Here is a 72089-nt window from a genome sequence, read left to right as displayed (position 1 = left end):
CGGGAGAGGTAAACACCAGGGAGAATCCCCTTAGTGTTAAGAATTCTGTGGGGGTGCCAATAAACATTGGACTTTGACTTGCGGGATACACTTCTGATTGTTGACTTGAAGAAAATTTTGACTTCTCGCCATGTGCCATAGCTCGAAGAATTTTTAGCTTGAGGAGATTCCCTCAATTCACCATGTTGGGGATGAGAAATATTGATGAGGAACCCTTGTTGGGAGGATTGGGACAACTCGAGGAGAAATAAACTCCTATGCTTGAAAAATGGAACAAAATCTGAGGAGAAATAAACTCCTATGCTTGGGGAGGAATAAAGTCTCAGGAGAAATAAACTCCTGTGCTTGGGGGAGAGTAACTTTTCTAAGAGAAATAAACTCCTATGCTTGATGAATGGAACTAACTCTCGGAGAGAGACATTTTCCTCGAAAAGATCCTTACACCACAATTACTTGAGAAAATTATGCCCCAGCATATTCATACCCTTGAACTATTCTTTCTCTTGATCCACGGATCCTTGAAGAGATTTGTCGAATCTCGACGTAATTGCCCCAGATTGAGTGAGCTTGAGAGATTCCTCGACGTCACTACTTCGGATTGATTGAAATCGAGAGAGAGATTCCTCGACTTGATTAACCCTGATTGGTCGAATTTGAGATGTCAAACCTTGATTTGCTTGCCCCAGATAGATTGAACTTACGAGAGAGATTCCTCGTCGTGACTGCCCCTGATTATGTACATCTTATCAGAATCCTCAAGTCTACTTCCCTTGAAGTCCACCAAACTATGGAAGCAACTTTATCATATTCAATGGAGTCTTCAAACTCTTCCCCTCAAGGATACTTAATCAAACTGCATCTACTCAACAGAGTATTCAGACTTCTCCCCTCAGGGTAACCAATCAAAGAAGGTATCAACTGATTATGCTCAATGGAGTCTTCAGGCAACATGCCCCTTGATATCAGTCTCTAAAATGATTTCTTTTTACTCCAAGGAGTTCTCAAGTCCTTTTATTTTGACATGATCAAGCTCTTCGTGGATTCTCATCATGGAAACCTCCTTGATGTTTAAGCAAATGTCTTGTATGAAAAAGAATGTTAATGGTAAGAATGACAATTCTAATGCAAAGCTTATGCTAGTCTTGAAGTTTAAAAACTTTTTATGCAATGAGGTGGCCACCTCTTGTGAATGAAAAGATAAAGCGGGCATATGGTACCAACATAGATATGTGTTACGCTTCATTGGGAGTCAGTAAACACTATCTCATCTGAGTGTGCTTCCAAAATAAACCCTACTTCAATTAGGACTTTTAAGGGTTGTAACTTGGCCAGGTTTGTGGTTTTCAGAAAAAAAAAGATTTTTAGGCTCAAAATTATTTGGTGCCCACCCCCTTCGTGATGTTCTCCATTCCTATATTCAATTAACTCAACATGAGTGCTCATCCCTCACAAGGAATTTTTTGAAATGGTTGAGGAATCAATGAGATTTTTCGGACATGGCAGTCGCTCACCTTTTATTCTTTTGATTCATTATCACACGACTTTGTTCTTGCTTTATTTTCACAAATCATTTTTCTTTTTATTGCTATATATTTTTTCTTTTCATTTTTTCATCATTTTTTCTTTGCTTTCTTTTGAACAAGTCGTGTGACCTCGCATTGTATTTAATTTGTGGGAGATGATTGTGACTGCCTCACACCTTTGATTGATGAAGAATTACCATTGCGGTATCGTCATCTTTTGTCCTCTTGGTAGGTGAAGGATAACCATTGCGGTTTTGACATTCCTCAACCTTTTGAAGGATAACCATTGTTGTATCCTTGGATGCATATCCTTTATGAGTTTTGAACACTTGATCAAGTTAAATGAACACTACCCTGCCCCAGGGTTAAAATTAAGGGTTTTTCTGAATAGAAAAGAAACTCCTACTTCAAGGCTCAAAGGGGTTGACGAGGGTCTATCTCCCTTATATCTCCGGTGTTTGGGGATTTGAAACAATGCCTGTACATCATCAGTAGGGTTTTATTCAAAAACACACAATTAGGGATTTTGCATTTTTTTATCATCATCATTCTCCCTCCGCTCGTTGCCTAAGCAAGAGATTAATAAAGTTGGTATCGTAATGCCAAAAACATTTTTATGAGTGAAAACGAATGGATTACTTCAAGACAAACATAAACAATGTATTATGATTTTCATTCGAAAATTAACAAGTTTTTACATGCTAGCAATGCTTAAATAAACAATGGAATGTTACCAATGAGAATGCAATAAAGATCTTAAATGGATGCCATTTTTTAGGAGACTTGACTCCGTATGGACTTATTGCTCTTGAATGTTTTGCAGCTTTGATACCCCATTGAGACTTCAATCTGTGCATAAACCTCTTGGAGTGAATGTGATCGTTCTAAAATCAACGGGGACTTGAACTTTGCCCTTGAATGTCTTATGGTCTTCAGTTGAATGGCCAGGTGCCCCAGCATGGTAATCACCTAACGTTATCATATGTTGCTTCCGCACCCTTTAGATTACTTCCCAGAAGAATATTCCAACAAAGGCGTACAAGAGTGGTGCATTTTTGCCTTACTTTAGGGATTCGAGCAATGCAAATGATGCAATACTCAAGATAGACAATGTCTTGCTTATCCCTCGGTCGGGAGCCCCAAGCATAGATGCTAGAACAGTAACCACCATCATGACTGAAAGAACATTATATTATCATCGAACTCAAGAGAGCTATATGTGGTGGGGAAGGCCCAAAACACCAACTGAAATACCAACAACCCGGCACAAGGCACTGGAATTACATCGGTTCATTTCCCATATTATTTCTGTACTTGTTGACAAGCAAAGGTCACTGAGAAGAAAGTTCCGAGAAGAGATGACACATGATATGAAACAACAGCTTAAGAATGAGAAATGCCTCTTTAGAACACTCTAGATTACCACATGGCAAAAGATTCTGACGGAGTCACACAAGAATTTGTAATGCTTTAGGGATTCGAGCAATGCAAATGGTGCAGTGCTCAAGACCAGAATACGTCTTGCTTATCCCTCGGTCGGGAGCCCCAAGCAACTTCCACATATGTACAAGAGATGATTACCACTTTGGCTTCAATATCCAAACCATTTGGAGTGAGAGTAAGTCACCCTTGCATTTTTTTTTTTTTTTACATCAGGCGCTAGGCACAAACCAACAATATCTAAATCGGCTGAGTCACGACTTTTTATGGCTTCCAAACTTTCCTCCAAGAGGTGAAACCTTTTTGTTATTTTCAGTACTCGGAAACTTGAAGACTTCAATGATGTGAACTCTCCTTACCAAGAATAGGAATCTCAACATTAAACAATTTTTATTCATAAGACCTTCTCATGGGGTGAGATTAACATTCGCATTTGGCCTCTAAGGAACCTGTCTCAATTCTTCTTGTCAAAGAGAAAAGGCTTGAATAACCTCCATACACTGATTCATGTTAATCCCCATTTCTGTTCTCATCTCAGTCAGAAACCTCACGGAGTTGTTCCACTATTAACTTTCAAGCACGTAGCGGTGAGAAGTCATTTTGTTGTTGAAGTTAGCATTTGAGTAGAAAGGGCCCTCATAAGCTTCTGAGAGAACTATGAAATGCATGATAGTATGAATGCATGTTTCATTTCTAAGGGATCCTAAAGTCTTTTCATCAACTTTTGTTCCTCTTTTATTCTTTTTTTTTGTTGCATATAGTATCTTTTCTTTTTTCTTTTCCATCTTTTATTTTTTCTACTTTTTTTCATCTTTTTTTTTTTTTGGAAATAGACTTTAGAATCCCCCACAAATGAAGTGGATAAAGTGATAATGTTATGCAATGCAAAAGCATGGGATCAAGGTCCATATAATCTTAGTAACCACTGTACAATCCTCTGAATAACTGATGTAAAGCCTCGGTAGGTCAAATGTCATGAGATCAAAGGTTCGACACCTTTTTGAATACCAGGAGAACCAATAGTCACCAACAGAATAGAATAGTCACCAACGGTACCTGTCATGTATATCCCACCCCACTCACAGGTGAATCTAGGTCAAGGTAGGTCAAAAGGTCTCCAGCGTTAACAACTCTCCTGAAACACCATCATTGTTGCAAATACATGCCAACAACGGTATCCCATTCGAGTCTCAGCTGGTCGTGGGTCTCATGATCGCAATCAACAGAACCTGACATTCTGTTGGCGTCATGACTATCCACTCTATCCTAGGTATCCTATGTGTTAACTCTGGCCTGGGTATTGGGCCTTTTACCTCATAGAACAACCCACCCAACCTGCAAAACAGAACAGAAGACCCCAAGGAACACAGAATATAATCCATATGCATGATATGCAAGCAGAAAAGTAAACATGTAAACATACATACAAGGTATGGACATAAAAACAAATAAACACCCAGTAAATAAACAAACAAACGCAGGCTAGGATCGACTCACTAAGGATGGACCAGCAACAGGTCTATCAACATCCCCAGCAGAGTCGCCAACTGTCGCTACCGCGAAAAATGGATCAGAGTCGCCACTAATATATTTATCCCATAAGGGAAAGGAATACCAGAAAACCTAACTCAGAATAAGAACAAGGTCTTTCGACCAGAGAATCAAGGAACGGGAGTCGGTTACGCGAGGGGAAGGTGTTAGCACCCCTCACGCCCATCGTACTCGATGGTATCCACCTATGTCTGTTTCTATCTAAAGGGTGTATCTATGTCTAAACCTAAATGCAAATGAATGAAAAAGAAATACGGGGAAAAGAAGGAATTATTTACAAGTGTGTTCGCTTAGGCCCCGCGACCCAATGCCTACGTATCCTTTTCAGGAATCAGAACGACCGTAGTTCGGCTCCATAGTTTCCATTTGTTTTGTGTTTTTTAGTTGAACAGCGGTTAAGGTCACAATCCACGATGCTCGACCTTTGGAGACTTATACGCCTACTTTTGGAAAGGACTTAACTTGTTCTTAAGCGCCTAACAAGGCAAAAGAATGAACTTGGGTTTGTGTTTTTTATGTAACTACATGATGAACAAAACCCAATACAAGGTTTCGCACCACTTCGTCACTTTGTTTTAATTTGAGCCTTTATTAAGTGTTTTGAATGTTTTTGGTTGAGTGTTTTTTAAGGGAATTTACTTTGCGATTAGAATCACATAAAAATGTATAATGATCGAGAAGCAGATTAGGGAATGAATCCCACTCACTCCTATCCCATTATGTAATGATCGAGAAGCAGATTAGGGAATGAATCCCACTCACTTCTCTCCCATTAATTAATGTTTGAGAAACAGATTAGGGAATGAATCCCACTCATTTCTCTCCCATTATGTAGTGACCGAGAAACAGATTAGGGAATGAATCCCACTCATTTCTACGCCACTAAGTGATTGAGAAACAGATTAGGGAATGAATCCCACTCATTTCTCTATCACTTTCTTAATGTGATTCGCCTCTTTATTTATTAGTGTTTTAAAGTTGAAAAAGAAAAAGAATGAAAGGGAACTAACCTATTCTCTAATCTAAGTTATTCTAATCTAAGTCTAATGGCCCTAAGGTCAAGGATAACTATCCTAACCTATCTCAATTCCTCTTAACAAAGAAGGAAGAGTCTAAGGGAACATGGCAAAAGAATGGAGTTACAACTCCAACAAGATGAGAAGAGAGCCCTAGGGCAGTAGCAAATCAAGGAAATAAATGTCCTAAATCAAACACAAAAGCCATATGGCACTACACAAAAATATTCACAAAGAGTTACCAAAGTATCGCATAAATCATCACTTAACAACTAGCGAACTAACATCAATTAACCGAAACGAAAAGCAAATGAAACCATGAACAAAGCTTAAAGTCAGTAGCAATTAGTTCATTTATAGGTCCAAGACCTCATACCAATCTATGTTAATCAATTAACTTGAAACAAACAAAGTTCTAACAAAACTATACAAAACTAGGTCAAAACTAGTTAATAGAATTCAAATTAGGAGTGAAGTTAGAAGAATGCAATCAAATGATGGAAGTCAGTAGCTAATGACCTCTAAAAGGTGTCTAAGCAATCACAAAACAAGTCAAGAAGTTTCACACAAAATTATAGGTCATTCGGACAAGTTATGGTGCGATCGTTAACCAAAGGTGAGTTATTTACAAGTGAAAAAGAAAAATCAAGTAAAATAAGAAAACATGACTTGAAAAATTCAACTCCAGGTCTTAGGACCTCTAAACATCCCTACTTATATGTACAAAAAGAAACTAAGTCAATTGCATAAAGGTAAAGCAAATTATAGGTCAAATTCGCATGGTTATCCGTTTAGGAACGCACACAAATCGGGTATAGAAAATCTAATGAAAACCTAACCAAAACATAGAATTAAACTTTTATTTTTTTCACACAATATGGTATATGAGCCTACTGACATCACACAAAAAATGGCAATCAAATTCTACTCCTAAGGTATTAAACAAAATTAATTTGCAAAAACCGATCAAACTTAAAGACACAATGAACATGTTGAAAGAAAATGATTTATTAAAAGCAACAAACTAAGTTCTAAAAATCTAACAAAAATATCAAAAATTTCTACACACATTATTCTATTTAAAACACATTTTTATTGATTTTTTTATTTCAATTAAAACTGATTTATGGAACCAAAGTTATGGAGGAAACAAAATGCAAAAGAGGAAAATCTAACAACACATGGGGGTGTGTTAGTAAAATAGCTTGAACTAGAAGCTAGTTATGGCGCGTTTGGGCTCAGAAAAGGGGGTGAAGAGAGCAAATCGTGTACAGGCCCAATGGTCTTTTTTACTCAAATTGTTTGATCCAAATAATCTCCCATTAACCTGAATTAATCAATATTACACCCGGATTTTATTACTAGTTAGTGCAGATTTTATTGATCCATTAAACCTTATGTTAGCATTAATATACTAATCAAACTTTATAATAACTTCTCAGATTAATTCAATTAAAACCAAATTAATTAAAAAATAAAATAGAACTATAGAAAGGGGTAGAATTAGGGTTACGTGTGTGGGTTGTGACGCCTCAGCTTCCTCCAAGGGGATTCTCCTTCTCTTCCTCGTTTCTGAACGGCGCCGGCAACGGCACGCATACGCCGTCGTGAATCAAACGGCTCCACCGCACCATCCGCTTCTCTTCGCCTCATTCTCCCCCTCGGATTTGTTTCACTCGGTCTCTCCCTCCGGTTCACTCTCGAACTCGCGTCGCAATTCAACTCTCAATCTCTCTGCTCGTACATGTCTCTCGATCTCATCTCCGTTTCGAAACTCGACTCAAACCTTCTCTCCAATTAAGAGCTCCGATCAGTCTTCTCTTCTCTCGCATATCTCCGCTCGCGATCTCTCTCGTTCAGGTACGTCTTTGAATTCTTCCATTCGTTTTCTCCGATTTGAATCTTCCTCTTCTCACTTTCATGCGCGTTATGACGTTGCTGTGTTGATGCGGATTCGTATTGAAGATAAAAGTTGATGATTTTTGCAGTGGATTCGGTAATGGTTTGTTGATGAAGATTGAAGCGTGAATTGAATGGTTGAAGTTTGTTGCTGATTTTTTTTGTGTTGATTTCTGATTCTTTACAGGTTTTCTGTTATGTATCGTGAGAGAGAAATTGAAGATGATGATTGGAGGTTTCAGAACTGATGATAAGATGATGAAGATTATGGAAAGAATTGAAGATTGAGGACAAGCGAAAGAGAGTGATGAAGTGGATGAAAAGTGAATGGTTTTTTGGTGATTTTCTGTTATGGTTAAAGGTTGAAGATGGAGATGAAGATGATGAAGGAGTGAGGATGAAGATGATGGTGGTTATGATGAGAGTGAAGCAATGGTGTATGTACAATGGTGGGGATGATGAAGATGTGAAGAGAGTGATGATGAATGGAAGTGAAGAATGGTTCTGTGAAAAGTGAGTGAAAAACTTGAAGAATGATGAAGATGGTGTTATATAGAGGTGTCTAAGGTTAGCTCTCCTTTGATATTTCTGTTTTTGATTTAGTTAGAATTCTGTTAGGAAGGTTGTAACTGATTTTTGGTAGTTATCTTTCTGTTAATTGGGGACTGTTAGAAGGTTAAGGTAGTTATGAAGGTTAGTTACAAAATGATATGTTAGTTAGATTGGGTTTGAAGTTGGTTAGAGACAGTTAGGACTGGTTAGCAATTCTGTTATATGCAGTTGGAGGTTAGTTATTTGTTGGAAAGTGTTATCCTCTGTTTGGAAGTTAGTTGGAGTGCAAGGCAGGGACCCTACTTGAAATTGGTTTATCTCTATGTCACGGTTTTTGTTGAATGCGACATGGCTGAACTGGATGCTTGAATCTAAATGATTTTCTGTATGCTGAATGGATTTGGTTCTTCTTTATTTGTGCTGGTGAATTTGTTTGTTATTGTTGCAGGATGCTTGACCTCCACATGAGCTGCTGAAGTTTTGTCTTTATGCAGGATTGAGCTTTCTTTTTCTGAGTTTGATGCAGGGCTGAGTTTTGTTATATGGTTATTGCTGGAAAATGCAGATGGATAAATCTTCCATTTCTGTTTCTTTTTCTTTAACAGATTTTTTACTAAATGAATACAGTGGCTGCAGGAGCATATTGCAAACTGTGTTGATGCAGAATTTTGGCAAGACATTGTTTTCTCCGTGGCCGGATTTAGTTCAATTATGAAGCTTGGCGTTTGAGAGAAAGTTGTTGGAAGCATGTAGAAAGTTGAAGATGAACACAAGGCTTAGAACAAGTTTAATTGTTTGTTTCTTTTTTGTAATTCTTGGACTGGATTTGTAATATGAATTTGGTAATGAATGGGCCTTTTGATAAAGAACAATGGTTTTATAGCTTTTGTAATGAATTTGAATAGGCTTTGGGTAAGCTTTGTAATACAACTTTCAAAAACTTGTAATGAAGCTTGTATTCCGCACTACTCTTGGACTTTATTCAGAATTCCTCTTGTAGATTGTATTCTCAACAAAACAAAAGTGAATTAATCTTCCGTCCCAACATATCTTAAAGAACTCTATCCAATACTCGCATTGTACCGAAACCACAACCTCACTTGAATGAACTTTAATTCAACGAAATCCTAACTCAATCGATGAACCAAATTATTTGCTTTAAGGAACAAAAAGCAAATAGCCTCAATTGCCACTTTACTCCTTCAGGTCGTGACTCACATTTGAACTTCAATCAGGCATAACAATGAAACTTTAAGGAATTCTTGCAGGAGATAGTAACTGAAGCACATAAGAACACTGTGACATGAAATCCAATGAATCTTGGTTGAATTAGCATTTGCAAAAACCATATATAAGAAACTCTTCATTATCTCTTGCCCTTGGTGAATCTTTATAGAGGAAAATTTTGCAGCTTCAGGAGAAAGGAGTCCACCATGAACGACCATACAGAAACCCTAGCTTCCAAGATCCTTGATCCAATGCAAAAAGATCCAATGCAAAAAAATGAATGTATGAATGTTAGATGGCCTAAATGAAAGATGCATATGAATGTGGAGTAAAAACCAGTTAGGAATAAATATATGGGCAAATTTTGGGGTGCAACACGCACCAGCCGTTAATACAGCACCGAATCCGGGATTTACTCCGCAGTTTCAACAACAACAGCCTCGACAACAGGCTCAACAGTTTAACAACAATAATCAGAATCGTGTACAAAGAGCTCCACAGTTTGATCCAATTCCAATGACCTACACAGAGTTGTACCCTGCTTTGATTGAAAGAGGTCTGGTTCAAACTAGAGCACCACCACCAGTACCTGAGAAACTACCATGGTGGTACAAAGCTGAGATCTCGTGCCCTTATCATCAAGGAGCACCTGGCCATGATCTCGAGCATTGCATAGCTTTGAAACATGAAGTTCAGAGGTTGGTTAGGTCAAATCTTCTCTCTTTCAGAAATTTGAATCCAAATGTGCAAGCAAATCCGCTGCCCAATCATGGAGGGCATGTTGTAAACATGGTGTATGGATGTCCTGGTCCATACCGAATCTATAACATCACTTTCTCAAGAGAAGATTTGGTACAAATGCACGCCACTCTCTGTCAAGGGCAGAATTTTCGCCAGCATCACTACGGTTCCTGTAGCATATGTTGTGTAGATCCTCATGGATGTTCGATTGTGAGAAGAGATCTCCAAGTTCTGTTGGATAATGGTACTGTTCAAATCTACAGAAATAGGAATGAAGATGAAGTTAACATGATAGGATGTTATCCGCATGAGCTTTTAGTCTCAGATATCAACTCGAAAATGCCTAAAGTTAACGTCATCGTTCCTCATTTCAACATGCCTGAGCGCATAGAAGTTACTTACAACAAACCAAGGGTTCCTGTTGCTCCTTTGATCATTTGTCTACCTGGACCTGTTCCTTATGACTCTGACAAGGCAGTTCCATACAACTACAACGCAACACTGATAAAGAATGGACAAGAAGTTCCTTTACCTACTCTTTCATCTGTCGTGAATATCGCTGATGTGAGTCGAGTAACAAGAAGTGGACGTGTGTACACTCCACTACCTCCAAAGCAACCCGTTGCTCCTGCAACCAGGCAAAGTCCAGTTGATACACCAGTGGGGAATCCTGTGGAAACTCCTATCAGTAATACAAGCACTGATGTTGGCCAATCCAGTAGAACCAATGTCAATCCTGACTTTGATGAAATTTTGAAGCTTATCAAAAGAAGTGAATACAAGATTGTGGATCAGCTTATGCAGACTCCTTCAAAGATCTCAATACTTTCATTACTGTTGAATTCAGAAGCCCACAGGGAAGCCCTGATGAGAGTATTAGATCAAGCTTTTGTAGATCATGATGTGACTGTTGACCATTTTGATGGGATAATAGCCAACATAACAGTTTGCAACAATTTAAGCTTCTGTGATGAAGAACTCCCAGAGGAGGGCAGAAATCACAATCTTGCTCTGCACATTTCTATGAACTGTCAGTCAGACTCTTTGTCCAATGTGCTGGTAGACACCGGATCTTCCTTGAATGTGATGCCAAAGACGACTCTTTCTCGTTTATCTTACCAAGGAATGCCTATGAAGTTCAGTGGTGTAGTAGTCAAAGCATTTGATGGATCGCGAAAATCTATTATTGGCGAAGTCAACCTTCCCATGACAATTGGTCCACATACATTTCAAATCACCTTCCAGGTCATGGACATTCAAGCTGCTTATAGCTGTTTGTTGGGACGACCATGGATCCATGAAGCAGGGGCAGTAACTTCTACGCTCCATCAAAAGTTAAAAATTGTAACAAATGGAAAATTGGTAACAATAAGTGGGGAACAAGCCTTGATGGTGAGCCATTTATCCAATTTCTCTTTCATAATTGCTGATAATGAGGAAGGAACGCAGTTCCAAGGTCTCTCTTTAGAAGAAGAATCTTCCAAAAAGAAAGCATCAATCTCTTCTTACAAAGAGGCAGTAAAAGTAGTGAAAGATGGAACTACCACTGGCTGGGGGCAAGTTGTGATCCCTACCAATAATGAAACCAGAATAGGACTCGGATGTTCACCAACGTTCTCAAACTGCACCAAGAAGGATGAAACCCTTCGTCCGATCAAAGAAACATTCATTAGTGGAGGGTTCCTTAACCCGATTCCTCAAGAGGTTAATGTCCTTATCGAAGAATGTATCGAAGAAGGTCTGCCCGATCCTGAAGAAGAATGGAAATGTTATCTCAATGACTCGGGATACATATCTCAGGAAGAACCGTATGCACTGTTCTATCTTCCTTCAGAGAAAACCAGAGGCAAAGTCAAAACAAGTGCCAAAGAAACTCCGCCTATTACTGCAGAGGTCTGGGACATCTTGGGACAACCAAGTGGCAAATATGATTATATGGTGAAATATATTGCACCTGAAAGTTCAAAGATTGCGATTAAAGACATCCAACCAACTGGATGGGGAGATCCCTTTGAATATAATAGTCAACCAGAAGAGGCTTACCAATGCTCTCAATTTTCACAGCAACCTGAAAATACTGAAGATTTCAGCTTCAACGCATCTACAAAGATTGATAACTCCGAAGATGGTTATTATCACATAAATGCCATTTTTGAAGATGAAGGGGAAGATGGCCCCGCAGTTGACTTAGAAAGTGTCTCTGATAATGAGTCTCTTCATCCTGAAGATTGGGAATTACATCCTGAAGATCCTGAAGATTGTGACTCATCATATGCTCTTCAAGAAGTAGAAGAAGACCGTTTCAACTCTACAAAGAACAAGGGTGACAAACCAGGACCTTCAAATCCTGCTCGACCAGCGGTCGATGTCAATACTGAAGATAATTTTGAGGAAAATTTTCCTGAATACATAATACACAGAGGAGTTCGTTGCTACTGGAAAGCTGTCGACGTTCCGAATGTTGTTCGCCGCTCAAAGTTATCACCTCGCTGTTATTTTGACCTCCTGCCTAGCCCAAAGCAGAGAGATGTTTTATAGGGCTTTGCTTTTAAATGTTTTGTTTTGCCCAAATAAATTTGTGTATAGGGCTTTGTTTTAAAAGTTTCCCTCTTTGTCCCGCCCAAGACAAATGAGTTTGTGTTTAGGGCTTTGTTTCAAAAATGAATCATAAATAAAGTGTCATTTTGAATTCCCTACACTATGTGTTTTACTTTTTGCTTTTTTCTGGAAATGGTAATCCTAAAAAACCAAAAAAAAAACTTTTTCAAAAAAAATCTGCATACACTCTTGCATTCATAAATTTTCTGAAACAAATATAAACCATATGTGCAGATTTACTATTGATAAACCCATTGAATGCAATAACCCTGTGTCCTCTCCCAACTTTGAGTTTCCTGTGTTCGAAGCCGAAGAAGAGGAAGAAGAAGAGATTCCGGACGAGATCTCTCGATTACTTAAGCACGAGGAAAGAGCCATTCTGCCTCACAGAGAGCCTTTAGAAATAATCAATTTGGGTTCTGAAGAAGACAAAAAAGAAGTGACCATTGGATCGCTGCTTGATGCTGATATCAAGAGTAAGTTGACAGACCTTCTCAAAGAATATGTTGACGTGTTTTCCTGGTCCTACCAAGACATGCCTGGGTTGGATACCAATATTGTTCAACATTACTTGCCATTGAAGCCAGAATGTCCGCCAGTTAAGCAGAAATTGCGAAGGACTCACCCTGATATGGCTAACAAGATCAAAACAGAAGTTCAAAAGCAACTCGACGTAGGTTTTCTTGTCACCTCCGAGTATCCTCAATGGTTGGCCAACATAGTGCCAGTCCAAAAGATGACTTTCCATTACCACATATTGACATGCTGGTTGATAACACCGCTAAGTTCAACGTCTTTTCTTTCATGGACGGGTTCTCTGGTTATAATCAGATCAAGATGGCTCCCGAAGACATGGAGAAGACATCTTTCATCACCCCATGGGGTACCTTTTGCTACAAAGTGATGCCGTTTGGATTAAAGAATGCAGGCGCAACTTACCAAAGGGCAATGACTACTCTCTTTCATGACATGATGCATAAAGAAATTGAAGTTTATGTGGACGACATGATAGCCAAGTCCAGCACAGAAGAAGAACATATTGAACACCTTTTGAAGTTGTTTCAACGACTGAGAAAATACCAGCTTCGCTTGAATCCTAACAAATGTACTTTTGGGGTTAGATCTGGAAAACTCTTGGGTTTCATTGTCAGTCAAAGAGGTATCGAAGTAGATCCCGACAAAGTCAGAGCTATTCAAGAGATGCCTGCACCAAAAACTGAAAAGCAAGTAAGAGGATTTCTCGGACGATTAAACTATATCTCCAGATTTATCTCTCAAATGACTGCTACTTGTGGGCCAATTTTCAACCTTCTCCGCAAAGATCAAGGGGTTGTATGGACTGAAGATTGCCAGAAAGCGTTCGACAATATCAAGGAATACCTGTTAAAACCACCAATATTGATTCCTCCGGTTGAAGGAAGACCACTAATCATGTACCTTACCGTGTTGGAAGAATCCATGGGTTGTATGCTTGGACAGCAAGATGAAAACCGGTAAGAAGGAGCATGCCATCTATTACCTGAGTAAGAAATTCACAGATTGTGAGTCTCGTTACTCCATGCTCGAAAAAACATGTTGTGCTTTGGCTTGGGCTTCAAAACGTCTCCGCCAGTACATGATCAACAATACTACTTGGTTAATCTCCAAAATGGATCCAATCAAGTACGTCTTTGAAAAGCCAGCATTAACAGGAAGGATTGCCCGATGGCAAATGCTGTTATCCGAATATGACATCGAGTACCGTGCTCAAAAAGCGGTCAAAGGAAGCATTCTCGCCGATCACTTGGCGCATCAGCCAATTAATGAATATCAATCTCTCAAGTTTGACTTTCCTGATGAAGATGTCATGTACTTGAAGATGAAAGATTGTGACGAACCGTTACCTGAAGAAGGTCCTGATCCTGGATCAAGATGGGGCCTAATTTTCGATGGAACAGTTAACGCTTTTGGCAATGGAATTGGGGCAATCATCATCATTCCCAAGGGTACTCATATCCCATTCTCCGCCAGACTGCTATTTGATTGCACCAACAACATCGCAGAATATGAAGCTTGTATCATGGGTCTCGAAGAAGCCATTGACTTAAGGATCAAGATCCTAGACATATATGGAGATTCAGCCCTTGTGATCAACCAAATCAAAGACAAGTGGGAAACTTACCACCCTGGCTTGATTCCTTACAGAGATTATGCAAGACGTCTGTTGACTTTCTTCAACAAAGTTGAATTACATCATATACCTCGAGATCAAAATCGAATGGCAGACGCCTTGGCTACTTTATCTTCCATGTTCAAAGTCAATCATTGGAACGATATGCCTAAAGTCAGAATTATGCGCCTTGAAAGGCCCGCCTATGTTTTTGCAACTGAAGCAGTCATCGATGATAAACCGTGGTTCCACGACATCAAACGCTTCCTTCAAACTCAAGAGTACCCACTTGGGGCATCAAACAAAGATAAGAAAACTCTAAGGAGGCTTTCTGGCAGTTTCTTCCTGAACGGAGATGTGCTATACAAAAGAAACTTCGACATGGTTTTGCTCAGATGCGTGGACAGACACGAAGCAGACATGTTAATGCATGAAGTGCATGAAGGGTCCTTTGGAACTCATTCAAATGGGCATGCAATGTCCAAGAAAATGTTAAGAGCTGGATACTATTGGTTGACAATGGAATCTGACTGTTATAAACACGTGAAGAGATGTCACAAGTGCCAGATCTACGCAGATAAGATCCATGTGCCACCGACTCTACTCAACGTTCTCTCATCTCCATGGCCTTTTTCCATGTGGGGTATCGACATGATTGGAATGATCGAACCAAAAGCTTCAAACGGTCATCGTTTCATCTTAGTGGCTATTGATTACTTCACCAAATGGGTCGAAGCAGCATCGTACGCCAACGTTACAAGACAAGTGGTTGTAAGGTTTATCAAGAACAACATCATTTGCCGATATGGTATTCCCAGCAAGATCATTACTGAAAATGGTTCAAACTTGAATAACAAGATGATGAAAGAACTATGTGAGGAATTCAAGATTGAGCATCATAACTCTTCTCCTTACAGACCAAAAATGAATGGCGCCGTCGAAGCCGCCAACAAGAACATTAAGAAAATCGTCCAGAAAATGGTTGTCACTTACAAAGACTGGCATGAAATGCTGCCATTTGCTTTACATGGGTACCGTACTTCAGTGCGTACTTCAACAGGGGCAACTCCCTTTTCTCTAGTATACGGCATGGAAGCTGTGCTCCCCGTAGAAGTTGAAATCCCATCAATGAGAGTCCTCATGGAGACTAAGTTATCAGAGGCTGAATGGTGCCAGAGCAGATATGATCAGTTAAACTTAATCGAAGAAAAACGTATGACTGCTCTATACCATGGACAGTTATACCAAGCAAGGATGAAACAAGCCTTCAACAAAAAGGTTCGACCTCGTGAATTTCGAGAAGGTGACCTCGTGCTTAAAAAGATCTTGTCTTTTCAACCAGATTCTAGGGACAAATGGTCTCCTAATTACGAAGGCCCGTATGTTGTCAAAAGAACATTTTCTGGCGGCGCCATGACTCTTGCAACCATGGATGGTGATGAACTCCCACATCCTGTGAATGCTAATGCAGTCAAGAAATACTTTGTCTAAAAAAGACAAAAGAACAGCTCGGTAAGTCGAAAACCCGCAAAGGGCGACTTAGGCAAAAATGAGCGTCTCGGTGGACTGATAACCCGAAAGGGCGGTCCAGGCAAAAATTAGAGACAATAAACAGAAAAATTTATCCTGGTAGATTGAAAACCTGAAAGGGAAATCTAGGCAAAAATTAAGGAATAATGACAAAGTAACTGCATCAGTTCGTACTTCGTCACCTGAGGAGTCTTTTTCATCAAAGGATCTACAATCAAATCATCGCCAATCTGAAGCAACAAGCACAGTTGGAACTCAAAGTTGTTAGGGGAGAATAGTGGTTATTACTTTCAATATAGCCTTTTCGGCATATTTACCATTTCCAACTTTTGTAAATACTCTATGGAATCACGCCTTTAGCTGATTACCATCCTATTAAATAAATTTGAGCCTAGTGCCCACTTGTTTGCAATCTCTAATTTCTTTTAGCTTGCAAAATGACGCTTTAATTGTGTTGTTCACTTTTGAAAGAAAAAGAAAAAAAAATAAGTTTTAAATGAATTTACTTTTCCTTTCTTTTCAAAATAAAAGCGAAACTTTCCTTTGAGTTGTGAACAACAGAAGGAACGTCAGCAGCTGTCTCCATAGGATGAACCAAAGATTATCCTTCAGAACTGTTCTTTTCCTCAAAAGAGATGATGAGACAATGGTATTCTTATCCCAGGAAAGAATTCTTAAGCCAATCGCCCCTTGCGGCAGAAAAGCTCTTTTATCCCCAGTGAAGAAGATCTTTCATCTCCAGTGAAGAAGTTCTTCCATCTCAGTAAGAAAGATGCTTGTCTTCCCCAGAGAAGTTGAAAGCATGCAACACCATTCATCACCCCGTGTTAGCTGCACCGTGTTGAAGAACATTAACCAAGTATCTGGTTGTAGTGCGACGTTGGTCCTTCTCCAGTATATACTCCTTTGTCTGTCAGTATCGTCAGCATGCATGCTACATTCATGACATTCATCATACTTGCATCATTTATGCATTCTTGCATTTTTCAATGTTTGCTTTAAAATCACTTGTTTAGGATATATCTATCCTCAAAAAAAAAAAACAAGAAAAAAGAAAAAAAAGAGAAACAGGTACGGGCGTGTCATCTCTCCAGTAGGTTGTCACCCATAAGCAAAAAGAACATATTCTTTCTCCAGTTCCCCACTGAGATCATTCCTCGTGGAAGAAGGTTGCTTCAGTTTCTCCTCTCGAAACAAATGAGAAAATCCCCATTCGAGTTCATTCCTCATGGGTACAAAGTCTTGTTTGACCGTTTCTTTCCAAATCATTCATGGATAGAACCCTGTCTTTACCAAATATTCAAATTCCGATTCCCCAAATAGAGTCGTGAAAAACAGACAATAAGCAATAGCCTCATCATCTGAGCAGCTTATGTCTCTTCCAAAAGACTTTTTCCTCTTAAGGAAATCAATCATGAAGACCATTTGACAATCAAGGCCTTATTACTGTTCACAAGGCTGAATAACCAGTAATTTCCCTAGCAAAGTCTCCAGAATCATTTTATCACTCGGCTGATAATTGATCTTTTCTTTAGAACCGCTATCACGAGGCTGGTAGTCGCTAACCTTTTTGTTCTGGTTATATTATTAAACATGTATATCACCATGCTGATAGTTGGTAATATTAACCGAACCTTTGAAACTCTTTTTACCATGTCAAGTCTATCACCATGCTGATAGTCGGTAATATAGTTTCATACCTTTCACCTTCGCATTATTAAACAAGTCTATCCCCATGCTGATAGTCGATAATGTCGATAGGTAAGCTTTTCTTACAAAGCTATCATTCCCCGGTGAAGCATACACTTGCTTTCCCGAAAAGAGAAAAACGGATTCTCTTCCTAAAACGGATTGAGACATCCTTCCCGGTCTTTTGTCCCCAGTGGAGTCAGTTCTTGATATCCCCTCGGTAAAGACATCCTTGCATCATTCGCGATTTTGGTATCTTAGGTCCAAAATTTGCGTCTTCTGATATTTAAGTCTCTTCCACCCCATCAAAACGAAGATTTTCAATCTTCATATCTCAGGTTGAAGAAACTTAAATAGGGGCATCTGTCATACCCCAATTTTTTACCTAAGATACCACCTCATATCATCTGCATATGCATCATTTGCATCTCTAACAAATTGCATAGTTTGTGTTTGCAACTTGTGACTCAGCAGGGTTTAAACAAGAAATCACTCATCAGTACAAGTAACAATTAGGGTTTTGTTCTCCCTTCATCTCAAAAGAACCATCTTCATCAACAGTCAACATTTGGTCCTCAAAGATTCATTTCAACAAGCTCAGAGACTTTGAATCAACCAGATTAGAGTTTTGACTGAAGATAGCATACCCCTGACTTTTTCTCAGGATTTGACCTAATGACTTGGGACATGACCTCAAGACCCCAAGTACATCATTTTGACCTAATCTATTGACTCAAGACATCTCCAACACAGGGACTGATCAACAGTGAAATTTCAAATCATCGGATTAGGGTTTTTGAACTATCAGGGACTGAAATCATGGATCACATTTGGGAAACCATAAAAAGCCCCAGGGGATCACTCAAAGGTTTCAATCATCTTCAAATAATCCTTATGACAATATCCAATGGAAATTACATCTCAATTCAAGATCCACAGTCATCAATTTCATCAGGTCGACAATTAGGGTTTTTGACCTAATTCACCTGAACCACTGACTTTTTATCAGAACATGGTGCCACAACTTAAACCATGGCTCAAGGTCATCCAATAACTCAACATGATCCATTCATACCATTCATTTGGTAAGGATAGCTTGGTTCAGTTGAAATCTCCAGAAACGCGATTCGTCTGAAAAAGTCAATTGTACAAGATCCCCATTGACTTTTTGGAAATTTTGGTCAACCATGACTTTTGAAGTTTCAAATCATCAATATATGATATATGAAGTCATTTGATCAAGGAAAATCAAGAAAATCAATCAAGAATCAAAAAGTCAAAAGTTTGACTTTCCATACTTAGAAAAATTCTAAGTGTTTTTCAATGGTTTTTTTCCAAACTTTGCAAGGGAATTACTCAAAATTTCACCTACAAACTGAAAAACACTTCCAACATGAAAGTTGTAGATTTTGATCCAATAAACAACTTTGTCACATAAAATGATTTTCCAAAAGATCAACCATTTAAGAGATATGGAGCTTCAAAGTTGGTATCTTTTGAAAATTTCACTTAAAATCTCACTTTCTTCAAAGTTCATGGGTCTTTTTCACCCATTTCCTTAAAGGTCTTGAAGAAACTTTCAACTAGGGTTTTGAAGTACATAACATGAGCTTTCCAAAATGTCCAAGAGCATGAAAAAATATGGAGCATAGCTATGGCTTTGAATTATGCATTTAGTGATCATTTTCACTTGAAATTTCAAACCATTTTCACTAAGTTTCAACACTACATGACCTATAATGCAAGTAATGATGCATCAATGCAATAATTGAGAGATATTTTCTGATTTGAAGATCAGAATGGAAGAGGATAAGAAGCTTGGAAGATTAACCATGGTTAAGTCACTTTTAACCATTTGCATTTAATGTAAAGATTCCATTTTATCTCCAAATGCCAAATCACCATTCTTTGATCAACTTGCAAAGCTCTGCATTCAGAACCCTTGGCCTATAAATAGAGGTCCAAACTTCATTCAAAATCACACCAAAACCTCATAATCATAGGTTTTCTCTCTTCTTTCTTAAGTTGCAAGTTTCATGAGTTTCAAAGGAGTAGAAACTTCAACCTCCAAACCCTTGAAGTTCTGGCCAAAGTAATGCTTCCCACAACTCATAAACATCATATGGGATGTGCTTGATCCATTCACACACCCCAAAACACCTCAAATCTCAGAATCACTCCTCAACCTCCAAATATGCATAACACTAGCCTTATCATGCCAAAATCAATTCCAGGCCAATTCTGTCCAAGCTAATCATCCAAACACATTCCATATACCATATGTGAACTATCCCAACCATCATTCATGATCTGAAACGCCTCCATCATCAAATTCGATCCTCACTCCAAGCAACTGCAGATCGGGTCACATGGCTATGCTCAGATGAATTCAGTTCACTCCAAGCATCCAGACATGTTCCATAATCATCATTGAAGCTATCCAGATCATTACAAAGCATCTGTAACACCTCTATTGAAGAATTCAATCTCCAGTTTTGCCATTTTTGAAGGTAAGCCTCATGAACTTCAAACTCATACATACATGCATCATAAACAAAATATTGATATACCATCTTGTTTCTGCACCTATGAGGATCATTAACCCTCAATCAATTGCATCATAACTTGCATACACACGATTTCACATTGAATTTCAGTTCTAGGGTTCTTCATGTTCATGCAAAAATTAACCAGCTTAGAGCAAAAATAAATAAATTGTGAGATCACCATCATGTTCCTCATACAAAACCGAGTGAGATAGACCCTTTACTTGATCAAAACAACACAGTTTTGAAGATTTTCGAATTTCAGTTGAAGGTGTGTTCTTGGCGCCATTTTGTGATTCAGAAAATTCAAAGGTTTGTTTTTAAATATAATCAATGGAACGCGTGTGTATTACAAGCCACAAGTGTGGCTCAGTTGGTAAGTGTTTTGGCTGGTGAGAGTGAGGGCGTGGGTTCAAACCCTGGCAGGACCAAACCTTATTTTTTTAACACTTATTTTCTTCAATTTTCTTAACAACTTTAACTAATTAATTAACTAACCAAATCAATTCATTTTTGCTTTATTTTTTGTACACTCTTTATTTAACACATATATTTTATGAATATAAAAAAAATCACAAAAAAATATTTATTTAATATGTTTTTTATTAGATTTAAAATGACATGTTTTTAAGTATTTTTAATACTTTAAATATGGTTTTTTATTTGATTTTTCAAACCTAATCATTTGTAAATATTTTTGTGATCAAACCCTAATCTTTTAGGTCTTAATTAAGCATGAAATTTTTTTTATCTTAATTAAGTTGACTTTTGTCAAAAATTCAAACTGTTTTTCAACGAAGCGATCAACTGTTTTCAAAAAAACTTTTCAAACTGTTTTCAAAAACGACAAACTTAACAAATCAATCAACCATGTTTTATAAAATAAAACATGGGCCTCCACATAGGTATAAGTCCCATTCCTTTGCATGAAATTAGGTATTTCATTGTACATACACCTTTTTGTACATACCTCAATCAATTTGATTTTTAACCTCGAATAACAAATCAAAAATGAAGGTTTTCTTTAAATCTTCCCAAAAATACCATGGGCCTCCATGTAGGTATAAGTCCCAAGCCCCTCTTGTAAATATTTTTTTACATAGCCATGAATACACTCAATGGGCCTCTCCCCGAGTATAAGTCCCGAGCCCCCGTGCATACAAACGGATCATGCTTACAGGTATATTTCCTTCATAAACTCCATTGTATACACACACCTTGACATATATATGTAATTGTTCATACTTGTTCATGTTTGTCCATGTTTGTTCATACTTGTTCATGTGTTTGTTCATGTTATATATGCTTGTTCAACTTAGTACAACACTAGGTTCCCCATAGCCTCCTATTGGGCTTCGTGCAAAGAATCTCCCTAGTTTAGGTTAGGACATAGAGTATGGTTTCCCGGTGAAATCGCTCTAAGAGCTCAAACCAACTATACCATGCCTCCTCTTGGGCTTCGTACAAACGACTTGTCCCTCCCATAGCCTCCTCTTGGGCTTACAATGCAAGGACCCTCGGTAGTCCCTCCCATAGCCTCCTCTCGGGCTTACAATGCAAGGACCCTCGAATAGCCTCCTCTTGGGCTTCGTACAAGGACCCACGGGCTTCTTATAAGCATCCCCAATATCCAAATCAAATACCCTAGGAGATTAGACATTTATCATCTCTATGATAGGAGTATCTCTTCTATATCATCACAAACAATCAATCAATCAATCAATCAACTTAACTTTTTTGCCACAAGGCTGGCTAATCAATCAAACCTTTTTGCCACCATACTGGCTGATTAATCAAAGTTTTTTGTCACAAGGCTGACTTCATTGAAACTTTTGCCACAAGGCTGGCTGATTAATCAAAACTTTTTGTCACAAGGCTGACTTCATTGAAAGTTTTTGCCACAAGGCTGGCTAAAAAAACATCTTTATCATTCTAAGCACCATAAGTGGCATGGCCCAGGGCTTATAATGAAAAGATTTTCAAACAAAATCAAACAGATGTATGTGATGATATAGATTAGATACATCGAACATTGAGATGACATTTGTCTCTTATCCTTTGCTTCCACTAGCATAAGTGGGAACTACGATTGCTCTGACTTTCTCAACATCCCTTTGAGAATACGTAGGCACAAGGTCGTATCCTTGGCGAGCAAAACTTCTCCCTCATACCATTCAAACCTTAGCACTCGTAGACCCGAGCTACAGATGCTCTGATTCCCTCTAAGGGATATGCATGCAGAAGATTGCGATGATCTTTGCGAGCATAATCAAACAAACACCTTAGTTTCCCACCTATTTCACAACAGAACCCCAATAGCATAGAATGAAATGGACATAACAAAGAAACCTATAGAGTACTATAGATACGTTGGGTGCTAATACCTTCCCTTCGTATAACCAACCCTCTTACCCAAAGATCTCTCCCCCCACTTTTAAGGTTATTGCAGCTTTTTTCCTTTTCCTACTTTGGAAATAATAAAAAGTTTGGTCGTGACAAAAACAAAGAAAAATCTTTTTATTGAGCACTCGAGCCCAAAAAAGGCATCAGGTGTCTCATCCCACAAAACGACGATTTTTCCCCGTGACAACATGGAAGTAGATTCTGATGATATGGAAGTTGTCAATCCTCTGCCCATGGTTGTCTGGAATGATAAGCCTCTGGTTCCTTATCCTTATCCAGTTCTGACTAGAGTCTTTCAAATGCTATTTGAATGGTTCAAGGAGAATCCTCTTGAGGAAAATCCTATTGTAGAGAACCCTGTTGATGAAGGTCAAATGGTTCCAGCATCTTATGTTCCCACTGTTATTGAGGAAAATCCTGTTGCTCCTACTGATGTCCCTTCAAGCTCTGTATTGTTGGAAACTCTGAAGGAACTTCAGTAGAATCAAGCTTCTGTGTTCAACCGTCTGGACAAGCAGGACAACACCAATGCTGAATTCAGAACTTGGATGCAAAGATCTAAAGAATCTTCAAAGAAGCAAGCAGAAGACACCGCTAAGATCAAGAATCTTCTAGCAGCCTTAGCCTCTAAGCTTACCCAGTCTTAGTAATTTTATTTGTTTCTTGCATCTGTTTTTTTTCATCTGATTGTACTCTTCCCTCTGGTTATCAATGAAAATTTCTTTCTTCACTCTGTGTGTCTTTCATCTGAATCTTTTATGCTTTTTGATGTTATGACAAAAAGGGGGAGAAACATGCTATTTGAATTGATTTATTATATCAGTTGCTGGGCTTAAGTCTCAACATTCCTAACAAAAATTGCAAGTTTGTTTTTGCCTCTGATAGCTTTGCAGGAATGTGATAATATGAAAAAGCTCAAAAAGGGGAGAAACGTATCTTGTGAAAATCTTCCAAAGATTTGAAGCAAATAAAGCTTAATGCTCTGATACAAGAAATTACAAGATCTGAAGCAAGCTATGCTCTGATACAAGAATTTAAAGCTCTGCAAAGATCTGAAGCAATATACCTTGATGCTCTGATAAGCTAAGTGATCTTAAAGAAAAATTCAAAGCTCTGAAGCTGTCCAATGGAAGCTCTGAAAGAAAGCTCTAGATCATCTGAAGATTAAAGTTCAACGTGAAAGTCTCATCTGAAATGGAAAATACTCAGGGAAGTCTTTTATTTATAAATTCTTCTAGTATTAATTTCAGGGGGAGATTGTTAATCTCAGGGGGAGACATATTCACACACTCTGATTAATATGCTTTTATGCTATATCTGTGTATTGTCTTTTTCATCTGATATTCTGGATACAAATTCATATCAATTCTGTATGTTTTTGTCATCATCAAAAAGGAGGAGTTTGTTAGAATATGAAATGTTCTGATCAATATTTCTAGTTTTGATGATAACATTATATACGAATTTTGTATAAGACAATGTGGTACTCTAATTATTCACGTTTTCCATTTCAGGAAAAGTCTAAGAGAGTATGCACAAAATCAGCATTCAGAAGCTCTGACCCAGAAGATCTGGATGACTTCGTGAGAACATGGTCTGGAAGACATCAAATGATGGTCTTGAGAAAATCATAACATGATCTAAAAGGCATCAGAAGATGGCAGTCAGAAGCAAGGCTCTGAAGATCTGAGGGTATCACGCTACAAAGCATTTCCAAAGTCTGATGACTGAAGTTGCATCTGCACCAACGCTGAAGACTCTGATATTCAAACGTTATTCTAATAGTCCGAGTCCAGAAGCAAGTACAAGATGAAAAGGCTACAACGTCAAATCTGTCTAACTGACAAAAGGAACGTTAGAAGCTACAAAAGGCAAAGTCAGCAAAAGCAGTTGAAGCATGGCTCGAGGTAGTTGACAAAAGAAAGAAACATTAAATGCAGCAGTGTACTATTCACGCATAGTATTAAATGCTACTCAACAGTCACATTTCTCACTGCCTATATAAAAGAAGTTTCGATGCTGAAGCAGCTAACAACTCTTGCTCCAAGTACCATTACGCTGCCAAAACATTCTCACACAAAACAACAAAGAAACTTCATCTTCAACCTCACAAATATTGTAATATCTTAGTGAGTGTTTAGAACTTAATCTTGAGAGAAAAATCACTTGATGATTAATAGCTTATTAAGAAGCACATTAAACTCTTGTAATGTTGTTTACTTTTGTGAAAGGAATTTCCTAGAGTGATCAATTTTTGATCTGTATACTCTAGAAGAATTAGAAGTTGTCTAAGTGGAGTACTATTGTAATCAAGATTGATTGGTGGATTAAATCCTCAGTGGAGGTAAATCACTCTGTCAGGGGTGGACTGGAGTAGTTTGGTTAACAACGAACCAATATAAAATTAACCATGTGATTATTTTTTATCTGTCATTTTTAGAAACAACCCTTATTCAATCTCCCCTTTCTAAGTGTTTTTCACTCGTTCAGGATGCTGTTGTCCAGATTCTGAGATACATCAAATGTGCTCCAGGAAAAGGCCTCGTGTATGAAGATATAGGATATACTCAGATAGTTGGATACTCCGATGCTGATTGGGCAGGGTCACCCATTGATAGACGATCCACCTCTGGGTATGTGTACTTGTTGGAGGAAACCTTATATCCTGGAATAGTAAGAAATAAAATGTAGTTGCAAGATCAAGCGCCGAGGCAGAGTAGAGGGCCATGGCAATGGCAACATGTGAACTCATTTGGTTAAAACAGTTGCTCAAAGAACTTCAAATTGAAGAAGCAAGACCAATGACACTTGTTCGTGATAATCAAGCTGCATTGTACATTGCTTCAATTCCAGTCTTCCATGAGAGAATCAAACATATTGAGATAGACTGTCACTTTGTCAGAGAGAAGATTGAATCAGGCGACATTGTCACAAGCTTTGTCAACTCCAATGATCAATTAGAAAATGTGTTTACAAAATCCTTGCAAAGTCCCAGAACTAGTTATATATGTGGCAAGCTTGGTGCATTTGACTTATATGCTCAAGCTTGAGGGGGAGTGTTGATATTTGTAAATATAGTGTTAAGAATATTTGTATATAAAATAGTCCCACATCGACTATATCATGTAATTAGCTGTAACATGGGGCTATATATAATAAAGTCTCCGTAGTGCTTTACAAAACACACGGTTTATTCAAAAGTCTCTTAATCTCTCGTATTTCAACAATACATATGAAAGTTTTTTAAAGGATTAATAGGTATTATACTCGTTATTTAGGCGAGTTTTGAAAAATCACATAATTTTTTTTAACCTAAACTAATGAGATTTGAACGCAAGACAATAAGCAGGATACACATTTTGTTTGTTTATAAGGTCTAAATAAAATATTTATTACATAATTATATTGTAATTTCAATTAAAATATATTTCAATTATTTTTATTTCAAATATCCTCTCACTTGCACTTTTATTTCTATCATTTCATGATACATAATAAAAATTTAATATGTAAATATATTTATTTCATATTCATTAAATTACTTATATTATATTTGATATTTATTACATAATTATTTAAAAAATATCTATTATATAATATTTTTAAATAAATATTTATTACATAATATGTAAATAAGTATTATTATTAAATAAATAACTTAATGATACATCATAAAAATTTATTATTTTAAAATATTAAAAATTATATAAAATTGAATATTATTATAAAAATATAAAATGTTTTGATTTGAAAAATAACGTTTTGATGAATTTTGTTTTGACAAGGGAAATTTAAAATATTTATATATATTTTTATAATGTGTTTGAATTTTTAAATTTTATTTAAATATTTTTAGAATTTAAACATATTTTAAACAATATTCAAACATATTTAAATGATGCTTAAACATATTAAAGATACTCTAAGTATTGATTTGTAATTGTGAGAGATTGCTGAGCTATCTCATAACAGAATTCAATTATGAGATTGGTTAAACAACCAACTATATGTGGCCATGTGGATTTTTCTATTTTTTATTTGCATAGTAGTAGAAGTCCTTACCACTAGGCCATTTATTTTCCCTTTTTAATAGCTTGTACAAAAATATATATATTACATAACTGCTATTTATTTCTCAAATTAATTTAATTATTATACATGAGTACTATTTATTATTTTTTTGGAAGAATAAGAAATTATATATATTCCAAAAACGTTTAATTACAAAGCGACCAAAAAGGTCCAGCAACAAACAACAAGATGACCACCCTACATCCAAGTAACAATACTAGCCACACCTAACAGAAAAGTTAAGCTAGCAAAAGATGAGCTAATCTATCTCTATACTTGGGATAAACCCAAATTCTATTGATAATTTTTCCTATAATGCTATTCACAATGTTCTTTTCTCTTATCTCTTTACTAAAGACTTTAGAATTCCTATCCATCCAAACAACTTATACTGTTTCGGCTATAGCAATTTTCACAAAATGTCTCCTCCAATTTCTACTCTTGCACAATTTTATGAGCCATTGCATCTCTTGATTCCACACTTGAATATTTTGCTGAATGCACATCCAGCCTAGGACCTCTTCCCACACCTTCCTTGTATACCTGCATTCGAAAAAAAGATGCTGAATAGTTTCCATACAGCCACAGAAAACACAGTGTTGCTCAACCTTAAATCCAAACTTAGCCAAACGGTCCTTTGTCGCAAGCCTATTTTGACAAGCCAACTACAACACAAAAACTGCTCTAGGTCTAGCTTTATTCTTGCATACCAATACTCTCCAATCAACTAGTGGGTAGCAATTCATTAACTCCCCGTAAATGCCCTTAGTATGAAATTTGGCACCTTGATTCAAGACCTTCCACTGTTGCATAGCACTGACTTCTTCTCTCAGCTTAAGAATTTGTTTTATGATCCAAAAGCCACTCTCCTTAATTTCCATCTTCATCACATCATCCTTTTTCACATAGTAAATATGAACCCATCTCACCCATTAAGTATCAGCTTTACTGCATAAGTTCCATAAAAGTCTACTGAGGCACACTTTATTCCACAGCTGGAGGTTTATAATGCCCAAACCCCCATTTTTCGTATGTGCACACACCCTATCCCACGCCACCGGAGCTTTCCTAGTCACCCTATCAGTACCAGACCATACAAAAGATCTACACAAGGATTCTAATCTTTTTATGACACCTTTGGGCAGAGGTAAGCAGCTTATCCAATAGTTAACACACCCAAAAACAACATTGTTGACCATTTGCACACGACCAGCATAGCTAAGCAACTAGGAGCTCCAATGTTTCATCTTTTCTCCAATCTTTTCAGCAAGAGCCATACATTGAGTATTAGAAAGCTTTCTACTAGAAAGGGGAATCCCCAAATACTTGAAGGGCAAGGAACCTCTACTAAACCCTATGATGTCTTCAACACTTCTTTTTTCACTATCATCCATCCCACCACAGTAGAGTTTGCATTTGCTAGGGTTAACTTGCAGCCCTGTTGACATGGAAAACTCCTTGAACCTGTCCATCATCATATGCACAGACACACTATCCCCTCTTGAGAAAAGCAGAAGATCATCTGCAAAACTCAGTCCAGCTTTCCATGCAAATACTCCATAATCACCATAAAAAGCAAAGGAGACATAGGGTCTCCTTGCCTTAGACCCTTGGCTGCTCTCATACTTTTAGATATGCTACCATTTATGTTGAATTGATACGACACAGTTGTTACACCAAGCATGATCCAACTGATGAATTTCCTTAGAAACCCCACTTCAGCCAAAATACTCTGCATAGCTTTCCAATCAACTGAATCATAAGCCTTTCTAATATCCATTTGAACCATCACCCTTGGCATGCCACCTTTCCTAGAGTAGCCTCTGATGAGCTTATATGTCAACAGAATATGGTCATGAATTTTCTACCTTGGCATAAAAGCAGCCTGGTTCTTGCTTATAATACTCCCCAGCACCTTACGCATTCTGTTGGCCATAATCTTAGATATCACATTGTAAACTGTTGTGCAACATGAGATAGGTCTAAAATCTTTTATGGTTTCAGCTTTCTCATGTTTTGGTATCAGAGTAACAAGAGTTTTATTGATTCTATCATCCAACTTCCCCTCCTCAAAATAGGCTCTAACAATTTGCATCATATCATCTTTCACCATTTGCCAAGAGTTTTTTAAGAACTTAGACCCAAATCCATCAATACTAGGAGCAGTTAGATCACCAATGCTATTAATTGCATCCCACACCTCTTTTTCACTAACAGGGTTGACCAGCATAATCCTTTGGTCCACCCCCAGCTGTTTTCCTCTTCTCATTGCAACAATATCTACTCCTCTCAACTGATTGTCAGCAGTCCCCATCAGGCCTTGGTAAAACTCTAAAATCTCCTGCTTAATTGCTTCAGGAGTATCACAAATATCACCATTATCTTTCACCAGCCTATGTATCAGATTCTTTCTATGTTTGGACTTCAAGGTAGCATGAAAAACACTATTGTTCCCATCACCTTTCCTAATCCACTCCACCTTTACTTTCTATCTAACTATTTGTTCATCCAACTCATTCAATTTCAGAACTTCCTCAGTAAGATACTTCTCCTTTTGTGCCAGAACAGAATTCCTTTTGTCATTGCTTAACTCCTTCTGAACATCCATAAGCTCCTTTCTTTTCTCCTCAATTTTTCTATTTAAGCTCATCAGGGGCTTATGCAACTTTCTAATAGTAGGCCTCAATCTCATTAGTTTATTCCACATCACCTGACGGCTCTTGCCATGTATCTTCCTTTGCCAATTCTTTTTTTACCTCTGTAGTGTACCCCTCAGCCTCAATCACAACATTAATAAATTTGAAGCCTATATTCTTTCTAACATCACTACACCAAGTAAGCTATTTAATAGCACTTTTGTGTGTTTGATAGTGCTTAAAAGCGCTATTAACCGCGCCGCTATTATAAAAGTTTTTTTATTTAATAGCACTTTAAAAGCGCTATTAAAGTACCAGTTTTTAATAGCACTTTTTCTTAAGCGCTACCGAAGTGGACATTTTGCACATTTTTTTATTTGATTTTGATAGCACTTTCAAATTAAGTGCTATTATAGGGCACATGTTTGATAGCGCTTTCAAACGAAGTGCTATTATATGGCACATGTTTGATAGCACTTTCAACAAAAACGCTAATATATGGCACATGTTTGATAGCACTCTCAAAGAAAGCGCTAATGTATGGCACATGTTTGATAGCGCTTTCTCTTAAAAGTGCTATTATAGGATGTGTCCTTAATAGCACTCTCTACGAAAACACTATTGTAGTACACTGTTTTTTTTTTGTTGTACACAAAATCATACTTTTGGTGTGCAAATATCAAAAAGCTACATTCAATTCAATACAAATAATTTTAAGTTACTCATTGCATACATATTATCCAACAATACCAAATAACATTTTAAACCAAATCCAATTGTTTACAAATATCATAACATATATAGAGGACATTTGCATAGCCAAATTTATAGATGCATGCATTCCAAATGTTTTGTTTATAAACCCCCAGAACCTCTTTTTTTGTTGCGCTCCAATTGTCCAAGCTTATTAGAACTAACTGACAAACTGTGACACCAATAAAACTAGCAAAACTCTGGCATTTCATTGAACCTATAACAAAATTAAAATCCTATGCATATTGTTCATCATCGCAAACTAATAATGTCAGATGATGCAAAAGTACTCGATGGTGGGCTTAATGAGTTAGATACTTGAAATATTTGTTTACATGTATCACAGTTGAATATTGTTGGACCACTCCAATAGAAGTCCAAAATCCTGCAAGCCTATTATTGTAGGCCTGAGGAAACAATAGAAATGGGTGAAAATGTATACCAATTAATGCTCCACCATACCTTGGCATCGGTATCTCACGAAGCTTCAGACGTGCCATAAACTCAACATTTCCGCCAAGGATTATATCCGTCCCACGACTAGTTATGTTCATTCTAGAGATTTCCGCCACAACTGCACGCCATTTCCCTGTAGTCTACTATCTATCCAATATTATTAAATTGACCAAACTACCAATACTGCCCTTTCCTCCAAAAAAAATTACACTGCTAAAAGGATATTTTAGTAACTAACAAATTAACACTATAACTTTTCTACATTCCAATAAATATGTGACACTTGGCAACTAAAATCCTTTCTCCATTCCCAAATCCTTTCTCTCGTCTTTCTCTTTCTCACCTTCCCTCTTCTCTCTTCTCTCTCCTCAAACCCTAAAAATGTTTGGTATTCCTCATCTCATAGGCTTCTCAATGAACCGGTTGGATTTCTGTTTCAAGCAATCTTGGCGTCGACCACCGCCTCTCCTTCTCCGACAACTGATGTATGAAAATGGTTTGCGGTGAAGTTTGGTAAAAATCGTGTCTTTTTCATGTAATCAACAGATTTAACTGTGGAACATTTGATTTTCACTTTTCTTTCCTCTATGTTTTGGTGCCATTTTTGTTGTGAAAGATAACTTGAAATTTCTGTGTTTTTTGCAAGAACTGTTTCTAAATTTGAGACACTTATTTCTTCATTGATGTATGAACACGGTTGTTGATGGAACCTATAAAAATGTGTCTTTTTTCTCCTTATGTTTTAGCTGTGATTTAGCAAAAAATAGTTCACTTTACTCTTTATTTTTAACTTTGTTGCTTTTTTTTGAGAATCCGGGGTTTGCTTTTTTTGAGAATTTGAGCTGGTTAGGTTAGTATTCTGTTATAGAATTGGGGGTTTCTTCGTTTATTTGAAGTGATTTGATAAACTGGTATGTATTTTTGTTTATTTATTTTAATTTTAATTTTAGTATTTTTTTTATGTTCTTCAATCTTTGGCTTTTGAAGTTTGATGATAAAGACTTTTGCTGAATTTCTATTTGCTGTTTATTGCTTTCTGGGTTTTGATTCGAGCAAGCATTTGCATGATATGTGATTTTGATGATTAAGGGTAAGTGAATGCATGATATGTGACTTTGTTGTTGATAGGAACTAAGCATAGATTGAAGTGTGAACTGGATTGAGGAAAGTAACTCCTACAACTAGGAAGATGGTGTGTTTGTTTCATATTGAAGGTGAATTCTGGTTTTTGGTGTCACAATGCATTTCGCTCCAAAGTAAGAATTCTGGTTTTTGGTGTCACAATGCATTATGAATTATGGTTATTTCCTTAGCATTGATGCAACAAGTACGTCTTCGATTGCAGCCAAACTTAGGACTCTCATTAGAACCGTATTTCTACAAATGCTTTCAAGTAAGAATTATAAACTGTATAAAAGTTGAATTGATCAAAATTGTGGCATAGTTTTGAAATCTGATTTATTATCATTCTTATATCATTGTCAATATCCACAGTGGACAAGGGCAACATAAGGACAAAGCCAAACAGAAGCATAGTTTTGTTCACATTAAGTTGAAAATGATTGCAGCTCCCCCCTGAGCTTTATGATGCATTCATATCCACAGTGGACAAGGGCAACATAAGGACAAAGCCGAACAGAAGCATGCCAGCAGATCCTCGTCCTACTCCTGGTGCTGTACTGATGGGAGATGCATTCAACATGCATCATCCACTAACAGGGGGCGGAGAGACAGTAGCATTGTTTGATATTGTGGTGCTGAGAAATCTTCTCAAGCCTTTGCGTGACCTGAATGATGCACCCACACTTTGCAATTACCTTGAATCCTTTTATACCTTACGTAAGGTAATGTTGTATGCATATTTTTTTGCTTTTGATTAAATTTATAACACAAATAAATAAGCAGACACAATATCAAACAATGCGATGGAGTACAGCGTCTTTTATTGCACTAATATTGACTTCACTCAATGTTTTTAAAGCTTAAAAGTTAAAACACTGATGTTAGTCATTCAATTTGCAACCTGTGGCATCCACCATAAATACATTAGCAGGTGCCCTTTACAAGGTTTTTTGTGCATCCCCTAATCAAGCAAGGAAGGGAATGCGCCAAGCTTGCTTTGATTATCTAACCCTTGGAGGCCTATTCTCGGAAGGACCGATCTCTTTACTTTCAGGATTAAACCCTCGTCCCTTAAGTTGGTTCTCCATTTCTTTGATGTCGCAGTATATGGTGTTGGCCATTTACTATTACCTTCACCTAGGCGGGTGTGGCTTGGAGCTCGGTTACTCTTTGTAAGTTTTTTTGTGTCAAAATAAATAGCTTACAAATTAACTCTTCAAAACCAAATTTATCATTTCCTAGGGTGCATCTGGAATCATCTTGCCCATAATTAAGGCTGAAGGAATTCGCCAAATGTTTTTCCCTGCCACTGTTCCATCTTATTGCAGAACTCCTCCGGTTTCAAAAGAGTGAGTATCAACAAATGCATTTCCAAAAGACAAAGTTTCTCTCGAGATGAGCTAGCTTTATCATCCGTACTTTAGAAATTGAGGGAAGGTTGATGCTGCAGATTTATCATCCCGTACTTTATTAGCTTTACTTGACTATGGAAGATCTTGCTGATCAGTTTGGAATTGGGACGCTTCGTTTGACTGCTAGACCGACGTTTCTGTTGCATGTTGTTATTGAGAAGGATCTTAAGATGGTCGTGGGTTCTATTATTAGAAATATGGAGTCAAGTCTCTGTGCGTTTTGATGATCTTAATATAAATGTTGCTGAGCACCGAGACTATTGCTCCTGTTTGCTCAGGAAACTACGGAGAATATTGCTGCTCTTTTGACTCCTCATTCTGGTTTCTATTATGATGTTTGGGTGGATGATGCATGTTTGTTTGTTTTCTATGATTTATTCACCAGTATATTTGTTGTTTCAAGTCAACCAGTTCCACATTCTTAGGAAGGATGAGCATGATCGTGGGAAGATTGGATTTAAATTCAGCTTCTCAGCTCCTATGTAGCAGCTGAGTTCTCTCTTTTTTCTTCTGGTTATCTAGCTCTTCAAACATTAAATTTTGTTTGTTCGCCAACGCATAGACATTACTATTTTTTTTTCATTTTCTTACCTTTTAAACTTACATTTTGATAATCAAGAGAGGTCATTGTTTTATATGATGCATCGAATCTGGTTTTGAAGTGATACCACCCCTTAATTAGGAATCTTAATAATGTATCAGCAGATGCTGATTGCACGGCAAAGGCGGATGAAATTCGAAAATAATGCATTAATATATTGATTACAAAAAAATGCCATTTTTCTTGTGGAAAATGATATGAAAAGCATATAATAATTTTCAGGGAACATCAACCACATGTATGTTTAAAATTCAACAATGTTTTGTTGAGAAAAGTAGGATGAATTTATATGAATGTTGTATATTTTGAATGTTTAGAAGAAAGGAATGGAGCTCCTTGCTCAATGTTGGCTTTTTAAGAATAATTTTTGGTCAAATTTTATTTACTTTTCCCTCAGTTGAATTCTAATTAATTAGAGCCATGGAATTTAATCAGATCCTAATATCTCTACTTCTAATGGTTGAAATAGAAAATGAGCTAATCTTTTCATGGTTGAGATCTTATGGAACCGTTTTAATATGTTCTTGACATGCTTTATAGAAAAATGTAACAGCCACTTTAGAAGAAAAAACTGTGTGGTCTTATTCTAGACATTGTAAATATTATTAAATTTGATGCTTATGTTGATAAATATTGTTTTTGGGATAGGTTTCTCATAAACTATTCATATCTATTGGTGCATGCACAGCCACTTTGATTTTTTTAAATAAAAAGTAGTCTTATTGATATTAAAATTATTGAATAAGAAACATTGCCTTGTTGCCAGCCAGCCACTTTTTATTATGATAAGATATGATCAAATAAAACTATCAGAAATTGTTGTTCTTAGAGTTAGAGTTAGTATTTGATTGTTAGAAATAACATACTTTATTTTCGTATGAGACTTGTCAGCATCTAAGAAGGAAATATTTTTATGGTTAGGTGTTCCTATTTCTAAAATTCACTATTTTTACTGGTCAGTGTCACCACAATACATTTTTTATTTATTTTAATCGACAAAATATTTGTAAATATTAGATATGTTGGATTTATCATATTTTAGATATGTTGGATTTATCATATTGGTGATCTTATAATAACAATTATATATCAATAACAACTAGGATGATCTAAGATTCTGAATTTTATTACTGAAACAAACTATTTTAACGGGTCTCTATCTCCATAACATTTTTCTTATATAAATTTTATCACAGAAACTCACTATTTTTACGGGTCACTATCACCATAATACCTTTTTGCCTGTTGTGTTTCCAACTTTTTTTAAAAATAGCTGCTATATATAGCTTCATTACATCTGTATTATGTTTTATAAATCTTAATTTAACATTTCTTAATCGAATTTTTAAACTTCTTTTTTTACTTTTATAATACATTATTCATCTTAAGATTTGACTTACCCGTGCGGACGCACGGGTCTTCTACTAGTAGCCCTAAAAACTAAATCAAATTCATCCTGGGAGGGGAATTAAAAACACTATTAGGACTTGAGAAACATCAAGTAATTTATGAAATTGCTTTATCAGGCAAGACATGCACTAAATAACTCTAAGATAAAAAAGTAAGGCTTCCAAACTCTACTTTTGATGGAAATAATCTACCACAGCTACCTCTTGGAGAACTATGATAAATTTTTTTGCATTATTCTTGCACATATAAATATAGTAAGAATATCAATCATCCATACCATTTTGGAATATTAGGAATACAAAACAGTCATCAATTCATTGAGGTGCTGCATATGAATAACAATCAATAAGATACCTTTCTTATCATAGGTTTGTTTGTAGGCACGATTGTAACTTTAAGCTTGTAAATGCTTTCAAATTCAGTGATTTCTGTTGCTGCTGTGCCAGTCATGCGCAATGATTTGGGAACTGTGAAACCTTTTCTTCAGTATTATTCTGTAGAGCACGCCTGCCTGTACTGATAATATTAAAGTTATTTAATATCTGATAGCTTGGAGCATCTACATATGCAAATATGTAATACTGCCATAAAATTGAAAACAACTTACAATCATATTTCAGAAAGCTTTATAACATATATTGCGAAAAAAGGAAAAAATACATACTTTTTTTGGAAATACGGGTCCTGTTGCATTTAAAAATACATACACCTAACCTAATACCTAATAAATTATTATTAATACACCTGATAATACTATAATAGATCTATATAAAAATTAGTAATTAATTAATTACCTGATGGAAGATTATGTGAGTTTGTCCATTTAGTATTACAAATGGCACGTTGAAACCAGCATTTGGAAAGCCTCTTAGAAACTTATCTCATCAATCAACTAATTAAACAAAATAATTAACCAAATAACAATAATATTTAGTGTATGCTCTCATCTAAAACCCTCTTGGTATCATTCTGATTAAGTTTCATTCTAACCACTTCAAAAAACTTAGAACTTTTTGTATCATTAAATTTCAAGTTACTAAACCTAAATGAACTAACAGAGTAACTAACCACGTCTAATCCATGCCCCCAAATATGCTTCTTTGCATTCCGAACAGGAACAAGATCCTCAATCTCCAAGGAACAACATTCTTGACAGCATTCATGTCTTTCTCATCTTCCTTCATCAACTGAAATTATGAGAAATCACAACAAAACGAAATAGTGATAGATAATAGTTTATGTAGAAACAAAATTTGCAATTAAGGATGCAAAATATTATGTTATAGTAGAAGAGCATATGTGGGAAAACAGACAATGTACCAATGATCCCAAATTTGTAAGGGGCATCTGGTTCAACTTCGGGAGGTGCTTCAAACAAAAATTCTCAAGAATCACCACTCCTAATTCTGTAGTAGTATTTGGTATTATGCTGAAATGTAGAAATAACTGAGTCAAGTGAATAAATTCATTCAACAACACATTGAAAAATGAGAACTATATGCAAGTGTCATTATTCAAAAGTGAAATATATGTTGTTCTTTTAGTTTGTCTCCACTTTTCAATTTATTTCACTTTTGACATTTGAAGTAAAAAAACACGGATGAAAATTCTACTCTCCTAATTTGAAACAAGTACCTTAAGGCTTCTACAAGACAATAATGAATGTAACCATAATTGTATTAGCTGAGAGTGTAATTTGAAACTGTACTTGTTAGTTGTTACCTGTTCTGGTGCACCTTGGCTTACTCTATGCATTTTACCCACTTGATCAGTATAAGTAATTTTTGTCCGCTTATCGGTAGGATTGAACGAAAGAAAATGTACTTCTTGTATACCAGCACATGCTTACAGTAGCATTAAGGGCACAATCAACATCAAATTACTTAAACTCACTTTCCAATCCATACACAACCAACAAGGGAAAAGAAGTTATCATTCAGGGTGACAAAGTTAACAACAATTTTTCCTCCTAATAAGTAAAAATCCAAGATTCTAAGGTTTATTTATATAAAAAGTACGACCTGTTGTCGTCGGTAACGCCTTCGGTTCTCCATGTTCTTGCCAATGCGACGAGGGATATAACATATTTTAAAGTCTCTACCTACAACAAGCATAAGAGAAGACTTTTTAACAAAATTGTATTGCATAAACATGCACAAAGAACATGAGAGCATAAAGTTGCCTTCACATATAGTATAAACAAAATCTAAACTAACAAGAAAGATTGACTAGCTGTCTAAACTACTAAGAAAGATTTGCTAGCTTCCTCTAAACAAAATTCCATTCTACCTTTGAAAACTGGATTTTAGCAAATCTATGTCACATAACATTTAAAATATAGCTAACTAGCCTTCACTCCTACACATGTGAGAAAATATACCAGGAGACAACTTAAGTCAATCATCTAAGAAACATGAATGAAATTCCCCAACAGAAACCAAAATTAAACTAACAGGGATTTTCGTTCCCCCTTCTTTCCCTCAACCACTCCCACCTCGTCCTTACCCGAAACTGTTATACCACTTCATAACAAATGATTGTACCATTAATAAGATACTCAAATGGCATAACAAATACAAATTGCAAAACAGAGAACAGTGAAATTAATCCAAAACAGATTATGAACTCGCCTACCGCATACCACTAATTTAAAATCAAACATAAGTGAAATTAACAGGGGATATCATTTAAATCGTACTTATCTGATAGTATAATCGTCTATAAGGTTAAAAGGTCTCTGAAATTATGATCACAATGCTACATTCCTTTACCAAATCATACATGATAGAAAAAAGTAAAATCTTATATCAAGTGTTGCAACTATTGATCCACAGTCTTGCTGTCTATAGAGCCACTGATAAAGTTTTTCCTGAAATCAGAAAAACACCCAACATTAACCGTCCAAACTCTAAAGAGATTTCAAAGAGCTTTAAGTTATGTTCCAGTAACAGTTATTTGTCGTGAGCTTCCTTAATGAATTAGATTTTTATAACACATCCCCCACTGGCTATTTAATCAATGTCAGTACTCCCTAGTAGTCACTTTCCGAATCAGTTTAGATTGAATTATTTGAGTTATCTTTTAGCATAAACACTTGTTAGTCGGTTTGAAAGAGCTTACGAAAACAACTTTAGACATGTTCATAAGCTATTTATAGTTTGTGACAATGCTATACAAGAAGCTTATACTTAAGCACTTATACGATAAGCGCATCACTCAAATCGCATGACACCATTAAACCGCAGCTTAACCTCACAAACCCTCATTATCGCTACTCAAAATCATGTGTATCCATCAGCACAAAGATATCACAACGCTCAAAAGCAACACACAGAAGAAAGATATAGCAAAAACTGAGAAAGAAAAGATTACCAGATACCAATGAAGAGAGGGACGTCGGTGGTGAGCTGACGAAGGGCTGAATTTGACGGAGAATAGGATCTATTCGTTCTTTCTTTCCAGCGTTTCCTCTTTCTGTTTGAGTGGGTGATTCGGAGGTGAATCTGAATCGACCGTGTTTCCTCTTTTCGGTGGTGAAATGATGGTAAATCGATGGCTGACGAATGGATTTTGTTCGTTCTTTCTTTCCGGTGAAACAGTGGTGAATCGATGAAACAAAGGAAGGGTTGACGGTGGTGAATCGATCAAACGAAGGAAGGGCTGACGGTGGTGAATCGATGGCTGACGAGGAAGAATCGATGAAACGAAAGAAGTGAATCGGTTGGGAGAATTAGTGAGGAACTGAGGATCGTGTTGTTAGAACAAGATTTGTTCTGATCAATATTCTTAGTTTTGATGATAACAAGGATATGAATTTTGTGTGAGATAATGTGGTACTCTAATACATTGCAATTTCCCTTTCAGGAAATATATAAAGAGTATGCACAAATCAGCGCTCAGAAGCTTTGTCTCAGAAGGTTCAGCATGCAACATCAGAACATGGTCTGGCAAGACATCAGAAGATGGTCAAGGCAGAATCAGAACATGGGTCTATGGAAGCATCAGAAGAACTTGAGGTCAGAAGCAGAAGCACTGAAGTTCTCATGGTATCACGCTCAGAAGCACTTCAAGGTCAGAAGACAAGAAGATGCTATGCACCAAGCTGTTTGACTCTGATGATATTCAAATATTATATTCAAACATCAGATCAGAAGAAAGTACAGGTGGCAGGCTACGCTGACTGACAAAAGGAACGTTGGAAGCTATTAAAGGCAACGTCAGTAGACACAGCGTGAACAAGGCTCGAGGTAGTTGACAAAAGCGTGAAACATTAAATGCAAAGCTGTACGGAATACGCAAAGCATTAAATGCGCTCAACGGTCATCTTCTCAAACGCCTATAAATATGAAGTTCTGATGAGAAGCAAGGTTGACGATTTTGAAAGAACCAACTCTGAAAGACTTGCTGAAACGCTGTTCAATTCAAAGCTCAGAAACTTCATCTTCATCAAAGCTCACTACATTGCTGTTGTAATATATTAGTGAGATTAAGCTTAAACGTTAAGAGAAATATCACTGTTGTGATTATAGCTTTTCAGAAGCATTTGTAATACTCTTATTTGATTACATTAATTTGTAAGTAACTAGAGTGATCAAGTGTTGATCAGGATACTCTAGGAAGTCTTAGCTTGTGTCTAAGCAGTTGTAATTAGAGTGATCACGTGGTGGTCAGGATACTCTAAGAAAGTCTTAGCTTGTGTCTAAGCATTTGTTCCTGGAGTGATCAGGATACTCTAAAAGACTTAGTCGCGGACTAAGTGGAAAACCATTGTAATCTGTTGCGATTAGTGGATTAAATCCTCAGGTGAGGTAAATCACTCCGTGGGGGTGGACTGGAGTAGTTTAGTTAACAACGAACCAGGATAAAAATAACTGTGCATATTGTTTTTATCGTTCAAGTTTTTAGACTACACTTATTCAAACCCCCCCTTTCTAAGTGTTTTTTCTATCCTTCACGTGTTTCTGTTTTTGGCGGTGAGGGTCAAAAATGTGTGTACCAAAATGAAAACTTTTTGAACAAAAGTGTTTTGTTTTTTTTATTTTTTATTAATTAATTAATTAATTATATATTAAATAAAACATAGCGCTTTTGATAAACGGTAATATAAGTAGTCAAATAATAGTGTTTTATAAAAAAGTGCTATCTTAAAAAAGAATATTAATAGCGTTTTAGAGAAAGCGCTATCATACGGAAGTTTAATAATAGTGTTTTGTCACAAAGTGCTATCAAAATCACATTGGGTGTATTCTATAATAGCACCTAATCATAAAGTGCTATTATAGATATATTTTTTCCTCTTTAATAGCACTTTCTTTAAAAGTGCTATTAAATTAGGCGATACAAAAAATCAATTTTGGCGTAGTGCATGTTGCTCATCACCTTTTATACACAACATTGCATGATCAGAAATCCCAGGTTCCAAGATGTGAATAGTTTTGTCTTTATTGCTTTGAATCCAGTCCAGGTTACCTATCACTCTATCTATACAAGATAAGATAGCACCCTCAGCATGCTTATTGTACCATGTAAACTTATTACCAATACAATCTACTTCAAACAGACATGTAGCATCCATCATCTCTCTAAGATCTATAAACTCAGCTTCTTTAACTTCAGTCCCTCCAATCCTCTCCTGGAACCCCAGAACATTGTTGAAGTCCCCCAACACAATCCAAGGCCCCTGCTGACTAGCTCCAATCCTTCCTATATCTTTCCATAACTCCTTTCTCTTCTCAAGCTGATTAGTTGCATACACTGCAGTAATCCATTGCACAAAACTACCATCCTTATTATACAGCTCACAATGAATCATTTGATCAGTCATACACACTTGTTGGATAGTCACCTTACTATCTTGCCACAAGATCCAAATTCTACCATTAGCATGTTTACTATATTTATCACAAACACTCCAATTACCACCAATTTTTTTCCTACATTTATCAGCTTTTTCCTTCTTAACCCGAGTATCAAGTAAAATAGCAATCTTGGGTTGTAGCTTAAAGAGACGGGAGCTTATCTCTTTTTGCTTAGCTACTTTATTTAACCCCCTTATATTCCAAGCAATAGTCATGTAACCCCCATGGTTTGCACCACAGGATCATTCCAGTCCCCTAAGGTGCTAAAACCATTACTACTAAAGATGTTCTTTAAAGACTCAACATTACTCTTACCTTTATCTCTTATGCCTTTCAATACTTCTGTCCAGCTACCATCATCACCTTCAGGGGCCACAGGCTTCTCTGTTACCTTCTCCTCTTGTGTTTTTTCCTTGTCCTTTTCAGTGATATTAGTTGTACTTGACTCTCCCTGCTCTTTCTTCTACCACATCTTTACAGTAGGTTTCTTCTCCATGATACAAATGTGACCTGCCTTCTGACATTTTTCACAGTACTGTGGCTTCCATTCATACTCCACTTTCTGCTTTCTCTCCTTGCCCTCATAGCTGATCACAATTTCCTTTTGTAGTTTCTGAGTTATATCCACTTCTACAAGGATCCTAGCATAGGTCACTCTTAGTTTCCCAGCAGTGCATTCATCTGTAAACATTGGAGTTCCTATGACACTCCCTATCTTTCCCAGGCTTCGTTCTCCCCACATTTGGATTGGCAATTGTGGGAATTTCACCCAGATTGGGAATGTCCGCAACATGTCTCTTTCCATCGAAAAATCCGGTCTCCATTCCAGAATCACCATGGGCATGTTTCTTATAGTATACGGTCCTTTCAGCCACACAGCTTCCTTATCTTCATCACAGTTGAATTTCAAGATGAAGTAACCTTCATCATTGTAGAACATCTTTGGCAGTTTCACGAAATTCCATTCCTTCATCATATAGCTCTTCACCGCATTCATACTCAGATTTCTCCCAATCGCATACATGATTAGAGAAGTCTCCCAAAATCGGATTTCACTTGCAACATCTTCCTCTTTGATTTCAACCACTGGCTTACCATTGACAATCTTCGGAGCAACAAACGATAACGCGTTGCCATTCGTTGTTAACCGATTCCCTCGTATAACATCAACCCATAGCTTGGCGTCCTCGACGTTCCCCTGTATTTCCTTCACATTCCCAATTCCTTTAGGGTTTAGACTAAACCCTTGATTCATAGATTTCTCCTCCTCCACAACGTCCTTACCATCCTCCACCTCCACTACACCTTCCGCCTCCACCTCAATTGATTCTTCCACAGTTATTTCTTCCCTCTGCTGCATAGGGCTTGCCGTCACCGGTGCCGGAGTGACCTGTTTGGGTGGTCGCCCCCATTTCCTCGACAATGTTCCCTTCGCCATTACAAATTTTCACTCAAATCACAACATAATACTATTTATTATTTATTACATGAGTATTATTTTAGGTGTATACTATTTATTCCAAAATGAATACGTTAATAATAGATAGTTAGATAGTATATATTCTTAAAATTAAAACGTTATTTTACATAGTATATTATAGTTAAATTGAAATTAAAAATTAAACAATCATTCAACAAACATTATTTTAATATTTATTATTTAAAAACTGAATATAATAAAATAATAAAAAACTGAAAATATTAATAAAAGTGAAAGTATTAGACATTCATTATTTTAATATTTGATATTTATTAAAAAATATATTTACGTTTAATTTTTTTTCAGTTTATTAATATTAGTTTTATTTACGTTTAGATTATCATTAAAAAATAAATTCATTCAACATAATAAATTATTATGTTTATTATATAATAAATTTATTCAAATGTTTAAATATTTACTTTATTTACTTTCAATTTATTAAATATATTTTATGTAATTTAACTTTATAATATTTTAATATTTATATAATATGATATTAAAACTTTAATGTTCAGCACCCATTGTTGGCATAATTTTAGAATTTTTAAACTTTCACAATTTTCAAACTTAAGAAAATTAAAAAAAAAACATGTAAATAAAATTTCCTGCCACGTAAATAAAAAAAGAAAGAAAAAGTCCACATAATCCATAAATAAATAAATAAATAAATAGAAAAAGCCAACACAACAACGCCACAACATCAATTTTGTTGACCAAATCCAGCGAGGTCGAAAAATAAGGGATTCGCCCCATATAGCATGGGGAAAAATAGCTATTAACCCTAGATTCAATTAATGCAAATATTATTCTCTCACTCTTTCTCTCTGTTTTCTCTCTTTGCTATGAATTCTATCTTCTAACACGGTATTAGAGCATTCTTTCTTCGAACTCACTTGTTAGGTTACACTAAGCTACCAAGATCTAAATTGCATAAGAAGATATAAACATAAGAAATAACTTTTCAGATTTTCATTGCCTTCTACAAACTAAAGAGATACAATATATAGTAGGGTTTCTTAAGGACTAATGGGCCATGGGCCAGCATACAAGCAAATAAAACTTCTAGAATACTTAAAATATAAATAATAATACCCTATAAATAATAGAAGTCTTTAAGTAATATTGAAGGCTTTCTTTCCCTAATGGTCCTAGTGGGCCGCTTCTTATCAATACTCATGGGGTCACAAAGAACCTTGTCCTCAAGGTTCATAGAAGAGTGAGATTTGGACACAAAAGCATTTGGGCTTTGGAAAGTGATTTGTGTTGAGCCCAATTGGGAAGGGCAGATTTCGGTGGAGGCAGAAATTGGTGAGGGAGGAAACAAGTTGCAACAGTCAGCACTGGGAACAGAAGAAAGGGGTTTTTGAATGAGTGGATGGGATTCGCATGCAGGAGATAAGGCTTCCGGATTTTGCCACGTGGGGTTGGGAGGCGTGTGAGAGAAGGAAAAAGGGCCTCGAGCCTTGTGTAATGTGTTCTGTTCAGTGAAAGTACCAAGGGTAAGTGGGGAAACAGCTGTCTTGATAGCCCCTAGGTCACGTGAAGTCTCCAAAGAATCACTTAAGTCTTGTCGAAAAGAATTTGGTACATAACTTTGCTTGTGGACCGAGTTTTCTACCTCTTGCACTTCTCTCTCCATTTCAGCATTCTCTCTCAAAAGCTCTTCATTTTTTTCCAAAACTCTTTGCAACTCAAAACCTTATGAATCTGTTGAGAACAAACAACACCCTCCATCTCACTGCTAGGAATCTGCTCTGGGGAAACGGTGTGAGGTTGAAGGGTTTCCCATGATCTGTTTCGCAAGTTTTTAGACGCCAGAGATCTGAAACTAATGATTCTGTTTTCGGTATTTGTAGGTACATAAGAGTGTTTGGGTGTAGAAGGAGATTCGTCGTTCCGTTTAAGGCTCAGGGACTTGATTTTGTCATCAAACTGTTTGATTTTTTTATCTGTGGTCCGACTCTGAGAACTTACTGTTGCTTTGTTACATGCAGGTGTTCGGAAAAATACGGACGCAAAAGGGAGACGTGTACCACCGGGTGAATACACGAAGAGTATGGTAGATCCAACAGATAAGCTATCGTTCCCACTCTCTTGACTACCGTGAAAGGACCAAAGAATCTCTTTGCCAACTTTTGCAAAGATCTGGTTGCAACGGTGCTCTGGCGGTATGATTGAAGCTTCAACAAAACCAAATCACCCTCCTTGAAAGCGTAATCTGTTCTTTTCTTGTTAGCTTGTTTTTCCATTTGAATGCGACTCTTCTTTAAATGCTCTTTTAACTCCATAAGAATGATATGTCGTTTTTGTAGAGAAACGACCAAAGATTCGTCCAGATTGGGGTCGGAGAGATATGCAGGGAGATTGGGCGGGTCACGACCGTATAAAGCCTTGAAAGGCGTCATCTGAATAGATGTGTGGAAAGAAGTGTTGTACCAAAATTCTACAAGATGCAAGAACTTATACCAGTGTCGAGGATGGTCACCCACGAAACATCTGAGGTAAGTTTCTAAAGAACGATTTACTACTTCTGTTTGACCATCGGTTTCCGGATGGTAGGATGTGCTGTATTTTAATTTGGTCCCTTGTGCCTTGGAAAATTGTTTCCAGAATTTACTGAGGAAGAGAGATTCTCGATCAGATATGATAGACTTTGGAATCCCATGAAGCTGCGCTATGTCAACTGAAAAACGAATAGCAAGATCTTTGGCAGTGAACTTCGTAGGCAGGGCAATAAAATGGGTGAACTTTGTTAAACGATCACATATAACCCAGATTGATGTGTGGCCGAAGGAGTTTGGAAGACTTGTAATGAAGTCCATAGTCAGATCCTCCCAAACTTGCTGAGGTATTGGAAGAGGTTGAAGTAATCCTTTCTTTTTCTGAGTCAAATATTTACTCTGCTGACATATTGTGCACCGTTGAACTAATGTTTTCACTTCTCTGTAGAGACCTGGCCAAGAAAATGAAGCCGAGATGCGTGCAAGGGATGCCTTAACACCTGAGTGGCCACCTGTTGGCGTATGGTGAAATTCCCTTAAGACTCTTAGACGAAGATCCTCAATGTCAGGTATGAACAGTTTATCTTTGTAGTACAAAAGTCCCTTAGTAAACTTGTAAAAGCTAGACTTGTTATCAACTGTATTTTGTGTAACTAATAGCTTTCCTGCTGTGTCGTGTGCATAAAATTGTTGAAGAGTCGCCAACAGATCTGGAATGGGAGAGGAGAAGGCCATCAACAAACAGTCATTGGTGTGAAACTTTCTACTCAACGCATCTGCAACCAAGTTCTATTTTCCAGGTTTGTAAAATATCTCAAAGTTAAACCCTTGTAACTTTGCTGCCCATTTCTGTTGTTCTGGTGTTTGAATTCGCTGTAACAGTAGGTTTCGTAAGCTTTTCTGATCAGTGTAAATGTGAAACTTCTGCCCTATGAGATATTGACGCCATTTTTTTACTGCTTCTGTTACAGCAAACATCTCGCGTACATAGACTGATGAAGCCTGCATCCTTGGACACATCTTTTTGCTGAAGAAGGCGATATGGTGCCCATCTTGTGAAAGTACTGCGCCAATGGCGATTCCTGAAGCATCTGTCTCTATAATGAATTGTTTTGTAAAGTCTGGCAAAGCCAGGACCGACATGTCGGTCATCTTCTTCTGTAATTCTGTAAAGGCTGCGGCCGCCTCTGTACTCCATACAAATTTAGTGGAACGTAATAAATCGGTGAGGGGAGCGGCGAGAGTGGCGTAGTTTTTCACAAAGTGACGATAGAAACCGGTGTGGCCTAAGAAACCGCGGAGAGACGTGAGTGAACATGGAGTAGGCCAATCCAACATGGCCTGCACCTTTTCTGGATCTGGAGCAACTCCTCCAACTGAAATGATATGTCCTAAGTAGTTAACCTGTTTGACTGCAAAAACAAACTTAGGTAGCTTCACCACAAAAGCATGAGACTTCAATAGATCAAAAATAACCTGCAAATGAGCTAAGTGATCATCAAAATTGGCACTGTAAATCAATATGTCATAAAAAAAACTAAAACAAACTTGCGTAAGTAGGGTCTTAGTAAATCGTTCATAGCTGATTGAAAGGTAGAAGGGGCGTTTGTCAACCTGAAAGGCATTACGAGAAACTCATAATGCCCGTCGAAAGTCCGAAAAGCAGTCTTATGCGTGTCTTTCGATGCAACGCGGATCTGATGGTAGCCAGAGCGTAAATCTAACTTAGTAAAATAAGTAGCATTGCCTAACTCATCAAGAAGTTCATCAATGGTTGGGATGGGAAAACGGTCTTTAATGGTTACTGCATTAAGTGCGCGATAGTCTACACAAAATCTCCAAGTACCATCTTTCTTTTTTACTAGTAAGACGGGTGAGAAAAAAGGGTTGCGACTAGGAATAATAATCCCCTCCTGTAACATGTCTTGGATAATTGAAGACATAGCAGTTTTTTGTGAATGTGGATAGCGGTATGGTTTTACATTGATGGGTGGGGTATTTGGGATAAGAGGGATATGTGAAGGATAGAAAAACACTTAGAAAGGGGGGTTTGAATAAGTGTAGTCTAAAAACTTGAACGATAAAAACAAATTGCACAGTTATTTTTATCCTGGTTCGTTGTTAACTAAACTACTCCAGTCCACCCCCTTGGAGTGATTTACCTCACCTGAGGATTTAATCCACTAATCTCAACAGATTACAATGGTTTTCCACTTAGCCCGCGACTAAGTCTTCTAGAGTATCCTGATCACAACCTGATCGCTCCAGGAACAATTGCTTAGACACAAGCTAAGACTTTCTAGAGTATCCTGACAACCACGTGATCACTCTAGTTACAACTTCTTAGACACATGCTAAGACTTCCTAGAGTATCCTGATCACACTTGATCAGTCTAGTTACTTACAAATTAATGTAATCAAATTCTAAGAGTATTACAATGCTTCTGAAAAGCTATAATCACAACAGTGATATTTCTCTTAAAGTTTAAGCTTAATCTCACTAATATATTACAACAGCAATGTAGTGAGTTTTGATGAAGATGAAGTTTGTGAGCTTTGAATTGAACAGTGTTTCAGCAAGTTAGTATTCACAGAATTCGTCAGAATCGGTTACCTTGCTTCTCATCAGAACTTCATATTTATAGGCACTTGAGAAGATGACCGTTGGGAGCATTTAATGCTTTGCGTATTCCGTACAGCATTGCATTTAATGTTTCACTCTTTTGTTAACTACCTCGAGCCTTGTTTACGCTGTGTCTACTGACGTTGCCTTTAATAGCTTCTAACGTTCCTTTTGTCAGTCAGCGTAGCCTGCCATCTTGTACTTGCTTCTGATCTGATGTTTGTGTATACAACGTTTGAATATCATCAGAGTCAAACAGCTTGGTGCAGAGCATCTTCTTGTCTTCTGACCTTGAAGTGCTTCTGAGCGTGATACCATGAGAACTTCAGTGCTTCTGCTTCTGAACTCAAGTTCTTCTGATGCTTCCATAGACCCATGTTCTGATTCTGCTTTGACCATCTTCTGATGTCTTGCCAGACCATGTTCTGATGTTGCATGCTGAACCTTCTGAGTCAAAGCTTCTGAGCGCTGATTTGTGCATACTCTTTATATATTTCCTGAAAGGGAAATTGCAGTGTATTAGAGTACCACATTATCTCATCCAAAATTCATATCCTTGTTATCATCAAAAATAAGAATATTGATCAGAACAAATCTTGTTCTAACAATCTCCCCCTTTTTGATGATGACAAAAAAACATATATAAAAATGATATGAATTTGCGATCAGAAAGAGCAGACGGCTAAAGACAATTACACAGCTAAAGCATAAGCATGTAAATATGTCTCCCCCTGAGATTTATAATCTCCCCCTGAGATAGATAATCTCCCCCTGAAATAAATACTAGAAGAATTTTAATAATAAATGACTTCCCTGAGTATTTCAGTAGAGACGTTCACATATGCTTGATCTTCAGAACATTCATGACTTCTGATTCTTGCTTCCATCGGACAGCTTCAGAACTTGAATTTCTTTGATCTTCAGAACATTCATAGCTTCTGATTCTTGCTTCCATCGGACAGCTTCAGAACTTGAATTTCTTTGATCTTCAGAACATTCACAGCTTCTGATTCTTGCTTCCATCGGACAGCTTCAGAACTTGAATTTCTTTGATCTTCAGAACATTCACAGCTTCTGATTCTTGCTTCCATCAGGACAGCTTCAGAGCTTGAATTTCTTCTTACATCACTTCATGCTAGATTGTATCAGAACATTGTTGAATGTACTAGAGCATCATCAGAGCATCTCTACATCCTAAAATGTTACAGAACAACGCTAAACGACAAAAGTCAGCATGAATGAGTCAGAACACATAATATGTATCAGAGCCACATAATATGTATCAGAACAAATAAACATAATGTTTCAGAGCATATTCTATCATCAGAATATCTGAACATTCTTCCTTCTTGCTTCTGATTCTGAAGCTTCATAGCACTTAGCTTGCTTCAAGAATCCAAGAGCTTGATTCTTTATAGAATTGCTTTTCCTCATCTCGTTGCTTCTTATGTTGAGCTTTAAAGAGGATCTTCAATTCCTGCAAGTCAGCACTCAAAAACCATAGAACTTTGCAAGAGAAGATGCACAAAACAGATGCAGCAAAGCAAAAAACAGAGAAAACAAAACAACTAAGACTCAATCTAAGATGACCCTAGCTTCGACAAGATCTTGGCCAGCATATCTTGAACCCCATTGTTGTGCTCATTCTGCCTCTCCATGAAAGCTCTAAACTCAACATTGACTGAGCTTTGCTCATCCTGGTTCTTCTGAATAACTTCCAGAGTCCTTGCAAGACGGGAAGGTTCATCAGAAGAAGCTTCACAGCTTCTATCTACAAGGATGGCATTGTGATCTGTAGCTTCCATTGATAGATCATTTGCAGGGTTTTCCTCAACAGGAACTGTTTCAGCAACATGATCTTCTACATCTGCTTCTTGCATAGAAGCATCTTCATATTCTGCAGCCGGAATCTCAGAATCTTCAATCTCAAGTGCCTGAAGAATGGCAGCTAGATTCCTAGGGGCAGAAGGTCCTTCAACTTCTGGTGGATCAGCAACTTCTGGAATGACCAAGCTTGGGTCTTCCTCATAAGGGTTTTCCCTCAAAAAGTCAAAGAGAGTCTTGAAGTCTCCAACCAAGACAAAGAAATGAGGTTTCCAAACCACAATTTCTCTGCAAGGATTTGCTTCTAATGCAGCAGCAAGTCTTGCTTCCTCCATTTCATCCACAAACTGCTTCTCCTCAGCAGCAACACAATTTCTGAGAGGATGGTAGTATATACCATTATCACCCTCCAGAAGGTAACCAGGGTAACCAGGGGCAGCAGCCACTAGTCTCTTCTGTACTCCCATTGCTCCTACTTGAAAATCCTGGCGAAAGCTTCTCCAGAGATTTCTTGTAGAAACATCATCCAGAACATTTAGGAAGGCATCCTTCAGAAGATCTAAACTGCTAATCACCTCATGTCTGAACAGTTCCAGGTAGGCATAGGGTTCAGGTTCAGGTGGATTGAAGGTGAATTTGTAGTCAGGGTAGAGAAGGCAGTAGGGTTTGGATTTTCTGATAGGTAAAGGATGGGATAAAGAAGGTGGAGGTGCGGTGGATGAGGAAGAAGGAACATCTGAGAGAATGATTGATGTGGATGGAGTATCAGAAAATATAGGTTGTGAAGAGGATGGAGTATTTATGAAGGGGATTGGTGAGAAAGATTTATCAGAAGGAGTTGGGGGAAGAATACTTAGAGGTGTGGGGTTTAGAATGGGAGTGGAAAGAGATGATGGAGAGGGATTTGGTATAGTGAAGTTGATTTTAGGTTCAGAAGGAGGTGATTGGGGAGAAGGTTTAGGAACAGAAGGAGGTGGAGTAAAAACATGCCTGGTGACGGATTCAGAAGAAGCATATGTAGATCTGGTGGTGTGAAAAGAGTCTCTGATCCTTTTCTGCCTGTATTCAGGAGAGTACACCTTGTCAGGATCATAGGTGACCCTCAGCTTCTTGGCTTTCTTGGCCTCTTGTTCTCGGGCCTTTCTTTTTAGCCTTGCCTGTTGTTCCTTCTGATCCTTCTTCAGAAGATCTGATTGCTTCCTAACACAATCTTCCAGGTAAAGCTTGACAACCTGATGAAGTTCTTTATGAAACAAAGAGACAAAACCTTCAACAGCAACTCATCTTGACAGAATGTCAGGAAAGCTTGTGCACACAGAAGATACATTCTGGATGAGCTCTAGTCTGAACAAATCCACACCATTGAAGATGGGACCCTGAACTACTCCAAGAAAATGGGACGCATCAAGTGTTCTGATGGAGTCCAGCAATTTGCTTTCAATCAGAATGTCTGAAATCATTCTTCCGAAAGGAATAGTCTTTCTAGGAATATGAGGGTACTTCGCCCTTTCATCTTCTCTTGATTCAACTATAGAAGTTTTCAGATTCTCAAATAGAATGTGAGAGATGTTGAGTTCTATCTTTCTGCCAATGCAGAAGAGAGTGTACTTGTGATCCGGACTGATGTAGGCGGAGGGAGAGAACATCTTCTTTCTGTGGTGTAGAGAACCCAGAATAATCTCAGCCCATACTTGATAAAACGGCCTCAAAGTGCCCGTTTTATGAGAATCAGCTTCGAAGGCAAGAGAGATTTGATTTTCAACTTGATACCAGTTAACCGTTCCAGGTTGAAAGCCGGACCAACCTTCTTCATCATTCAAATTGTACAGCTTCCAGATGAGTTTTTCAGTAATAACCACTTCATGCCCTAGCACAAAGGAAATTATAGCAGTTGGGGTAACCGTTGCATGTACCCAGAAGTCCTTCACAAGTTCAGGATAAATTGGTCCAACCAATCTATCAAGATATTTCGACCATCCTTGCTCCAATATGCTGACGTCACACAGAAAACCATTTGCTCTAAGGTTGTCGAAGTCCACAGCAGATTCACAAAGAACTTCCAGTTCGTCCATGGGAATCATGCATGTTTTCAAAGGAGCATACCCATATTTGAGTAGAAGAATCTGTGTAGAAGTGAGACTTTCTGCTGGGTTTGATGAACTTGAAGATGAGTTCATGATGATTATGCTTTGAGATCAAACCAGAAACTAGGGTTTGAAAACAAATGCAACGAAAGAGATACATAAAAGAGAGAGAGAGAGAGAGAGAGAGAGAGAGAGAGAGAGAGAGAGAGAGAGAGAGAGAGAGGAAGAAATGAAGATGAAGCGGGTTATTTAAAAGATTTAAAAAAAATTAAAATAAAGAGAAAAGAAAAAAAACTGTTTTGAAAGAAATTGATTTCAAGAAAAAGACATCATTATGCATTTAATGAGAAATGACATTAGGAGAGAGAACATGGTAAATGAAATGATTTAACACAGTTACCTAGGTCGGCGTCTTTTCAACTGCACGCTTGTACTGTCCGTACAGACACGCGTTCATTTTCAGAAACTTATAGATGACAGCTGTGTTGTTTTGAAAAGACTGTACATCTTCTGATTCTGATCACTACTTCTGATAGTCATTCTTTAGAAATGATCTTGTTCTGATAGGATCATCTTTCTTACCAAGGATCACATCTTCTGAATGAGCTGATGCAAGTCTGGGTGATCTTCTGACTGTTGGCTCTTCAGAAATCCTGAGATTCTCTAAAGATGCAGCAACTTGATCTTCTGATCCATTGCTTCTGAGACTGCCAGCTTCTGCAGCTTTGCTTCTTGGTTCTACAGCTTCTGATATATCAATATCTATATCTGCAAAATTCTCAAGCTGCTTTGGTTTTTCAAGACCAAGCTTATCATCAAACCTGATATTGATTGATTCTTCTACAATCAATGTTTCAGTATTGTATACTCTGTAGCCTTTTGAGCGTTCAGAATATCCAAGAAGGAAACACTTTTGTGCTTTAGAATCAAACTTACCAAGATGATCTTTAGTATTCAGAATAAAACATACACATCCAAAAGGATGGAAATATGAAATGTTGGGCTTTCTGTTCTTCCACAATTCATAAGGAGTCTTATTTAAAATAGGTCTGATAGAGATTCTATTCTGAATGTAACATGTAGTGTTTATTTGCTTCTGCCCAGAAATGCTTAGCCATATTGGTTTCATTGATCATGGTTCTGGCCATTTCTTGTAGAGTCCTATTCTTTCGCTCTACAACTCCATTTTGTTGTGGAGTTCTAGGGCAAGAGAAATCATGGGCAATACCATTTTCTTTGAAGAACTCCTCAAAGAATCTGTTCTCAAATTCGCCACCATGATCACTTCTGACCTTTATGATTCTTGCACTCCTTCTCAGATTGGATCTGAGTGCAGAATTCAAAGAACACTGAATGAGACTCATCCTTGTGTTTTAAGAACTTTACCCATGTCCAGCGGCTATAATCATCTACGATGACTAATCCATATTTCTTTCCTCTGACAGATGCTGTTTTGACTGGGCCAAACAGATCAATGTGCAAGAGTTCTAGCGGCCTTGAGGAAGAAACAACATTCTTAGACTTGAATGCAGGTTTGGAGAACTTGCCCTTCTGACATGCTTCATAAAGAGCATCTGATTTGTATTTCATATTTGGGAGTCCTCTGACCAGATTTAGTTTGTTAATCTGAGAAATCTTTCTCAAACTAGCATGTCCTAATCTTCTGTGCCAGACCCATTTCTCTTCAGAAACAGACATAAGGCAAGTCACCTTCTGCTTCTCAAGATCAGAAAGATCAATCTTATAAATGTTGTTCTTTCTCTTGCCTGTAAATAGGATTGAGCCATCCTTCTGACTTACAGCCTTGCAAGACTTTTGATTGAAGATTATATCATAACCATTGTCACTTAATTGACTTATGGACAATAAGTTATGCGTTAATCCTTCTACAAGAAGTACATTAGTTATGGAAGGAGAGTTACCAAGACTTATGGTTCCAGAGCCAATGATTTTGCCCTTCTGATCTCCTCCAAACTTGACTTCTCCACCTGGTTTAAGCACCAGGTCTTGGAATGTAGACCTTCTTCCCGTCATGTGTCACGAGCACCCAGAGTCCAGGTACCATGACATTTTGCTTTTTGTCCTCTTTGCAGCCAAGGATATCTACAACAAAAATTATCTTCTCCTTAGGTACCCACAATTTCTTGGGTCCTTTCTTGTTAGTTCTCCTCAAGTTCTGATTGAACTTGGGTTTAGCATAATATTTAACAGGAGGAACAGCATGATATTCTTTAGGTTTGTCAGCATGATATTTCTTAGGATGTGTCACATGCTTCTTGGTGTGAACAGTGTTAAAACTCTGTGCATGTGAAGTGAGCCTAATATCATGTGCATGGCCATATTTGAACTGATCATACAATGGCTTGTATGTGATCTTCAGATCGTCAATAGGTTCAAATTTATGTGAGGTATCACCCTCATAGCCAAAGCCAAACCTTCTGTTTCCATAAACTCCATATATCATAGAAGCAAGATGACTTCTGCCAATACTTCTAGATAAGAACTTTCTGAAGCTCGAGTCATATTCTTTCAGAATATGATTGAGACTCGGAATAGATTTTTCTGTTTCAGAAGGAGATCCACTATCTTTGGATAGATTTAAAACTTTTTCCTTCAGTTCAGAATTTTCCACTTCCAGCTTCTTAGTTTCAAATTCAAACTGCTTCTTCAGCTTTTTGTATTTGATACTAAGATGAGCCTTGAGTTCCAGAAGTCCTGTTAAACTGGAAACTAACTCTTCTCTAGATAGTTCAGAAAATACCTCCTCAGAATCTGATTCTGATGTAGATTCTGATCCATCATCTTCTGTAGCCATCAGCGCGAAGTTGGCTTGCTCTCCTTCAGAGTCTGATTCTGATTCTGATTCAGAATCATCCCATGTTGCCATAAGACCTTTCTTCTTATGAAACTTCTTCTTGGGATTCTCCTTCTGAAGTTTTGGACATTCATTCTTGAAGTGTCCAGGCTCATTGCACTCATAGCAGACAGCCTTCTTCTTGTCAGATCTTCTGTCACCAGAAGATTCTCCTCGTTCAAATCTCTTTGAACTTCTGAAGCCTCTGAACTTCCTTTGCTTGCTCTTCCAGAGTTGGTTTACCCTTCTGGAGATCATGGACAGTTCAACTTCTTCTTCTGATTCTGATTCTTCGGAATCTTCTTCTTTAGCCTGAAAAGCGTTAGTGCATTTTTTAACATTAGATTTTAATGCAATAGACTTACCTTTCTTCTGAGGCTCGTTTGCATCCAGCTCTATTTCATGGCTTCTCAAGGCACTGATAAGCTCTTCCAAAGAAACTTCATTCAGATTCTTTGCAATCTTGAATGCTGTTACCAATGGACCCCATCTTCTGGGTAAGCTTCTGATAATCTTCTTTACATGATCAGCCTTGGTGTAGCCTTTATCCAGAACTCTTAATCCAGCAGTTAGCGTTTGAAATCTTGAGAACATCTTCTCAATGTTTTCATCATCCTCCATCTTGAAGGCTTCATATCTCTGGATTAGAGCAAGAGCTTTAGTCTCCTTGACTTGAGCATTTCCCTCATGGGTCATTTTCAATGACTCATATATATCATAGGCCGTTTCCCTATTAGATATCTTCTCATACTCAGCATGAGAGATAGCATTCAGCAAAACAGTCCTACATTTATGATGATTCTTGAAAAGCTTCTTCTGATCATCATCCATTTCTTGCCTTGTAAGCCTTACGCCACTAGCTTTCACTGGATGTTTGTAACCATCCATCAGAAGATCCCATAGTTCACCATCTAGACCAAGAAAGTAACTTTCCAGTTTATCTTTCCAGTATTCAAAGTTTTCACCATCAAATACTGGTGGTCTAGTATAACCATTGTTACCATTATATTGCTCAGCAGAGCCAGATGTAGATGCAGGTGGGTTTGTTGGAATTTCACCAGCCATCTTTTACTGAAGCGTTTTTCTCTTCCTGAATATTTTCTAAACACGGTTAAGTGCTTGCACCTTAGAACCGGCGCTCTGATGCCAATTGAAGGATAGAAAAACACTTAGAAATGGGGGGTTTGAATAAGTGTAGTCTAAAAACTTGAACGATAAAAACAAATTGCACAGTTATTTTCATCCTGGTTCATTGTTAACTAAACTACTCCAGTCCACCCCCTTGGAGTGATTTACCTAACCTGAGGATTTAATCCACTAATCTCAACAAATTACAATGGTTTTCCACTTAGCCCGCGACTAAGTCTTCTAGAGTATCCTGATCACAACCTGATCACTCCAGGAACAATTTCTTAGACACAAGCTAAGACTTTCTAGAGTATCCTGACCACCACGTGATCACTCTATTTACAACTGCTTAGACACAAGCTAAGACTTCCTAGAGTATCCTGATCACACTTGATCACTCTAGTTACTTACAAATTAATGTAATCAAATTCTAAGAGTATTACAATGCTTCTGAAAAGCTATAATCACAACAGTGATATTTCTCTTAAAGTTTAAGCTTAATCTCACTAATATATTACAACAGCAATGTAGTGAGTTTTGATGAAGATGAAGTTTGTGAGCTTTGAATTGAACAGTGTTTCAGCAAGTTAGTATTCACAGAATTCGTCAGAATCGGTTACCTTGCTTCTCATTAGAACTTCATATTTATAGGCACTTGAGAAGATGACCGTTGGGAGCATTTAATGCTTTGCGTATTCTGTACAGCATTGCATTTAATGTTTCACTCTTTTGTCAACTAATTTGAGCCTTGTTTACGCTGTGTCTACTGACGTTGCCTTTAATAGCTTCTAACGTTCCTTTTGTCAGTCAGCGTAGCCTGCCATCTTGTACTTGCTTCTGATCTGATGTTTTTGTATACGTTTGAATATCATCAGAGTCAAACAGCTTGGTGCAGAGCATCTTCTTGTCTTCTGACCTTGAAGTGCTTCGGAGCGTGATACCATGAGAACTTCAGTGCTTCTGCTTCTGAACTCAAGTTCTTCTGATGCTTCCATAGACCCATGTTCTGATTTTGCATTGACCATCTTCTGATGTCTTGCCAGACCATGTTCTGATGTTGCATGCTGAACCTTCTGAGTCAAAGCTTCTGAGCGCTGATTTGTGCATACTCTTTATATATTTCCTGAAAGGGAAATTGCAGTGTATTAGAGTACCACATTATCTCATCAAAAATTCATATCCTTGTTATCATCAAAACTAAGAATATTGATCAGAACAAATCTTGTTCTAACAATATGGTGATCATGGGGTCTGGCTGGGGGAAGGCCTTCTTGAGGCTGAAAGATAGTTTGGTGTTTTGTGAGAAGTGTTTGTATTTTTGGGGAAAGTTTTGGTGCTGGGTTGGATAAGGAATCACGTGGGCTAGGATAATGTGGATCAGGATGATGATTTTGGAAAAACATGAGATGGAAAGAGGCAACAGAATTGGTGTGTATGAGGTGCTTTAGCTGATGATAAGTAGTATGGGTGGGATGGGCTGTGGGATCTCCTTTCAATGTAATGAGGTTGTTATGATGGGTGAATGAGATGGACGGAATGGAAAAATCTGCTTGCAAAGGACCCAATGTTCTTAGCCAAGCCATTCCAAGAACAACATCGGCTCCTTCAATTGGCAAGAGATAGAATGGAAGATGGAAAAGTTCTGTTTGTAATGTGATTGGAACGTTATTGCAAATGCCTTCACACTTTAAGTGGGAGCCATTTCCCACCATGACAGAAAATTGAGTAATGGGTGTAGAGGTGAGATTGAGATGTTGAGCAATTCTGGGTTGCATAATGTTATGGGTGCTACCGGTGTCCACTAAAACCATTACCGATAAACCACCAATCTTGCCTTTGAATTTAAGTGTTTGTGGTGAGAATTGTCCTGTTAAATCTTGGGGAGAGATATGGAAATAAGTATCATTTAAATCTTGCTCGATTTCGGATTCGACAATATCTTCCAAATTAGTGGGCTCACAAGTAGGTTCTTCATCCGCCATAAGAATTAAAAATCTGCTTGTTGAACATTTATGTCCAATAACAAATTTTTCATCACAATTAAAGCATAGACATTGGGCTCTACGCTCTTGTAGTTGGGCTTGGGAGAGTCTTTTAATTGGGAATTTTGATGGGGCAGAGCTTGTTTGGGCTTTGAAGGGGCTTGGGCTTTGGGTATTGGAAATGTTAGGGGGTTTGGACATGGTGTTGGCTGAAGGGGCAGAAGTTTTATGATAAGCATTTGAAAATGGTTTAGGGAATTTGGGTTTAGAATCTTTCAACTTAGATTCAATTAATTTAGCTAAACCAATAGCTTGTGAAATGTTGGTGGGTTTGTGAATTGCCATTTCATTTTGAATCTCATTCGTTAAACCGGAAATGAAGCAATTCAATATGGCATCCGGTGGCAAGCCAACCACTTGGTTCCCTAACTTTTCAAATTTCGTTTGATAATCAACCACCGATCCATCTTGTTTCAATTTAAATAATTCAGCTTGGTGGTTGTCAAAAGTGGAAGGACCAAAACGTAATTCTAAGGCTTTGAGAAAAGAAAACCAATCGGTTAACAAATGACTTTGATGCATCCATTTAAACCAAGACAAAGCATCACCCTTCATGTAAAATGATATTAATGACAAACGGTTTTCCGGTGGCATATTATAAAAATTAAAAAATTGCTCAGCTTGAAACAACCAATCAAGAGGTTCTGACCCATCAAACATATGGAGTTCAAGTTTTGGGGTTCTAATAGCTGGAAGGGGTGGTATATGAGAGAGATTGGGATATGCTGGCTGGTGTGACATTTGTGAAAGTGGAAACTGTTGAGAAAAGGGAAGGCTGAATGGTTGGGAGGATGTCAAGATTGAAGGAATTGGTGGGTAAGGTGGGAATTGTGGTGGAATATGTGTGTTGTTGTATCTCATGGGTGTGGGTTGAGTGTGTGTGGTAGAAAAGTGGGCAGAATGTATTATGGGTGTGTTGGTAGGTGATAGAATATTAGACAAGGCTGCTGCTACCCTAGGGTTAGAAGTAGGATTGTGTACCATACCTGATGGGGTTACTGTTCCGTGAACAGTAGCGAAGGCAGCTGGTCCGTGAACAGTGACGGAGCTGGGCGGATTTACTGTTCCGTGAACAGTAGCTGTACCAGACCCATGAACAGTACCCGCGTTTTGAGAGGTGGAAGGTTGCTCTCTTTGAAGTGATATTTTGGTGAGGACAACCATGAGAGAATCATACCTTGAGTCTTCAATGGATTTGTCATTGTCTAACCTTGTTTGAAGGTTTGAGAGATCCGAAGAGATTTGAGCAAATCTCTCATCCATTTGCTCTTGAGTTCCTTGCATTGCATTGTTAAGGTGTAGGGTGGAGATTTGAATGGCTTCTTCTATGATATCTTTAGAAGAAGGATTGGACTGTTTAGGGGGAGCCATGGGAGGAATGAGAGGCAAAAGATGAAAGCACCAATGTTAGGTTACACTAAGCTACCAAGATCTAAATTGCATAAGAAGATAAAAACATAAGAAATAACTTTTCAGATTTTCATACCAAAGAGATAAAATATATAGTAGGGTTTCTTAAGGACTAATGGGCCATGGGCCAGCATACAAGCAAATAAAACTTCTACAATACTTAAAATATCAATAATAATACCCTATTAATAATAGAAGTCTTTAAATAATATTGAAGGCTTTCTTTCCCTAATGGGCCTAGTGGGCCGCTTCTTATCAATATGCGAATTCCACATATGAAAATGTGCTTTTTGCTACTGCTACTACCTTCAAACAGAAGATTTTTGTGAAATTGGACGAATCGAACTGTCATCAATGGCTACAACATGTTAAAGGTATCCTTTGAGGCATGCGAATGGTGAATATGTTGTTTCACCACAGATCCCTTAGCGGTTTTTGACGATTGTGGATTGTGAATTGCAAATCAAAAATCATGCTTACGTCACTTGGGAAGATGTGTTACTGTGCTCGTGGCTTCTTTCCACCATTTGTGATGCTCTTCTCCCTCGATTCGTTCTTCTTTGTTAGTTATGGTAGGTATAGGAGGAAATTCATGCGTATTGCAACACACAGATGAAAACAAAGTCGTGACTATTACGATCGAATCATGGATCTCTCTCCAAAGGCACACATTTACTTTCTAAGTTCTTGGTGCGTGTTCGCACGGTCGTGAGCACTATCATGTCCATTGGCGATCATGTTCTTCTTCGAGATCAGATTGAATTAATCCTCGAAGCCTTAACTATTGAATACGATTCAATTGTTATTACGGTGAACTCAAGGTCAGATTTGGCTTTTCTTGATGAGCTTGAAGCTCTTCTTCTTGCTCAAGGATATGGTGGTGGAATGTTTCAAGGATATGGTGGTCATTTCGGTAATAGAGGTCCAGTTCAATGTTAAATATGCTACAAGACATGTAAATGGGATAGGTTTTGCTTTTATCTTTATGCATATGATCCTTATGCAAATTATGGCTACGCTTCACCCTATACGGGTACTAGACGTTGGAAGTTCAATGTTTGGAGTCATCCTTGCTATCGTCCACCTACTCCGCAACCTATGAGTTCTCCAAAAGCTCTTCCTTCTTACTTTTGGTCTCCCTAATTTGGACTATAGGTCCCCCTATTACAAAACCAAGGATTTTGACAGACTAGGATAATTTATTTTTTAATACTTGAATTTATTTTTAGTTTGTTTGAATGGATGAATTTTTTTATAAATTAATTTACTAATATTTTAATATTATCTTTCTGGACCTAAGTGCTTTCTAATACATTATTAGCCCAACATTCAAATAACAATTAAGTTATGTATGTATCGACGTGGGACTAAAATAAAACTCTTAATAAACACTAACCTGTAGAACTGTTAGATTGACCTCCATCTCTAGCTTCATTGTGACTCTACTGTTTAAAATCTTCATGGTGTTTATAATCTTGTTTTCTCTATTTTCTAGTATTGTATTAAGTTGTCATTTTAAAATAAGACAAGTCTGAGATAAATGATTACCCAACCATCAATAAAACTTCACATATGTAAATATTATTAGGCTATTATATATCACAATAATTTTAAAAGTATAAATGAAACTTCACATATGTATTGAAAATAACAATACTCACTTTCTTAATGCAAAAGAGTAACTAGACCAGTCGATGCAGCAAATATGATACAAACCTATATATCACATTTGTATTAAATGGTGAGCTACGTCAGCTACTGGACCTTTTGAGATTTTTTTCTTCCAGTGTTTTTAAGGAGTTTCCATTGTTTGTAACACTATCATTTTAAGCATGAATATAAAATTGTTCTAACTTCTGTCAATTTACATGATTTTATATGAGAGAGAGTGAGAGAAACCTATATATCACAACAATTGATGCAGGTTGTTCATCTTCAAACAGTTTTGAATTGGTGCAGGTTGTGCTTCCATTATTAAATTGATGATTGATGATGAATGATTAACTTGGAGAAGATTTGGAGGATAGAGACATAATGAGATGATGGAATGAGGTTGAAATGACTGATTAACAAGAACATGATATGGTTGGAGGAAGAAATAAACATTCAGTAATGAATGAAGTCCCACATTTGATTAATTAATAAATTGCTAATAACACTTAATTGATTAAAAATATTAATTTATTCTGTAAAAAATAAATATTTTAAACATCAAATGCCAACTAATCAAAAAATCATTTATTAATCCTAAAAATCTTGATTAATTAATAAATTGCTAATAACACTTAATTGATTAAAAATATTAATTTATTCTGTAAAAATAAATACTTTAAACATCAAATGCCAACTAATTAAAAATCATTTATTAATCCTAATCACATAGACAAAAATGGACGGGACCAACAATACGACAAAGAACACTCCTTTTCCCTCTCAGTATCTCGACAGACTTCCTCTAGAGTCCTCTCTTCATCTTTGCCTTATCCAATGCCATCATCGTTGCACTCATTTTTGCCTCACAGCTAAAACTCACATCTTTAGTTCAATGTGTATAATACTAAGCAAACTATCATTATGGTACATAAGTGCAAGAGTGAATAGAACATTGCATAAAACAGTGTCTCAACAGTTGGTCAAATGACATACAACATTATTATCCCATGTTGTATGTCATTGGATGAACTCTTCCTGAAACTAAAATAAGAATCCTATAAAAAATTACTATTTAACATTGTTATGTTTTCATGTTTACAAATACAAATCTTTAAAAACAGAAATGTAAAAACAATGTGGATCTTTTGTGATTAAAAGAAAGGAAAACAATATTTTCTCAAACCAAATATTCTCATATAGAAAAATAAAATAAGTTTGCAAGTACAAACAACTCTACCTATGGATGGAGAATAGCAATGCAAGTGCAGCAACAGTCTTTTCACCACCAGATAGTTGTTCCATGTCGCGGAACTGCTCTGTTGCTGGATGATTCCTCTTCGTCCTACCTGAGTGAAGAAAACAAAGAGAGTGAGAAGCTTTATGGTTGTGAAAAGCATCCTAAGGAGACAAAAATAACTTTGAAACCATCCCTGCAATATTTTTTGACGTGTCTCTATAGACAAATGAGGGTAGCTACGGAAGAATGGGAATTTTGTTGACAGATATGCAGCACCACACAATATCAATGTGCCAAACCATGTTGATAGTAGCCATAAACACAACATCAACAACCATCTTCTTGGGTGGTATTCCAGCAAAACTCCCACCTACAAATTTAAATGAATTCATTAGATTCAGTGATATTAAAAAGACACAAAGTTTTAATAAAGTCTTACATGTTCAGGTGTGCTAGCCATGAAAGCTGAAGTGCAATAGAATTCTTTGACAGATTCATCAACAAAGTTTTTGTCGTTGATTGAAGGTAATAGGATGTTGCCAAGAGTCTGCTAACAGTTGCAGAATTATCTGTCCATGGACAACAATATTTCTTTCTACTGCCAATGAATTCAAACAAATATATGACTTATTGTCCAAAGCAACAGGATCACATCAAAACTAATAGGAAGGGTTTGCTTTCACTCTATCAAACTTGTTCAAAACTAACATTTGTTTAAATACTCCCTTGCGGTAACCTGGACACAAAACTCATAAACACTTAATATTCACTTACGATCAATCAATAGAATATGTAAGTGTAACTTATCTTTTGGTGGAGGTGACGACAAAATACTCATGCGATAGTATTGTATTTCCTTGTCGGCGATGGTATTGTAACTCATGTCATCTTCTGGTTTGTCGACGGTGGTATTGTACATCAGATTCAACAAATTCCAAATTGCCAATTCATGTGAAGCTTCAAATAAATAGGTGTGTCTAAACCTTTGAGGAGTTATTCCCTTTGAAAAGAAAATGGTGAAACAAATAGGTAATTTTCATACCCCAAAATTTGCCCATCATATTTTATAATCAAGCTCACTTGAAAATCTAAGGCTCACTCTCCTAATCAAAGACTTCCTGAACTAAGGTTTTGCATTCCTTTAAGGAAATTAATGAATCAAGGCCTCAAAAGGGCTTCATGTGACTTATGATGTTTCAAATTATCCCTGTGACAAAATGCAAGCTTCAATTCTCAAGATTACTCAGTCAATTGCTTAGATAGTCAATAGTCGACTAGTTTGACCTAAAAGTCAACTGTGGTCAAAGTACAGTCAAAATTCTTGATTTTTGGCCAACATCCTCATTTTGAAGTATCATTCATCATTTGATCAAGGATTGATCATGATTCATCAAGGATAGTTCAGAAATCAACAAAAACTCCAAGTTTCTAAATTAGGGTTGACTTAAAAGTCAACTGAACTTTGACCAACCATAACTTTCACATGGAACATCAGAAATTCTCCATCCAAAGCTCATTTTTAAGGAAATTTAATTCTCTACGACTTTGTCTCTCACATGCCAAGGCTAAAAATGCTTCATTTAAGAGATATGGATTAAAAAATTATAGCTCCTTTTTGAAAGTCAACCAAAAGCAGTTTTTTGTCAAAGCCCATATCATCAAGATAAAATATTCAAATGGAAAAAGTTTCCAAAGTGGCTTGTAGAGGACATCTTGTGGTTTCCAAAAAGTCCTAGAACTCTTTCATACCTTAAAAATTGAGGGAGATATGTTTTGTCAAAGTTGGACAATTTTGAAGACAAATATGAAACAAATAGGGTTCAAAATGGACTTTCTTGCAAATGGGCCCAAGGTTTTAAGATCCAATCTTGATCCTAAAGTTATCTAAGACATCCAATTAGGTGGCCACGAATTATTGAGATTAATTTGATTTTATATGAATTTTTATTCATTTAAAAAGGGATTTTAAATCAAATAATGAAGGAAATATGGAGGATTTGATTTGGCTCTTGATTCCAATCATAATCAATCATCAAATAACATATATTTGATGCAATTTTCGTGAGAAATCAAATTGGCATGATTGGGAGAAAGTTGGCCAAATTTAGAAGCTTTCATAAATCAAAATTTTCAAATTGCCAATCTTTGATTAACCAAGATTCATTGCAATTTTATTGACCTAATCTGTTCCAATATATAAACAGAAGCATTGCAGATCAGGAGGGCACAATTTTCTGGCCTCCAAGAACCCTAAATTTCCCTTAAAATTTCAAGAGAAAGTCAAACTCAGATTCTAAGTTACAAACCAATTCAAGAAGTTTTGATCACGTAAACACGTTCCTTGGACATCCCTGAAGCTATACCGATCCTTGCCAGGTCTTGAATCATCAATAACACGTTCTCAGAACTCAAGGTTTGTGTCTCTTTTGAACTTCTTCGATTTCAATGATTCACGTCATATAAATGTTTTTTGTTTGCATATTCATGCTTACCTGTGTTTATGGATTCTGGACGTTTAATTGTCTTTCTGTGCGTGTTTAAGCCTAACGCCATTGTTAGGGTTTCAAGCTCTAAAACTGGGGATTTACGTTTGAGGCCATATTAGGGGAAATTAATGTTGTTTTTGAACTCAGGGGCCTTGGACGATCGTAATGAATAGGTCGCGAAATATTTTTTGTAGTGTTTGGATGTATTCGTAAATGGCCTCCAAGACCTTGCCACACCTGATCCACACGCAGGTTTTCCAATTTTTTTATATATTAAACTATATAATCTTTTTTTTTGTTTTAAAACCTTTTTAATTTCGTTTTTAGAATAACCTTTTTTTATATACATAAAAACTGAACTTTTTTCTTATAAAAATCAAAAATCTTTTTTTTTATTTATTATTAATTCAATTTTTTTAAATTAGTTTTAATTAGTTAAAAATAGGTTTAATTAATTAAAATTAGGATTAATTAATTTAGGATGATTTAAAAATAAATTAGGGTTCATAAAAATAATTTGATCAGGATTAATCAATTTAAATTAATTAGGTTAAAAACCAATAATTAATTTTTAGGTTTGTTAGCCTCGATTAAATTAGAAACCTTATTAGCCTTAGGTATTTTTAGGTAGGTGTCGTCCATTAACTAATGTGTCTAGTTTTCTCATAAAACCTCCATTCCCTAAAAATCAGGGTTTACCCTGAATGTTTTCAAAAAAACTTTTGCCTTTCCTTTTTTTTCAAAACCTCTTCTGTTTTAATTTATTTTATCAATACCTTTTATTTGCCTTTTGCCTTATTATTCTACAATTCTTGGTTTATAATGTATCTGCCCCAAAGCCTTGTAAAATTTTCTGCCTTATATTTCATATTACCCTTCAAGGGTTTTATTGTAATAGTAATTAGGTTTATTCTTTCTGCCTTTAATTTTCCCGCATCAACAGGTGTTTATTGTAATAGCGTATGACTATTAAACTGTTTTATTTTTCTGCTATGGTTAGTAATCCTAGGGAGTGCAAGCCTGTTAATTACCATAGCTCACTAATTACAAGATAATATAACTGAATTTAACCACATGATTGTGCCACACACACGCCTTTAGGGTAACCCCTCTTATGCTGCCTGTTTCCTTTTATTGCGATCAAAAAGTCAAGTCCCTTGATTCCGAGGATACCTAAGCAAAACAAATGTTGCCTTTTAACTTAAGGGTAATTGCTTTTAATTGCTTGCTCTGGTTTAAATTCAAAAATTCTTTGACAATATCCTTTCAAAAACCTTCAAAAAGGTTACGCTTATTTTACAAGCTAAAGTCCTTATTCAAACATTTTCTTATTCACACACGACACTTCAAACATTTTGAAATCAAAAGTGAGCTAAGCAATTAAGAGCTCATGTATAACCATGGATACAAAGGGTGCTTACACCTTCCCTTTGTATAACCTACCCCCCGAACTCAAAATCTTTTTAAAAGGTCTTTTTCTGTTTTTTTAGTCTTTCTATATATTGGATAAAATAAAAGTCGGTGGCGACTCTTGCTATCCGCAACATTTCAACAAGTCAGTTTTCCCACCGTATTATAGTAATCAACACTAATAACAATTTAAACAACTTTCAAGAGAAATCAATAGTAGCCTTATAAGAACGCCTTTCACCACAACCACCACCGTTGAATGTAGCCCGGTTCAGACGAAACACCCGATCTATATTTGGCATCATAGCACCATTAAAATTATGCAACACTCAATATAGTTGAAATAATCATCAGAAAATGAAAAACGCAACAAAAGTAAAATAAAACAGTGATGTCATTCTGCAAGAACATAAAATCAGTTCTGTAAATTACATAAAATTAGTTTCAAACAAATCAACTGAGTATTATGAAGTGAGCCACAAATCTCAAAACAAAAATGTTGAAAACTAATTTGTTTCGAAATAATCACCGGCGGCCACGGCGATCGAACTACGACGATAAACCCACCACAGATAAACATAACCTGCCAAAAACATAAATCATAAGTAAACCAAGTTATGTCCCTCAACAATTTAAGTTTCCAAAACCCAAAATTACCAAGGAACACTAACAAACCCTAACTCCATTTCAACAGCTAAGAAACCCTAAAATTAAATTCCACAGTAGAAACCAATAAAATACCGACATATCTTCCATAACCGATTACCTCAATCCAACCGATGCACCATCGTAAAACTGATTCCCACACCATTCATCTTTCGTTGTGAGCCAACACAACCAAACCAAAAACCAAACCTGAAACACTAAATATTAATATATGCACCGATTCAAAGGAGAAGAACAACTTCTGATGTCGTTATACCTACAAAACATGTGAAACCCCTTTTAGCAACTTTAGTCATTAAAAGTTCACTTTTTTCCACTATAAATGAACGAAAGAAAACAATAACTCAACGAAACTATTGGTTTTTAAACACATCCAACTCCGAGAAATTATCATGGATCGAGTCTTCAACATATCACCATAGAAGATCAATTCTACAAAAACCCAAAGTTCTAATTACTTTAAAACCCTAAATGATATATAAGATCTAAATTTTAAAAACACTAAATCATTGAAAACCCTAAAACATTTTGCTGCAACAAAAGGAATGCCCTTAAACCTTAAAAACCCTCAAATAATAGGTGAAAATTTCAAATCTGTGTCAATGTTAAAACTGAAGCATGAAACAAAATGAAAAATAAAGAAGAAGAAATTCATGAATAAACGAAGGAGACAAACCCATTATACCTGTTTTGTCAAAAAAAAGGTTTGGAGATGAAGATGAAATCGCTCAACAGAGAAGATGGAGATGAAGCTTGGGAAGATGAAGGACGTGATTGGAGATGTTTGAGAGGAGAGAGAGAGAGAGAGAGAGAGAGAGAGAGAGAGAGAGAGAGAGAGAGATTAGTACAGAAGAAAATGATGGAAGGAGAAAGAGAAAGATTAGTCACATATTTTGAAACTTTCAAAGAGAGAGTAAGGGAAAGGACGAGAGAGATGGAGAGTGTCAGAAGATATTTTATTTCAAATTTGAATTTTGAATTAAAGATTGGAAAAAGGTAAAAGAGGAAAATCAATAGCAATAGTAATTCAACCTTATGACATCATCAATATGTTCAAATATAGCAAGCAAAAGCATAAAACAACAACCATGTAATTAGAATTGAACAATATGACATCATTAGTTGCAAAAAGAAAATTTTGGACCAAAATTGCCCCTGTTTTGTTGAGGTGGTAGAAGAAGAGGGAAGGTCAATTGGGAGTTTTCCAGAACAATTAATGTTCTTATATGGTAGATGTGAATCCCTGGATAAATGAAAGGATAATGCCAACAAGGAAGCATGAAATATTAATAATTAACGACTGCTTTCTATTTAGGATGGAACCAATGTAAGTCGGATATTTGCAAGGATTAATAATTTGGCTAGAATATTGATCATATCTTTAAACAATATTGATCTAACCTGATCAGAGTGGATCGTCACGGCGGCTGGATCTGGCTTGTTGAACAAAGAATGGGGGGTACCTGCAAGGTTCTCCGATGCCAAAGTAAGTAGCAATCAGAGAAAGAGAAAGGGTTTAAGAAGTAGAGAATGAATACCTGACCCTTTAGTGAAAGAGAGTATTTATAGCCCCCAGCGTTGGGCCAAGGTTTCCCATTTGGGCCAAATCCATTTGGAGGCCCACGTGCTAGGAAACTGCCAGAACACCCTCTGCTAGGGCTGAGTCAGCAGGTGACTCACGTTCTGGGTGAGCGTGGCGTAGGATCCGGAGGTGGTTGACCGAATCCTTCGCTGAAGCGTTATTCACGTGATCTTCGCGTGAACCCGTTCGTAACGGTGAATGGGGAATGAGCTCAAGAAGATTGGGCCTGCTCGGCTAGCCAGGGGAGCTGGGCCTGCTCGGCCCAGTCCAGAACAGGAGCCCCCTAAGTCGTTAGTCCTGTGGGAGTGACGACTTTGGTTACGGGGGTAGGCCGAGCACGTGTTCAAATTAGCATTTATGGTAAACTAAGGTCTTCTTGTAGGTTGCGTCCTCGGCTCACGGGGAACGGAATTGTTATGGAAGGACTTTCAGGTCGAGGAGACAGCTGGTTCAACGGCGTGTAGTTTGGTCGGGGAGATGGACGGAGCGACTGTTGGTCTTCAATCGAAATGTTTCGATTTACCGGTTAAGGCTTCGGTTGACAGGTGGCGGCTGCTTGGAGCGTCATCATTACTCACATCCGTTTTTCGGCTTAGGCATTAATGGCGCCGTTTGAGTTTTCTCAGGCACTTTATGACACCTTTCGCGTTTTCCCATGCTTTGAGCTTCCTTTTGGAGTAGGAAATGATGGCACCCTTTGAGCTTCCTAGGCAATCATGGTGCCTTTCTGTCTCCCTTCCCTATATAAGTAGTGGGGAGGCCACTCATTAGTTACTTTGTTCTCAAAAACTATCCCAAGGCTCGCTCAAGGAATTCGTCTTCGTTGCGTGTTCTCCCTCTGCCGTCTCGATCCAAGTAAGTGTCCTTATCCTCTTACCTTCCTATTTGCTTTATAGATTTAGGAGATTTAGCCATGAGTAGGCCGAGCGGAGTAGGAATTAGCATATGTTTTGTATGCGTTTGCCGATCGTGCTTTAAGCGTGACGAAGGGAAAAGAATGTGTGAGCCGAACAAGGTGTGAGTGTGATGGGGAGAAGCGTTTAGAGGAGGTATTGTAAGTGGTTTTGAATAGTGCGCTTGCCTAGGATAGTTTGAATGGGGTGAGGATGCTACTCGAGGATTTTGTCTCGCAGGTCGTTACGGACCAACGTCGTCGGCGAACGCTAGCCTGATAGACTTGACCATTTCCGAAAAGTACCTCGGCGATATCGGTTGTATGCGGGAGCTCTTCATCGTCTATCCTCCTCGCCCTTTCACTTGGCTTGCGGTGGAAGGGTGGATTTGGCATGTCGAATTCACTGTTTCCTCTGCTTTTCAGGTAAATGGCCGACGACGCCCGGAACGATGCTGTCCTCGACATATCTGACAAAGACGAAGCGATTGGTCGCTTGCAAGATGAAGACATTCTAGTTGTGGAAGTTTCCCCAAGGAAACTCGAGGATTGGGTGGCCGTTTCCCCTCGGACCATCGCCTCGGGCTTTACGACGCATCCTAAGGAGGCTTTTAACGTCCTCGAAGATCTTGAGTCGGGTACAAACCCTTCATGGGGGGCCTTTGCGCCGAAGTCCCACCAGAGGATTTGCTCGGCCTATCCTGGTCCTCGATTTTCCATGTATGAGTTTGTGTTCAAGGAGGCCGGGTTGAGGCTTCCCTTCACACACTTGCAGCGAAGTGTTTTCAGGTGGTTGCAATAATGCCCGTCCCAGCTCCATCCCAATGCTTTCGCTTTTTTAAGGGCTTTTGAGATTGTGTGTGGATTCTTGGAGGTCGAGGCTACTCTCCCTCTCTTTTTTAGAGTGTTTCATCTTAAGAGACTGCGCGACGTGGACGACAAATTTAGCGAGGTCGAGGCTACTCTCCCTCTCTTTTTTAGAGTGTTTCATCTTCAGAGACTGCACGACGCGGACGACAAATTTAGCTGGGTATTCTTTAAGTAGCCGAAGAAGCTGTTCGCCATATATCAGGATTCCATCAAACACTTCAAGACTCGATATTTCATGGTCAAACCTTTCACTCCTGAGGCCGGGGATCATTTGTTTGAGATCCTTGAATATTACCAAGATGGGGTGAAAAGGTGGGGCCTTCTACTCGGTTTCCTCTGGAATGGCAATACGACCATTTTGAGAAAGGGACAAATGCTTATATCTTCAGGGACGAGGACCTGAACGAGCGAGATTCGACGGGTTACAAGAGGCTTGTCACCTTCGTGGATGGGTTTAGGCCGGTCGTGTAAATGCTACCCAACGGGGATCCTCTGTTTGGCGAGGATGGGGAGCCTTTGCTCGAGGCCCGACATATTAGTGCCAAGGCTATCCTCGAGTGCGAGACTGACGGGGAGGCTATGATTTTACTTGGTGAGAAATTTCTTGACTGTTTGATTTGTATTTATTTGTTGCTAATTTTAATTTTTTCTTGCAGGACAAATGGTTGATTTGCATGATAAGGTTGTGAAGATGAGGGCGAAGAACAAGGCGGCCGCGAAGGGGGCCGGGAAGAGGACTCGCGTCGAGGAGATTAACGGCCGCTGCGGCCTGTGTTGACGGGGGTTTAGAGGTCCGCCCCATTATCAACGACAACCCTACCGACAACGACGTCGTGTTGCCTTCTTGCACCTTGCACCGGGGGCTTTTCTCGAGGAACAATCTTCTGTTGGAGCGGGATGAAGTGAAACGCATCATCAAGAGGGACAGAGTGACCCGGGGGAACGACCTTGCCGAGGATATCGAGGGGATGATGAGGGTCGCGGCTTTGGCGATGGCTCTCAATACTCAAAGGGTTTGTCCTCAAAAGGACTATGATGCTTTGGAGCGGAAATATGAGACGTTTGAGGGGGATTTCGAAGATTATAAGGATAAGTATGAGATTCATACCCATGTCGTCGAAGACCTCTGCAAGGCTCAGGACAAGGTCAGAGCTTTGGAAGCCGAGGAGAAGAGGTTGCGCGAGCGGGTCGCCGAATTGGAGAAGTCTCATCTTCCTACTGTCGACAAGACGGAGGACAAGAAGGCTTTGGAAACTCGTTCATAACTGTTGGGCAAACTGACGGAGCTTGAAGTGGATTGCGTCGCCACCTTGGGGGTTGGGTTCAAGGCAGCCGTGGAGCAACTACAGGTCATCAACCCGGGTTTGGTCACTGCAGGGATCAGCCCGTATAACAAGGTTGTGAATGGCAAGATTAAGACGAACCCAGATTTTGATGAGTGGGATGCCGAGCAGGGTGAGGAAGATGACGGGGGCGAGGAGGATGACGGTGGTGAGGTGTGATCAGTAATTTGTGATCTGTGTAATTGGGCACTTGCCCCTTTTTTGTTTTTGGCCTGCGTGTCAAGATTTTGTCGGCCTGCAAGCCGTTTATGACTAGTTGTATAATGGGTATTTGCCGGCACATTTTGGGGCTTTTGATCCGTTATAATGCATTTTATTTTTGCCATTATGCTTTTTCGCTATCATGTTTGTATGTTTATTTTTGGCAATTCGTAGTTTGTATGTTAACTTTCGCATGCTCGACCGGTATTTGTCATCTGATCGTGTAGGGAATGAACCGGGCAGGTGGGGTGTAATCCAGGCCTTAGGCAAACTCGAGGCTGCGTTCGGAACGAAGAACTCGCAGCGCAGACTATCCATCGCGAGCTGGATGTCCGACCAGGGTGGTACTGCGACGGCGGAGCTAGGTGTAGGTCTCCCTGTCGAATCAAATAGCAGCTCGGTGTCAGCTGCGACGCGATTTATGGTGAATGAGAGGAAGGCGCCCGTACCGAGACGCGTCTCTTCGCCGGCCCGCAGCGTCGTAGCCATGCGCTGGTCGGCCGTTTTGACGTAAACTCTAGCTATAGTACTGTCGAAGTTTTTCGGCATTCCATGGTCGAGCAATTTTTCCCCGAGTAGGTTTTTGAGGTAGTAGGCTTCGTTCTTGGTCTTCTCGC

The 72089-nt window shown here is 37.6% G+C and overlaps 1 protein-coding gene and 3 long non-coding RNA genes across 4 annotated transcripts; 2 read left to right on the top strand and 2 right to left on the bottom strand.

Annotated features, from left to right (window-relative positions):
- Positions 1-31137: 31137 nt before the first annotated feature.
- Positions 31138-32219, top strand: LOC131656789 (uncharacterized). The gene is made up of 3 exons (XR_009300295.1): positions 31138-31293; positions 31909-32036; positions 32126-32219. It is a non-coding gene; the product is annotated as an uncharacterized LOC131656789 (long non-coding RNA).
- A 615-nt stretch (positions 32220-32834) lies between these two features.
- Positions 32835-33951, top strand: LOC131656788 (uncharacterized). The gene is made up of 2 exons (XR_009300294.1): positions 32835-33074; positions 33145-33951. It is a non-coding gene; the product is annotated as an uncharacterized LOC131656788 (long non-coding RNA).
- Positions 33952-35340: 1389 nt separating this feature from the next.
- Positions 35341-38926, bottom strand: LOC131656787 (uncharacterized). The gene is made up of 6 exons (XR_009300293.1): positions 38698-38926; positions 37048-37426; positions 36646-36754; positions 36394-36512; positions 35680-35841; positions 35341-35371 (listed from the first exon to the last, which is right to left on the bottom strand). It is a non-coding gene; the product is annotated as an uncharacterized LOC131656787 (long non-coding RNA).
- A 7030-nt stretch (positions 38927-45956) lies between these two features.
- Positions 45957-59093, bottom strand: LOC131659138 (uncharacterized). The gene is made up of 3 exons (XM_058928371.1): positions 56913-59093; positions 46782-47080; positions 45957-46677 (listed from the first exon to the last, which is right to left on the bottom strand). Exons 1-3 carry the CDS (start codon positions 59091-59093, stop codon positions 45957-45959), a joined length of 3201 nt encoding a protein of 1066 aa, XP_058784354.1.
- Between the last annotated feature and the right edge of the window lie 12996 nt (positions 59094-72089).

The sequence above is a fragment of the Vicia villosa genome, linkage group LG3 (assembly GCF_029867415.1).
Source record: "Vicia villosa cultivar HV-30 ecotype Madison, WI linkage group LG3, Vvil1.0, whole genome shotgun sequence".
In the NCBI taxonomy this organism is placed as follows: domain Eukaryota; kingdom Viridiplantae; phylum Streptophyta; class Magnoliopsida; order Fabales; family Fabaceae; genus Vicia; species Vicia villosa.
This window is presented reverse-complemented; position numbering and strand designations above follow the sequence as displayed.

Coding starts and splice junctions, on each gene's coding strand:
- LOC131659138 (XM_058928371.1), bottom strand. CDS start 59,093: ATGGCTCCCCCTAAACAGTCCAATCCTTCTTCTAAAGATATCATAGAA. Junction 47,081..56,912: donor GACCCCATGATCACCATATT/GTTAGAACAAGA, acceptor GACATGTTACAG/GAGGGGATTATTATTCCTAG. Junction 46,678..46,781: donor TTTCTCGTAATGCCTTTCAG/GTTGACAAACGC, acceptor ATTGATTTACAG/TGCCAATTTTGATGATCACT.